Source organism: Nicotiana tomentosiformis, chromosome 8, assembly GCF_000390325.3.
Source record: "Nicotiana tomentosiformis chromosome 8, ASM39032v3, whole genome shotgun sequence".
NCBI classification, from domain to species: Eukaryota; Viridiplantae; Streptophyta; class Magnoliopsida; order Solanales; family Solanaceae; genus Nicotiana; species Nicotiana tomentosiformis.
In genome coordinates, this window is record NC_090819.1 from 58179558 (window position 1) to 58251646 (window position 72089).

General features: G+C 39.3%; 3 protein-coding genes across 4 annotated transcripts; 2 read left to right on the top strand and 1 right to left on the bottom strand.

Moving 5' to 3' along the window:
- The first annotated feature begins 12147 nt into the window (after window positions 1-12147).
- On the top strand, window positions 12148-16611 carry LOC104093239 (probable inactive shikimate kinase like 2, chloroplastic). Its single transcript, XM_009598966.4, has 8 exons — window positions 12148-12411; window positions 13231-13418; window positions 13497-13691; window positions 14147-14208; window positions 14542-14608; window positions 14691-14809; window positions 15744-15920; window positions 16305-16611. Exons 1-8 carry the CDS (start codon window positions 12190-12192, stop codon window positions 16412-16414), a joined length of 1140 nt encoding a protein of 379 aa, XP_009597261.1. The 5' UTR covers window positions 12148-12189; the 3' UTR covers window positions 16415-16611.
- Window positions 16612-17858: 1247 nt separating this feature from the next.
- On the bottom strand, window positions 17859-27240 carry LOC104093238 (inactive poly [ADP-ribose] polymerase RCD1-like). Of its 2 annotated transcripts, XM_009598965.4 has the most exons (8): window positions 26813-27216; window positions 25385-25506; window positions 23801-25044; window positions 23151-23392; window positions 21906-22003; window positions 20654-20830; window positions 20438-20533; window positions 17859-18170 (listed from the first exon to the last, which is right to left on the bottom strand). In XM_009598965.4, exons 3-8 carry the CDS (start codon window positions 24919-24921, stop codon window positions 18123-18125), a joined length of 1782 nt encoding a protein of 593 aa, XP_009597260.1. In that variant the 5' UTR covers window positions 24922-25044; window positions 25385-25506; window positions 26813-27216; the 3' UTR covers window positions 17859-18122. The 2 variants fall into 2 exon arrangements, with proteins under 2 accessions (XP_009597260.1, XP_070038467.1); XM_070182366.1 differs by lacking the exons at window positions 17859-18170; window positions 20438-20533; window positions 20654-20830 and adding an exon at window positions 21029-21814 and having other exon boundaries at window positions 26813-27240.
- Window positions 27241-31077: 3837 nt separating this feature from the next.
- LOC138897521 (uncharacterized) lies at window positions 31078-31959 on the top strand. Its single transcript, XM_070183498.1, has one exon. It carries the CDS (start codon window positions 31078-31080, stop codon window positions 31957-31959), a length of 882 nt encoding a protein of 293 aa, XP_070039599.1.
- The last annotated feature ends 40130 nt before the right edge of the window (window positions 31960-72089 follow it).

The window sequence follows — 72089 nt, forward strand, 5'->3', positions numbered from 1 at the left end:
GAGGCCACATGGGAGGCCGAGGAAGAAATCAAGAAGAAGTACCCTTATTTGTTTGAATAGCTATGTAATTGTTCTATGAAATTGTTCCCTGTGAATTACATATCATTTGTACAGCTTATGCTAAGGGTGTTCCTTTTCTGGTAATATATTTTGCTTATGAGCGGTTGGTGTTGTTTTCATGTTATATTGCATCATCGGATTATGTATATGTTGTAGGATTGGTTTTTGGGATTCTCTGACAGGTGGATAGGCTCAGTCACAGGGGAGACTCTGGCAAAATGTTTGGAAATTTATGGAGTTAGTAAAATTGGGAACTATTGGAGTATGGATGAGGATTTAAGTCACATTGGGTGTCTATGGTGGATTCTAACCCACATTCGAGGACGAATGATCTTAAGTGGGGGAGAATGTAAGTCCCCGCTAAAATTTTCTAATGATTTAATATTTTAAAGTGCGACAACGGTATTCGAAAATAAGGTATTCGAGTATCAAAGGAGACCTATGGGGTGGAACCGCATTATTTTGACATCAAAAGTATTTCAACGACGTCGTTTCTTCGAGTATATGTGGTATCACATTAAGAAAACTAGCTCCAAAATCCATTTTGATTGAAGCATTAGATCCGTATTGAAATTTCGGAGCCATAGCAAAAAGAATCATCGAATTCGGACAACGTATGATAGAGTTATGCCCATTCCCGTGTCAGGAAAAACCATTTCCCATCGCCATCGCCCAGGGTAGCGCGGGGCGCTGTCCATGGCGCTGGGATTTCTTTTAGGTACTGGAACCAGCGCCACATGCCACCTGTGGTGCCCGAAATTCTATATACTCATTCAAGGTTCATTTTACCCCATTTTTCTTGGCCGAACTTTGGGGTTTTCCTCCACTCTCTCAAGACCTCCAACTCCCCCCATATTCAAGGTGAGTAATCCCTACTAATTTTGTGATTCATTCCATCAATTCCACCCTAAAACTAACTCAATCCTCCATAAAATGCATTGATCTTCAAGAAATTTCTTCAAGAACTCAAAGGAGGGTTTTGCAAGATTTCTTCCAAAAGGTAATCCTACACCCTTAGACTTACATGTATGGATATATTATAAGAATATGAGTATGAATTAAGTATTGGAACTTATGGTATGGTGATTGAAAGCCATAAGTTCCCAATTTAAATACATAACCATTGTAGAGATTGAAAGGTGATTATTTGATGGAATTTTGTTAGTTGAGTGTGGATGGATGGTCATGTATGTGATGTTGGGAGTTATGAATTGTTTGAGAATGATGGTGGAATAAATTATTGGTAAATGGTAGTAATTGGTTGAACTAATTCTATGGGTAAGAGATTCATGCCTACTAGGTGTTTGATAAAATGCTTAAATGGCCTAAACTATAGAATTTGTTACTAATATTGATTCCATTGGATGTTGTCATTGTAGATTAAAGTTGCTTAGTGTAGTAGATCGTTGTGGTATCATTAAGGGATGAATTGAGGTATGTATGTCTAAACCCCCTTCTTTTTATAATCGAATCACATGGTGTTCATGTAATTGAAGTAAGACCTTGATCATTATTGAATTGGCTATTCCTAACGTGGTTGTGTCGAAGGATATATGTTCAATATTTATTCTAAATGCTTCATCATGTCATCTTGCCATTTGAGGATATGTTCAAAATGTGAAATATGTGTTAGAAATGTTAAGACTTCATGTCAAGATCGAAATAAAGATTGTTATGCCAAATTATATGAAAAGCCTCTATGTGCCTAAGATTCCCAAATTTGTTGTGTTATGTGAACTTAACGTCTTGAACGGGAAGCCTTATTTCTGTTGATAATGATTATGATAATGATATTTGAATGTGGAAAAAGGGACTGGAATTATGAAATACGGTCAAGTGCCAAGAATGATTTTGTAATCGTGATCACTAGTGCTAATGAATCGAAAGAATATGAAAGAATTATGATGTGAAATAATCGAAATTGTGGTTATGATTGATGTCTCAAGTGAGATGGCCTAGCCGATCGGGCCGTGATCGGACGCCATGCCGCACACCTGGTGGTAACTGTGCTAGAAATGATAATTGAAATTGTGGATATGGTTGATGTCTCAAATGAGATGACCTAGCCGACCGGGTCGAGATCGGACTCCGTGTAAGAACACTGTGGTATAGTGGAATGTGGCATATGGCACTAAAGATTACCCAACCTAATAAGATGGAAATTGACTTGAGAACTTATGTGATCCTTACTTGATGTTTTAGTATTGTTTTGAAGCTCTTATTGAACTCATGCCTATTTTTCCCCCTTGTATTATTGTCCATTCTATTGAGATGGTGTTTTAGCTTTACATATTGGTACTATTCGACGGTACTAATGTTCCTTTTGCTGGGGGCGCTGCATCTTTAAATGGATGCAGGTGGTTACATAACAGACAGTGTTGATCGCAGTTAGTGGTACATCATTATCTTCCCAGCAGACTCGGTGAGCCCCATTTCATTTCGGGGTCATGTATTGTACCTTTTGTTTATATTGTGGTCACTTTTTGAGGTATAACCAGGGCCTTGTTGCCGGCACCATCTTTACTCTCTTTTGTATCTTTAGAGGCTCCATAGACACTATGTGTGTTGTATATGGGTGTTGGGAATGTTAAACCAGTTATGTTGTGTTTGATCACTTTTTCCATTCGATCTATAAGAAATATGTATTTTTAGACTTAAAGGCGCAATGGCTTATCAAACGATTTAGAATCGTATGTATGAACTTCCTGCTGTATAATTTATGAAATCATGTATTTTCTTGATCATGGGTGAATTTGGTAGAAAGAATCTAAGAGGCTTGCTCAACCGGGTTTACTCAGCTGAGCGTCGATCGCGCTCCTCGATTTTGGGGCGTGACACTTAGTCTCATGCGATGAAGGCAGTGTTTATCCTTATGCAATAATAGAGGCAGTGCTTAGCCTCGTGCAAGGAATGGAGATAGTGCTTAGTCTCATGCAAAGAAAGGCAGTGCTTAGCCTTATGCAAAAATGAAGACAGTGCTCAGTCTCATGCAAGGAAAGGCAATGCTTAGTGCATTAATGGAGGCAGTGCTTAGCCTCATGCAAGGAATGAAGACAGTGCTTAGCCTCATGCAAAGAAAGGAAGTACTTAGCCTTATGCAATAATGGAGACAATGCTTAGTCTCATGCAAAGAATGGAGACAGTCTTTAGTCTCATACAAGGAAAGGCAATGCTTAGCCTTATGAAATAATAGAGACAATGCTTAGTCTCAGGCAAAGAATGGAGACAGTGTTTAGTATCATGCAAGGAAAGGCAGTGCTTAGTCTTATGCAATAATGGAGACAATGCTTAGTCTCATGCAAAGAATGGAGACAGTGTTTAGTCTCATGCAACGAAAGGCAATGCTTTGCCTTATGCAATAATGGAGACAGTGCTTAGTCTCATGCAAAAAATGGAGACAGTGTTTAGTCTCATGCAAGAAAGGTGGGGTTTAGCCTTATGCGGTGATGAGGGCAGTACTTAGCACTATGCAAGAAGAGCAATGATTGAATGTGAGATGGCAAAGTATTTCTTAGCTTGATGCATTTGCATTTGGCAACTTTTGTCGATGTAAAGATAGTAATCTTGTTGTGTGTATATATTTGCAGATGTTTTTGTTACGTCCATCGTGCCTGCATCCAAAGAAAAATTGTGAGTTTGGAGGGGGGAAGGTTGGTTCGTGCTCTCGGTTCCTTGCTTTGCCTTTGCTCTTGTCTTGAGGTCTATTGTAGAAAAATAAAATTTTCGAAAAACATGCATTTGTGATAAATCATTTGTAGTGGTTTGAAATATGTGATAATGCCTGAGAGTAAACAATTTTGATGAATTGGCGACTGTGACACGCTTTTGAGACATTGCAACCTCCTTAACTCAGAATTTTGAGGATCCTCCTCAAAATTTTGCCCCAGTTTAAATGCATACTTCTGGCGATACATTCCTTGGCGACTCTAAACATGATGAGATCGGGCGAGCTCGAGATCTTGCCCTAGTTTCTAACCATGCGGTGGAATGAAGATTTTGTTATGATATGACCGAACCCACAGGGCTGCCTACGTATCCCCTCTTAAATGGGAATCAGGCCAAGCGTAGTTCAGGTTATATCAAATAAAAAGTGCGAACATAATCTTAAACATATATCTCTTGACTACGTCTGAATTGATAGATTTTGGCCATATCTCTCCATCCATCTCTGCAATTATAAGTGCTCCTCCTGTCAGTACTCGGTGAACCATGTAAGGTCCTTGCCAGTTGGGTGAGAATTTCCCCTTTGCTTCATCATGATGTGGGAAGATCGGTTTCAGTACTAGTTGCCCCAGTGTGAATTGCCTTGACCTAACCTTCTTGTTAAAAGCTCTTGCCATTCTGTTCTGGTAGAGTTGACCGTGACACACTGCGTTCATTATTTTACCATCAATGAGAGCTAGTTGTTCATACCGGTTCTGTACCCATTCTGCGTCGCTGAGCTCGGCTTCTTGTATGATTCATAAGGAAGGGATCTCCACTTCGGCAGGAATAATGGCTTCAGTACCGTAAACCAGTAGATAGGGAGTTGCCCCGGTTGATGTACGAACTGTGTTTCGATACCAGAGTAAAACAAATGGTAGAGTTTCGTGCCATTATTTGTAGTTGTCCACCATTTTCCTCAATATCTTCTTGATGTTCTTATTGGCGGCCTCTACATCTCCATTCATTTGCGACCTGTATGCTGTGAAATTCTTATGCTTGATCTTGAATGTTTCACACATGGCTTTCATCATATCACTATTGAGATTGGCGGCATTGTCAGTGATAATTGACTCAGGTACTCCAAATCGACAAACAATGTGATCCCAGACAAAATTTGCTACGACCATTTTAGTCACAGCCTAATAGGACGCAGCTTCAACCCATTATGTGAAGTAGTCTATAGCCACCAAAATGAACCTATGTTCGTTTGAAGTAGCGGGTTCAATTGGTCCGATGACATCCATGCCCCAAGCAGAGAAAGGCCAGGGCGAACTTGTTACATTGAGTTCATTGGGCGGCACTCGTATCATATCAGCATGTATCTAGCATTGGTAACACTTTTGAACATATTTTATGCAGTCTATTTCCATAGTCTTCCAGATATACCCTGCTCTTAATATCTTCTTGGCCAAAATGAAATCGTTCATATGAAGTCGCGTCCTTCTTGGTGCCTGATTTTTTTTTCAAGACTTTGGATAGGTTCATTTAGTTTTTTGGAACTTGTGTGCAAAGTTTGGTTAGAATCCGGAAGGTTTAGTTATGATTTGGATGTGTTTGGCAGAGTTAGAAAGTTTGGAAGTTAAGAGGTGGATTTTGGTTGTCGATTCTTTGTTTTGATATTAGTTATGGTATTCTGGGCATTTGGATATATTTGGATAGGGTATTAGGAATTATTGGTATGATTAGACGGGGGATCAGGAGGCTCGGGTGTGTTTGAGGATGGTTTCGGATCACTTGGGAATGGTTTGGCAGTTCTGGTTCTGGTGCATCGCACCTACGGAGGTTTGAGCACAGGTGCGAAGTCGCACTTATGATGGTTCTGTCGTATTTGTAAAATTGGGTTGGTCTGAGGATTTGTTGCTTCTGCGGATATAGGAGCACAGGTGCAATGTCGCACCTTCAGGGATTATGCGCCTGCCTGAGAAGATGGGCAAGCATGAGGAATTGCACACATACGATAGTTTGGACGCACCTGCGTAGCCGCAGATACAGAAGGTTCACTGCAAATGCGAAGGCTGGCAGCATAAGTGAAGCTTGCAGATGCGAGCATGGGCTCGTAGAAGCGGTATCGCAGATGCGATGATTTTGACCGCAGATGCGAAATGCTTGACATAAGGGTTTTAAGTCGAATTTTAGCCAATTTTTCACTATTTTGAGTTTTAGAGCTCAGTAAGAGGCGGTTTTGGAAGGGAATTTTACCATAATTTTTAGTGTAAGTAATTTCTACTTGATTTTGATTATATATCTTGTTTTCCATGGATTTATACACTTAGATTATGGGATTTGAAAGAGAAATATGGGGGGGATTTCTACAATTTAAGAGAGTATAATTTGGGGAATTGAGGGTCGATTTGGACTCGATTTTGAAATTTAATCAAATATTTGGATTCGTGGGGCTATGGGTATTCAGGATCTACCCCATGACTTGGGTTTTGACCATGTGGGCCCGAGTTAACTTTTTGACTTTTGGGGATTTGATTAAAAATTGAAGCTTTATAGTTTGGAATTGGTTCCTATGACTTTATTTGAAACTATTGAGTTGTATTTGACTAGATTCGAGTCGTTTGGAGTTGGATCTGGACGAATTAGGCTGTTGTTGATTATTTTAAGCTTCCCGAATGGAGGTAAGTAACTTGTCTATCCTTATTAGAGAAAATTCTCCCCATATGTGATGTATTTGCTACTTGTTGCTCGATTTAGGAGCCACATATATGCGAGGTGATGAGCATATATGCGTAGCTAGGATTTTTACCATATCTAGTAGAGTTGGCTTATGTTATGCCTCATTTGGATTATGTGAAGTTATTATCCATGATTCAATTGATTCTATGACTACGTGAAAGTTCTTAATAACAACAACAACAACCCAGTGTAATCCCACAAGTGGGGTCTGTTGAGGGTAGTAAGTACGCAGACCTTACCCCTACCCCGAGAAGTAGAGAGGCTATTTTCGAAAGATCCTCTGCTCAAGAAGACGAACAGAGACAATAAATCAGTACCATCAACATAAATCATAGAAATTGTAACAGGAACATAAGGACCAGAAAATAGATGAAAAACAATAACAGTAACATGCTTAATGTTAAAACTTATTGAATTGCGCAAAAAGGATTATTTTTCTATGTTGAGCTTTATTATAAATCTGTAGTGATACACTTATTTTTTTTGCTCCATGATTTGGTGGTTTCTATGGCCTAAATAACTCATGTTAAATAATATGATTAAACTTGTACATGCTTAAATAACTTATTGTGTTGTTACGATAAATTGAATTACATGAGTAGCCATAAGCATCTTTTAGCTATATGAGCTTTTATCTGCATTCCTATTGTTATGTCTGGTACTTCTTTATTATATTGTCTTATACAAATATGCATGAGCCGAGAGTTGGTTATTAAGGAAAGTTCATAATTTTGGCACTACGGAAACTATAAGCGGATATTGATTATTGGTTATTGATCATTAATTGTAAAATAATTAACATTTGGATGTGGATTCGTCCTTTCGGTGTCAGGTGATTATCCATATTACCTTAGGCCCTCTGAGCGTAGGCACGTGGGATTTTTGGTGCTAGTTGGACACATGACTTGTGTCAGGCACATGGATTTGTGCTGTGAAGTGTTCAGAAAGGATCCTGAGTATGCAATACATACATATATATATATATATATATATATATATATTATGCAGTGGTTTGATATAAATGTTGTTGACATGTATCATGTCTTGATGTGAGGATCGAAGTGTTGATATCTTAATTGATCTCCTTATTTGTAAAGTATGCCTAATTCCGTATGAACTATGTTTCTGAGCTTTCGTACTCATTTGATGATGCCATGCTTTATTTTGTATAGTATTTATACTTTCACCTGATTATTGGACTATTAGTTAGTGTCGATATAGATCCCTCGCCACTACTTCTTCGAAGCTAGACTTAATACTTAGTGAGTATGGTGATTTTGTACTCATACTATACTTCTGCAAATATTTGTACAGGATCTGAAGCTGGTATTACCGGTGTTCATCCAGCAGAGTAGGAGATATTTGTGGAGACTTTGTGGTGAGTTATTTTACTTGATCTGATCCATAGCACATGGAGTCTCGTTCCCTACTTATCTGTTCAGTATACCTATTTCTTTCTAACAGACATTGTTATTTAGTTTAGACTCTTTCTCCTTATTAATACTTGTGATAGTTGACATATCAGGTTTTTGGCATTATAGACAAATGTGGTCGTATTTAGATCATGTCTCATATATTTACATTTATGACATTGGTTTTGAGACTATTTTTGCTTTCGTAATACATCATATTTTTGTTAAAGATTTAGATATTCTACTTTATTTATGGTTGATTGAGTGTTGTCTTTCCTAGCGAGTGGGTTGGGCACCATCACGATCTTTGGCGGGATTTTGGATCATGACATATATAGGTAACTCTAATAACAAGGTAGGATGTACATAAATAACAGTAGAAAAAAAGATAGAATGCACATAAGTAACAATAACAGACAAGGCAGGATGTACCTAAGTAACAATAACAGACAAATTAGATTGCACATAAGCAACAACAACAAACAAGGAAAAACGTACATGGGTAACGTTAACAATCAAGGTATAATACATATACGTGTATATGAGGAAAAGATAAATACTATACAATACATGTCTCTCATCCTCACCTGTATAGAAACATATTCCATGCACTCGCATCTTCACCTGCACGGAAACACTCGTTGTACCAATATCATATCAAATCGCACGGAAATATATGTCATGCTATTATCACTTTTCCTCACAGTACGAAAATATCCATCGTGTAATACTACTCATCCTCATAGCATGGAAGCACTTGTCATGCAATATCACTCATATTCTCACCAAGTATATGTATATCAGTACCACGTAAGGTAGGATGTACAAATTCAATCAAGATGAATGAGTAAGTATAACACAACTCGTGAGAGACGACCGTAACTATCGCACAAATAGGCAAGTCAACATTTCGAGAGCCGTTTTATCCAAGTATCGCAACACAGTCTACACATAATCTTTGACATGATTAAGAAAGATCAAGGAGCAAGAAAATGACAGGTATAGATATGTGATCGTAATATAATAAATGACTACGATCAAATCAAGTATATCAAGAGTCTCAATATTAGTCCATCATGATAATTTAAGATGTCATACGTTTAAACATGATTTCTAACATGAATAATTATACTCATTTAGTTTTAGAAGCAAATGAAATATAAGTCAAGAAGATCACAAGGTTCAACAAGGTACAAAGAAGCATATAATCTACCCCCAACATGGATAATCCTGGCACATGCATATACGCTCGTTACCTCAAATATGTATCATCCCCACATATAGCAAACAATATCATTTATTAGGAAAAATTTTCTCAAACCAAAGTTAGGTAAGACACTTACCTTATTACGAAATAAGTTTAACAATCCAATACCGCTTTCCTCAAAATACTCTTCAAAACGATCAAAACCTAGTTAAATATCATCTATGAAAGTCAAATAATGCTAAAGAAAACATCTTCAATCAATAAAGGTTCAATCTTTGATGAAATTTTAAAAGCCAATAAAAATTTAACCCGTACACACATGGTCTAAATCTGAAATCAAGATCAAATTTCGATGACCCATTCTTCTCCGAGTTAAAATATATAATTAGTTTCAACAACCGACCTCAAATTGAGGTCAAAATTTCCAAAATTATCTCTATTAAGTTCAAACCCAAAAAACTAATTTTTACAATTTAAAATCCTAGATTTAGGGGTAAAAATCTACGCTGAATCATGATATATAATCAAAACTAAGTTAAAAGTACTAACCTTAGAAGTTGGAAAGAATATCCTCACAAAAATTGCCTCCTTATGAAGTCTATGTCTCAAAAAATAAAAAAGAACAAACCAATTCCAAAACCCTTCTTAACCCAGTTGCATATGTCGCAAATGCGAACAAAATCATCGCAAATGCAAAGAAGTGATCGCAAATGCAAACTCCCAGCCGCAAATACGGCTCTGCCTTCGCAATTGCGACACGACTCCCCCCCCCCCCCAAATGCAAAGTTTTATTCGCAAATGTGAAACTCATGTTTGCGAATTGGTCACCACAAATGTGGTAACATCGGCATCAATAATGGATAATTCTTCTAAAATAGTCTGAAACTATCCTGAAACTCATCAGAGCCCTCCTGGGACCCCATCTAATTATCCCATCAAGTCTATATACCTAACACGAGCTTGCTCTAAGGCTCAAAACACTAAAATAACATCAAAACAAGGAATCAAGTATCAAACCAAGAATTTTAAAAGTTTTAAAGTTCAAATTTTTAACTTTCGACTAGAATCGCCAAAATAACCTCGGGTCACCTGAGACCCAAATCAAACATACGTACAAGTGTGAAATCATCATGGAAAGCTAATGGACCCATCAAATCACCAATTCGGGATTGTTTACTCAAAAGTCAAACATTGATCAACTCCAATGAGAATTCTTCTTCCAAAACTCTGGTAAACCTCTCAGAAATCAAAACCAACCACACACGCAAGTCATAAAATATCAAATGAACCTACTTGAAGTTTCATATCGCAGAACGAAGTGCTAAAACTTAAAACGACCAATTGGTTCATTACATGAATATAGCACCTTATTCATATCATCTATGGTGTCGAATCTACCCACAAAAAACCCCCTCATTATGATAATAGACTTTACGTATAGCTGAGAAATTCCATTGAGAGGCGATAAACCTCTCTATAGTACCAATTGAAGGGGTATTTCCTACTATATAAAGAATAATTACTTTTCTCCATTTTTGTTCCATGCCTCTACATTCTCATAACACAGTTTAATCATATTGACTCATTCCTGAATGATAGTAGCCCCAATGTTCAAACTCATACCCCTTGAAGCCATCCTATTTTCCCCAAAATAATTTTGCATATGCATTACCATCAGTATTAGTGTTTTGAGTATTTACCTTTTGAGTATCTTCTATCACATCACCCCACGGTTCGCGCTTCTCCTTATCAACCTGGTTTGTATTCTCTAATGTACTTAAAACTACAGCTGAAGCTAAACTCTACAATCATGTGTTCCCCTTTGCCGTACTCCCATGTTGCTTCTGCTTGTTCCTTTTCGGAGTTAGATTACTACTATTTGTCCTAGCCAAAATCCCTAATGGTGATTTGCAGCAATTGGAGGAAAATTATTGTCAATTAGATCTAATTCACTTGTCTCTGCATTTTCTATCTCCACCACTTTCTGAAATTCCTCTGAAATTACCTCTGGAGTTGAGTTATGCCCACTACCCCTAGCTGAAGCCCCCGACGGTGATTTAGCAACTATAGGAACTAATTACATTCTTTGTCCACTCATATCTCCGCTACCAGTACCTACTAGAGTTCTTCGTCGGTCTTCCTCTGCCCACGACGGCCACGGTGAAGGATAGCAAGTTCACCTATCTTGCGTCGAGAGTGAAGAGGAAAACATGTACTGGGCTCCTCAATACTATAATGAATGTTGTCAAATAGTGCATGTATATAGTAACAAGGGGAAGTAACCATTTTTCTCATTGTTCTCCACTTGACCATTTCCTTAGCTCTTGGAAGGAATATAGCATTCTCTTGAAAATCTAGATTACATCTTTTGAATTCTCGATTGAAATCCTCTTTTATGAAAATAGTTATATTTGTTTATAGTGATAGTGTTCGAATAACTTGGGCGTACCTTAATTAATTTTACCAGGTACTAGTACCCGGTGACAATAGTTTGTGTTTACAAAGGTAAGGTCTTTTTTCCCAATGAACTCGTGGCCAATCAAAGAAATTTTGTGTCTGTTTTCATCCACGTGCTTTCCTTTATACCTTACATCAGAATATAATGAGGATCCAATAGAAACTAAAATGGAAATGCCAATAGAGCATTATTAAATCACTATCTCCTTATGGCTTAATATGATTGTGTTTCAAGAAACAGAGCAAGGTAGAAGTACCAGATACTTAAGAATTTAAATCCTCTTCTCCCTTAAGTATATTAATGTTTCATTTTCCCTTAATACGGGTTTGAGTTACATTTGAAATAATATAATTAAATTGTAATTCACTAAGGGTGTAACCACGTCCAAAAACGGTTGTGGGATCTCTTCATCCTTAACTAGATATTTGGGTTTGAGTCTTGAGAATATAACCGCCTTTGCTAAAGAGCACTTTATCTGGTAAAGTAAAATTTCCTAATGCAAATTTGGATTAGTCGTGCCCAAAATCAGGACATTGAGGGGGAAACCCAAAAAAAAGGAAATTAAAACGGAAGTAAGCACACTTTAATCAAACTAACGGGAGCTTTCAGTAAATTCTCAAAAAAATCCTAAATTTCTTATCTTCTCCATTTCCGCAGAAGCAAACATGGCTTCTTCTTCAGCAGCTCTCTGTTTTCTTTCTCCAAATCCCATTAAAGTTTCACTATCATTTCCAAAGAGTTTTTCTTGTTCTTCAAAACCTACATTCCCAGCAACTGCAAGCTTTTATTCAGCAATTCCTCGTTTAAGTTACAGCAACTTCAAGAAACTCAATGCCCTTCACTGCAGCAATCTTCCTACTGCTTCCACAAATAACACTCAGTACGAGGTAACTTTGTGTTCATTAAGTGCATGTATACTCTAGTCATCGACCCATTTGAGAAATTCATAAGCAGACTATGTTGCTGTAGTTGGTCCAAAGAACATGTCCAACTTTCCATTGTTTTCAATCAAATACAGAGTAGTCCAGAAATACATCCTAAGTCTAATTGTTAATGTGTATCTTTATCAGGGAAGAATAACGGCTGGCAGAAGAATATCAACATCACACACCACACAACAAGAAATGAATAGAAAATGAAGTTTAGGCGCAAACCCTAGAAAATGCATTATCACATTCATATGTGAAAATTATATTGATACTTTTACTGAGTTGATTGGCTTTATAATTTACATGCTAACGTGTAAAATACTTAAATACAGGATTTATCCAACAGCATACTAGTAACTATGATTATGTTCTTCGCATTTGGTAGTAAACTCTTAGAGGCTGTTTGGTTGGTGAAATAAGCATATTTATTTTGCCGCATACATTTTAGGACTAATTAATACATTGTTTGGTTACTTGTTTTCTTCTCCGCATAAGACTCTATGTATTGTTTTATGCAGGGTAGAATGTGGACTAAGAATAAGGGTATTGGTAATACATGGGTTAAAATAAAAAAGGACAACAATTACCTTTCACTCTTCAGATTTGTTTTTCATTTTCTTTGAAAATATCCCATAAGAAATGATCTCCATATTATAGTCCACATACTACTTATCCTTGTATTCGAACCAAACGACCCCTTAAGGTAGTGTCAGCTCCCTCTGAACTTCAGAATGAATTAGCTTCTCTTTACCGACCCAATTGTGAAACTTATTGCAGTTTTGTGATGGCTCTTCTGAGGTGGAGTTGAGATTAGAACTTGGGCAGGGAGATGTAACTCCTAAGGAGATATATGTAGATGCAAATGAAAGTTCTTTAGCAATTAGAGTAGAGCAATCTGGAATTATTCGGACTCTCATGGAAACCAGCACTCTGTATGAGAAGATAAAGCCTGCAGAGACAATATGGTAAAACACAAACAAAATCTTACTACACATGTTATATCCTTGCGCAAACATTTGCTGAAATAAATTGTTACGTGCCAGGTACATAGACGACGATCAATTAGTAATTAGCTTGAAGAAGCAAAACTCTGAGTTGAAATGGCCTGACATTGTGGAGTCTTGGGAGTCCCTAAGTGCTGGAATTACACAACTCCTTAGAGGAACTTCAATATACTTAGTTGGGGAATCGACTGAAATCAACCAGAGGATTGCTCGAGAACTGGCTGTTGGACTAGGGTATGTATGTTCCTCACTTTAATGAGTAAAAGCTAATGCAACATGCTGTGAGGGAGCCAGGGGGTGCAGGCGCTGGCATCTACTGCCTGCCCTTTCTTTTGTTAATATTTTATCGTCAAATTTGGAAGAACTTGTAAAAAACAAACCTTCAAAGATATACCTCTCCCCAAAAAGTAGATACTTCACCTTAATTCCATTTTCTAAATATGTTGCACCCGCTATGTGTTTATATGTGATATATTGGTCCTCTTTCACCAAACATAGGCGGAAAGGTGTGCATGAATCATATTAACTAGCCTGTATAGTGGTTTTCTTTAATTATCAATTTTTTCACTTAACAAAAGAGTTGGATTGGTTGCATTTCCTTCTTCCGATCATCCTTTTAAGCTAAATTATATCATTTCCACATTCAACATCATCTTCTAAAAACTTTGTTCAACTCTTATGGTGGTTAGGTACACCCCTCTTAGTACTATGGAGCTGCTAGAAGTATATGCCAAGCAACCAATTGATTCATGTGAGTTACATCCGTTTTTTCTCTTTGCAGAAGGAGATAGCTATCGATAAGTAATAAATTTACAAGGAAAAGCAATAGAAAAAAAAAAGTGTTTACAAGGAAGATCAGAACTATCGTGATTGAACATGGATAAACCGAATAACTAGGGAAGAGAGATAAAGAAAATACTGGGGCATGCAAATCTATGGAAACATTTAATTTGCTTTGTATCATGAAGATGTCATACACGCAACACTCGTTTCTCATGCATTCAAAGGCATAGTATCCCTTTGCCTCCCTTCACCCAAAGATCCTTTTTTCCTCTTTATTCAATTGTTTCCTAACCCATTCCAGGGGTAAATGAGGAGGGGTCTGATGCTGTAGCAGAAGCAGAAAGTGTTATACTAGAGAGTCTCAGTAGGTATTCACTTTGTCTTGTATGCCTTTCTCGTTTCACTTGGTATTGAGAAGTAGAAATATATTATATTTGATTCTTGTTTTAGCCATGCCCGTGCTGTTATTGCAACCTTGGGAGGGAAGAGAGGTGCCGCTGGAAGAGCAAACCAATGGAGGCATCTTTTTGCTGGATTCACAGTCTGGCTTTCCCTATCTGAAGCCACAGGTTAGGAAACTAAACTCTCTCTCCCCTTCATTTGGATGTATTGTATGTTTTACAAGCCACTCCATTGTTATATATTGCTATTTTCTGTCTATCCATGAGTTTCCATTCTCTTTATTTAGATAGTCTAGGAGTGTCACAATACATATTTATTAAAACGGCATTTATTTTCTAGGGTGTGGGGGGAGGAGGGAAGCAGGAATTGAGAACTTAATTGTACATCGTAAAACGTGGCTTTTCTACGATTGCTGAAAGTTGTTACTTGGTTTCATAGTATGTTGGCTTATTTGACACGCAAAACTATACCATTTTGTTGGTCACAAGTCACATTGAACCGTGGACTTGTTTGTTTAAGCTGTGTCCCCTAACAAGCTATGTGGAAAGTAACTCTTTCTTTGACTGCAATATGAATTTTAGTGTCTACTTCTCTCTCTTTAAATGATATATGGAGTGAATGCTGCTTCGAATCAAATCCTGTGAAATGATGAACTAAGATTAAAGTTTATCTCGCTATGAGTTTTCTTAGTTGACAAGCCAAGATCGGCATGCACATGTTCAACTTACTTTAGAGACATAAGTCGTCATGAGTGTTCCCTGTAGACTACAAATGAAAGGAGAAAAATAACAAAAACTAGTCTACCTCTAGAAATCTTTTCTTAAACAGAAATAAGTTGCATATTTCTTTATCTGACTCCCTTTCGAGTCTTGCGATTGCTAAAAACATCTGTCTATTGTAGAAACTATACAATTCCTGACCGAGATATGAACTTGAGAACAAAATAGAAACTGAGATATAAATAAATTTCTCCTATGTACAATTACCGAGTGCACCTCTAAATTATAATGGGAAATGTGTTCTGTTTCTTAAGCTGGTCTTTCATCTAAGATAAGTCTTGTTATGTATTTTAAGCTGGTCTTTGTCTGATATCAACTGCAGATGAAGAATCTGCAAAAGAGGAAGCAAAAAGGAACATGCAAGATAGTGGTCGAGGTTATCCTAATGCTGAAGTGGTAGTAAAGCTCGGAGGTTGGGACCCTAACTATTCAAAGTCAGTAGCTCAGGCTGTGCTTAGTGCACTTAAGTGCTTAATTTTGGCAGATAAAGACCTTCCAGGTACACTGCATTTCATAACCATGCTTCCTACACCTAGTTGTTATGAACTTTGAATTTATTGTGGATAGGCTTATTCTCTTTCCAAAAGGCAGAAAAAGAAAGAAAAAATTATATAACATAGATGGTAAAGGAGCTTGCGCAAGTGTAATGAGTTAAACATGTGCTTAGCATTATTATCAGTATGTTGAGTAAACTTTTTTTATATTTCCTTCCATAACACTGTTCATAATGTACATGGTAATACATATATATATACAGCTAATATGAGAATCATACGCTAATGGTCTAGCATTACAAAGAAAGAGCCCCTTTGCCTTGACATGAATTGGAAGTTTGTACAAGCTTGTCATGTGATTTGTTATTTTGTTTTCTTCTATTCTGAAGGAAAAAAGAGTTTATACATCAGGTTGGGCTGCAGAGGTGATTGGCCAGACATCAAACCACCCGGTTGGGACCCGTCAAGCAGCCCTGATGTATCTTCTCCCTCCTCATAGCAGAGTCACAGTATGTATGCATTTAATTGTAACTATTTCCCTCACCTTTTCCCCTTTTTATTTTTTTGTATCAATATATGATATAATAGGAACTTAGTCCTTGAGGGGCATCAACTTGGGTGTTGTCCACATTCTTTATATGAACTGTAAGAAAGGTTTTGGCTTCGCTTGGACAAGACCGATTCATTGTCCAGAAATTTTGCCCTGAAAAAATGTGTGGTTCAGACGAAATTTGAAACATATTCGTTCAAACTACGTGACCCCCACTATTAGTATCATTCATTTCGGAAGTTGGCCCGAAAATACGCGTCACATCAATGTATGTTCAAGAGTTTTTTAAAGAGGGAAGTAAAGTACAAGAACGTTATACTGCAAGTAAAACAAGAGTCTTAGGCAACTCAGGTCACACATCGCAAATCGCGAATGACCAATTGCACCTTGAGCTTAAAAGTGATTATAATACAATGCCTTTATGTATATAAATTTTATTCTCTTCAAGGCTAGGGAAGAGGAGATAATTACGCCGGGGGATTGGGGGGAGGAAGAAATCGGCCACGTCGTCCCCGCTAAAACCAATCTTTTGCTCTTGTAACTTCTGCGAGTTTTTGACCAATATCATCTTTGTTGTATCACCTAATCTTTCGTTACATCCTCATAATATACCATTTAACATGGAACATCCCTAAAGTTTTCCAAACCAAACCAAAAAACCGTCCCTCCATCAAATTTTACATACATTACTAACTGCCTTCTTCTCTTACATGTACTTTATCTTTCACAACATTAAAGATGGAAAAAAACTGACTTCACAACATTAAACCAGCGAAAAAGGCCCTCCCTTCTCCGGATTTTCTAACATGTCATCTTGAAATCCGGCATGAGATCAGTTTCTTCCACCTGAAGTGCAAAAAGGATTTAAAAAAAAAAAAAAAAAAAACATAAGCTATTTCCGGAAGTAGGGAACTAGTGATAGCCGTCGAAGAAAAAGACTCGTCATTCCGTTGCATGTACTGAAATATCTTTTCCAGAAGATGAATCCAACAGCAAGACTTTGAACCTTAAAAAGAAATGTACACGTGAAAATTTAGTACTACTAATTATGGTCCAAGTCAGAACTCAAAAGCAAATCGTCACTTTCGCTGTTGGGTGCTTGGACAGAGAACAGCAAAAGCGAGTGGCTATGTTGGAAACAACCAAGTCTTCACCTAATCTGATACATAGGTATGGCCGGTGAACGCGTCCGAGAAAGCTAGCCATCATAAATTAAAACTTTCAGGAGGATGGGAACTTTTTAAAGAAAAAGATAAAGTGCATGTGAGAGATGGCGATATTTAGAAATGGAATACGGAGGGATGTTTTTGGTTTAGCATTGGAAAACTTGAAGGATGTTTCATGCAGTTAAAGATTATGAGGATGTAATGAAAGTTTAATGATACAAGGATGATAATGGTCAAAAACTCTGAACTTCTGCCATACATCAATTATTGCCATCACAGATAGGAGAGAATGCAAGGCGCATATAAAAGAACAAAAGGGGCAAGTTCTGACACCAGTGCTCATAGTCACAAAAGAGTCGAAGAAATTCAACCTACATTAACTACCAACAAAAGGAAAAAAAAAAAAAAAAAACTAGAGCTTGCATGATCGTTAAAGGTAGAGCTGTTGACCACCAAGCAGCAAACCACCATTCTGGCACCAGCCTCAACAATTAAGCTCCGCTTGGCACACTTGAAGAGCACACTGATGCTGAAGACGGCTGCAAACACAAGGATAGGTTTTTCAGACCTAAAATCACCATTTCTATACAATTCCATTCAGTAGCCTGCAGCTACGAACTGCATATCCATATATCTACCAACAGTATCTTAAATAAATCCCACCACATGAAAGAAGCCAAAAGAGACAACAGAGAAGACAACAAAAAAGATAAAACTAGAAAATATATATTAATACAAAATTTTCATCAAGAATATATTAATAATAACATGCCGAGAACAAAATAAACCCAGGCCTCATCACCTCACCCATCAGCCATCGGTAAAAAGATGAAAATTGCAACAAATCGTAAGTGATAGAAGGTTGTATGTGTGACTGATCTTCCTTAAGAAGATGCTTTTAACGAAGAGGTTCGTGGATTCGGGACCTCACACATTTCACCCATACCTCTGAGAAAGTCCAATTTGAGATTTGATTGTAAAACGTAAAACACATTTACTATCTCCTCTAGTATAATAAAAAATTAAAAATATGCAGCCCTCCCCTAGGTTAAATAAATGTATACTTGGAGCCAAAATTGCACCTAACCCCACTCAATTAATTTTTATGAATCCTACCAAGATCTAATCTTGTTTTCGTGGTACAGTAAAAACAGATCTACTCTATTCTTGAATCAAAAACTGATATAATGAATGCATGGAAAAGATGGGAGTGAACCGTTTTAGAGAATTTCACATGCCTGCATTCCCTACAAAATCCACGATACAAGAGAAACAAATGTCCCAACCTTGAATTTTTTTCCTATTGTCAGTGTAACTAAAGATATGCCTTACCCTTTTAATGGGCCTTAAGCGGCGGATATCCGGATTACTCAAGCCCAGAGCGGGTATCGAACACTGGGTGGGAAACAAAAATAAAACAGAAAAAGATTTACTTTACATATTGACTTGTATCAGCTATTTTTAATCCATTTCATTAGAAATAGCTGTCACGTAAACAAGATAAAAATTCCCATATTCTCCCAGCATATGACTCAAAAAAATGCTTGGCACTGCCGTCCTTTGATTGGAATTTTCTATTACAACTTTTTAAATCAAACTTCATATCTATTATTGTCAAAAGAAAAGAAATGGGAAAGACACCCCTCTAAGCCAAATTTATTTGAGTACTCCCATATGGCCCAGTAAGAGGAGTTGGAACCATATGGCACCTTAAAGAACTCATTTACGAGTTTTTGGTTTCGAGAAAAAAAATCAAATTGACTTCTTATATAGTGCCAAGCAATAAAGTAATAGTTGGTGGAGGAAAGCAATATAATGTGGATCCCTTTTTGAAAGACACAACAGGAAAGTAGTATTTTAATTTAAATGACGGTGCAGGACAATTATTTAGGGAGAGGAAGAGCAGCACAAATTATTTCTTCCAGTAACATATCTGGAAAAAGATGTCCAAGATAACCTCAAGTGGCTGAAAAGAAGAGTATGAAAAGGGGGGGATTTAAGATGTACAAATTTTACATGACCTCGCTTGTTAAGGGGAGATTAGGGTCGATCATCATTCAAAAGAAAATGTTTCTTCTACTACTACTGACACCAGTTACATTGCATGTCCTGCCGGACAATTCAAACAGCTGAGCGACAATGTAATCAAAGTGATAACGTCTATGTAATGTAGCGTTTATATTCTAACTTATTAAAGGTTTTGAAATGACCACATTCTTACTATGATTTTAAGATAATTTCATCCATTAATGCAGAGTGGGAAAGTAGTAATAACACTAAAGGATTTTTCGTAGTCCTCTTGTTGCATCCCTGCTGATAAAAAAAACACATAGGAATTTCATAATGCCTTCACTGTAAATGCGCTCGGTACTTACGAACATTCCCATTAGAAGTATCACATCACTATCAAAGATTCACTTCTTAGAAGAAAAAAATCTAAAAAATAAGGGACACCAATATAATAATTTTGCCACAACAGGTGTATTTTAAAAAGTTAGTACCACCACTAACATAAACAATCAGATCAGCCATAAAGAGAAAACAGCGAAGTCTCGATAGACTTTGAACTAGAGGATAGAATCTTGCACCAAAAAAGAAATACAACATAAGCAAATACACAAGCCACCTAAGCTAAGAGCAACCATTGTTCCCACTTCTATTAAACTCAAAATCAATGTATAGCAACCATTGTTCCCACTTCTATTAAACTCAAAATCAATGTATCAATTCAAGACGTGTTTTTGTCAACAAACATCCAGCCTAAGGTACCAAATTATATATGGATAGAAGCACATTCTTAGCATACCTTGCATTGGAGATTGGTCACGGTAGACTTCAGTACCTGATCACCCACTATCAATCTCAACTTTTTAATGAAATCATTCCGTGTAATTTTCTTGCTCTAAGCAAAAAACAAAACGAGAGAAATTTAGGGAGCAGGAAGAATGTTTTAAATGAAAATTGTTAGACACAACTGTCAACACAATGAAAATTGTTAGACACAACTGTCAACACAACATACCCTGAACAAATCATAGTGTGCATGAACCAATTTCATATCTTTAGGAGCAACTTTAGCTGAAATAGCTCCAAATAACATAGAGAAAGGCATCCAGGGAGATTTGGGAGCTTTATTTGTACTTATACCAGCATCATGGGATTGCTGTAGGTTGTTTACAAACTGATATTGCTGACAATTCTGCTAACCGAATAAAACCGGAAATGTTAAACAAGGACATAAACTTATTCAGAAGGTTAGGTTAAAACACAAGGAAATTCACATGCTTTCTAAATGTTGCACGTGAACAATAAAATTCTTTAAAGAACAAACAAAATCGAGCAAAAAAGAGAACTTTTCCAAAAAAAAATCCAACACTAGAAGAATGGAGAGAGAGGCTAAGATTAGAAAATTTCTTTAGACTCGGCCATTCGTTAAGAGTTAAACAGTTCAAATAATAAAAAAGGCAACTTTGCCTATCCGCCTAATAGTTTATATACGTAGATGTGCTCTCTAAAGCAATTGCATCAGCAATTTCATTAACATGTGTCACATCAATGTATGTCAGAAGCCAAAAGAAAAAATTTATCACCCAGTTCGCTTCCTATTTTGTCAAGATATCTTCATACCAGATGCTCCTTTAGCTAAAACTTGAGAACACTCCTTCACTGGAAACTACAAATCGTTTATTAATCCAGATCTAGGAAACAACTTAAAGAGGGAAACAGGAAACTAGATCATTCTCTTTCTTCCTATAGTAAGATCACCGTAAGCGAGGAGATCAAGTGCAACCATGCTTGATATTCAACCATTTCAGTTCTCTTAATGATCAAATTTTAGAATCCATATATTCTCTGAGAAGCTAACTTTAGTCCACCTCATTCAAGTTGGGAAGGTCTGACTGTCTATGAATATTCATATATAGGCAACAATCTGCGCTGCAGGAAATCTTGTCAAACCTCATATTGCAACTTCTTGTGCAGACCCGAAGCAGAGAAATACAATCTCAAGTTAAAGCTCAATTTCTGAAGAGGAAAGCACATAAGGAATCCACTGGATGTTATCAACTTGTGCCAGCAGAAGCACTTTGTGTTGCTCCACATTGGTGTAGTAAGGGAAATAGGACTCGTAGTAGCTACTTTTCCCTCCAAATAATCTCTGTTCGCCTTATAATATTAGCAAAGACTAATAGCAAAGACAATTTCTCAGTTTTCTTTCTTTGTTTTTCTGCTATAGGGATGGGGTGGGGTGAGGGGTAAGTCAAATGAAAGATTACCAATTCCGTAGGCAATTTATTCAAGTCCAACTGCTCCTCAGATCCCTGAGAAGTAACTCCGGAGACATCAAGCCTACTTTCTTCCCTTATTGGAGCTCCTGGGAAATAAAATGCAAACTCAGAGCCACTTTTGAAAATAGATTAGCTAAACAAACTCTACCAACGTACGATTATTTGAACCTGAAAATTACTCAATCCGAACGTCAACCATCACACAGTAGTAATAGTGTAATTTGACAAGCATAATTACTGATTGGCGCATTAAAACCAACATAAGATTGTGTTATGACTACTATTTCTTTCTTTCTTTTTCTCGGATGAATAAAGCAAAAAGTATGTTGTAAAGAAGTGTAACAACCTCTTCTCTTTTTACTTTAAATACCCTTAAGCCGCGAATAGTTATGATTGCAAGTTAATGTCTTTTTGAATTATGATAAGCTGACTACTTGTGGACCTTCACCATAATGAAATAGTTTCTACGTATTAAAATAGTGCATCATGATACTTAAAAGATATCAAGTTTAAGTCCTGAAGAGCCCATAAAATATCATTGACATGTAATTCAAAGCAATTCAGCAATTTAACATCACAACGATGACATTCAGAGCCTCAATGGTTTAGAATCTAGATCCTTCACCGGGTGCCACTAGAAATTGAACAATCACATAGCAAAGTTAAGAAACTTATGTCATTATCATAGTGACCATCTTCCTACAACTTTAAAGGTGAGAAACACCACCTGATAATTGTTAAAAAAGCTAAAGAGTTATTTCCAAATAATAAATGACGGAGCTCCACCTGATGATAATCTTTACAAGGATCCAACACCTAAGACAACTTGTGTTGAATCTTTTCTCAATGAGCAAATATCTCAAAATTCCATCTTTATCTTATATTTACGATAGAAAAATTAGAGAAACCCATAACATGATGGCCAAAGCAGTGCGATAATCCAATTTTATTATGTTATGTGGTCAAGTATAGTAATTTCTATAAAGCAAATCTTTTAAAAGGGAAATAGGTCCCAAACTAGAATTAATAGATACTTCTGAGAGATTTCACAGCTAAAACGACAGCCAAAACTCTTTGTTACTTTAAAGTTAGAAGTACCACACAACTCAAAATAACACAGGAAATGGTGCAGTTTCTCTTTAAGGAAAGGTGTATAATCAATGCATTTTTATATTCTATACCATTCATGATATTGTGACATTAAAATGTATGGAAAAGGAGATAAATAGACACCTTGTGCTCCTGAAGACATCCTGAAGCTCACAACATACTCCGGATATATGTGTGTATTCATATTCATATTCCAAACAGTATAATACGTAGGATTCTCCAAATCATCAACACCACTATCATATTTCTCATCACTCGGATGAGATTGTTTAGTACCAAAATGCAAAAGTTCTTCATTGCCCAAAATGACACGACAAAGAACCATGTAACGAACGCCATTTTCGTCAACATCACAACTAGCGGCACTGATAAAGACAAAGAAAAAAGAAAAGCAAAAATTGCTGAAGTTAGATTGTCCTGAAAGATATCAGTGAATAAAGGGCCATTTTTCTTTCTTCTTTTGGGTTTGGGGATTTGGTGTGTGTGTTTGGGGGAGGGGGTGTCTTATTAAATATCCAGAGATGATACTATAATCACACCAAAATAAGTGTTTGAAAACAGCATTGTTATCTTTAAGTTGCAAGGCTCTTTTTTTCCCTTTTAATCTCCTGGAAGTCCGTAAACTAATTTGGAACTATATAATCACAAAGATTAATGACCTCCATTAAGCTACTGCATGAATTTTAAAACCAACCTAAGATCATGATATTGTAACTCCAAACAATAATGAAATCATCAATAAAAATGACATTATATTACGAAGTATATCCAACCTTTTAGAGGCACGGTCCTGTGCAATGAGGTGCACTCCTACTCCAAGATTAGTATTCTGTCCAGATGACCCATGCATAAGGCCATAATTCATAATTGTACATACAAGCTCTTTGGAAGCGGCAAGCCAAGCATACCGAACATTGGAATTTCCACGATAATTTTGGGTTATCTCAACCAGCTTCTCAAACAGTTCCAGGCGACTTCTCAAATATTTACTTGAACATTGACTTACTTTGACTATATCCACTTTATAGATGCCATTTACTCCCTTAACAAACATATTTTTAACAGATTCTGCATCCACCAACTTTAGTGCATCTTCTAATTTAGGAGACAGAATTTCCTGATTCTGTTGATTGTCTACAACTATTTCCATTTTTGCATCAGAAATTTTATCATCAGCAAATTCTTGATTATCTTTAAAAGGATTGACTTTAGTCTTTTTATAACTGACATTTGACTCCTCCACGCATTCTTCCAAATTGCAATTATTCGGTCCATGAAAGTCTATTTCAAGATGCAACTTGATTTTAGTTGCCCTATCCGGCTCAGCAGTGCTGAAATCATCAGTTCTCTGTGACTGGATGTCAAAGTTGTCATGCATTTTACAACTGACGAGACATAACTCGGGGAAGAAACAGCCACCTGCTTCATCTATCCAGGCGATAGGTTTCTCTAAACCAGTTATCAGATCTACCTGAATCATATACAGAATATCAAGGATTACATGAAAGCAACCACAATTCACCTCAATCACAGCCTTCTTTGCACGGAAGTCTTCTTTAACTAAACGAATAATATCTTCAGGGAAATCATTCCATTCACCATTTTGATGAAACAAAACACGTTGTGGCAGTCCACTTTTCATGAAATTTGAGTAGTTCTTAGGTATCAATTTCCTGAGATGTGATCTGCAATTAGACTCACAGCCAACAGTCCTTTTTCTCTTCCCAAGCTTGTTATAGAAAGAGCTACAGTTTAGTTGAAATATTAGCTCCTCAAGCTTCTCACTGCGGGCTCCAACTATACGTGCCACACACTGAGATGCCACTTCACTATTTGAGTTGTCTGCAGCAGTCCTACGGCCATTATCTAACACTTTAACCCAGCTTGACTCCATTTATCTACAGGCAACTACTATTTACAAATTTTTAACAGAAAGACTATATCCTAGACTAGTATCACGCAAGTCTGCCATAACAAATTCCGGAGAAGCCACATTAAGGAGAATGAAATGCAAAACCTGGCAGGAAAAACAAAAGCAATTAGGGAGTCATTCATTAAAAATAGAAAAGACGAGATATCTCTTCATATGAACTACACGACACTCACCATAATGGAACATAGCATAGTTCATAAACTACGTAGCTCAAATAATCTAACACCAACTGAATAACAGAAAATCCTGAACTCTAGCAATAAAAGTAAATTTCACTCCTTTTCGAAGAAATAGAGGTATTTCCACTCTGTAATGCTAATGCATATAACTCAAGTACCTCATTTATTTACTTCCCGCAAGTGAAATACCAGTAAAAAAAATTTTAATAATGCATATGGAATATAGCTAACTTTGAGAAACCTACCATATTCTGCAATAAGTGGCCATCTCGGCAGAGGCTCGTTGTCTCCATAATGCTGGTATGTCAAGTCAACGAATTTCCTTTGCACAAAGGTAAACTTAGAAAGCTAATCTAATTCACCTCCGCTGAAAACATAACTTCGTCAATATTAACGATTTAAAAAATACAAAAATAAATGCTGAACTAAAATTTCCAAATATTATAAACCAATAAATAAAGAAAACAGAAATAACAAAATGGTCTATCACTATCTTTCAAACAAAAATTCAAGATAAGCATTAGCATTACTCTCAAATCTCTCATTACGACTTAAACTTCAGTTAATATTAGGCAGTGAATGAACAACTGGAAAACAGCTACATTGCCTTTTCATGGTTTTTCCTTTTTGGTTTCAACGGACCTTATCTTGAATTGACCTTAAAATAAGCATACACATAATCACAAAAAATGGACCGAACACTACATATATAATATACGTAACATGTTATTAAGAAAACAACAACAAGAACAGACCCAGTGTAATCCCACAAGTGGAGTCCATGGAGAATAGTGTATACGCAGAATATATGTAGTATAAGTAAGTCCCGCCAAAGGGTGTATCCTATCGGTTGGTGACACCACGATTAAGAGTGCAAACGACCAAGGTTCTAATCCAAAGCCTCGACCGGACAGTTAACAGCTATTGTAGTAAGTACCCTATGGGATGGCCGAGCTGCGCTAGCGTCGCCCTTATTTTATATACATGTGTGTATTTACATATATATGTTTTTGCCAACCTAGTCCATGGTTTTAGTAGGTTAGCAAAGCTATCATTTTTAAGTTCACTAAATAACAGTGCCAGCACATTAAAAATATGGACATTTTTGCCTTTCACCCGTCCTAAATTTAGTCGGATGCCTCTCTAGAAAAGATTTTCAGCTCTTTTTTCTGTCTACCTTTGCTCATATAACATAAAGAAGTTCCCTCATGTAACCACTTGGCTTAAATGTAAAAATATAAGCTATAGTACTAAAATGACAAAGGTAACTTAAAGGGCAAATTTGAGAACTTAAAAAAATGGGAACATGTCAGCCTATTAAATCCATGTTATACAACGGCAAATATATCATAATTATGTACCAAATAAAAGTCCAGCAAAAATTAAATGAAATTATCATAAAATGCTGCACAAAATTCAGTAAAAATTCAAATCAATTCATCGTAAATAAGGTAGCAAGCAAAAAGTTCCAAAAATCTCATAAATTAGCAAAAATATATCGTAAAAATATTTACCACAAATTAATTTCAGAAAAGAAGAAAAAACAAGATCCAACCCGATCTACCCGGAACAAAGCAAATCGAAACATATCAGATACAGATCTAAACAGTGAAAGAAAAAACTGTTTAAAGAAAAAAAGAAAAATAGTCTAACCAAGCTTTAACAGATTCTACCTTTCATTGATTAAACGTAGTCGTCTTTGTCGTCGTCTCGGAAGAAGTAAACGCTACAGAGGTTACGGAGAAGGAAACAAAGCAGAACACAGCAGGTCACGAGACGACGACGTTCAGACGGAGATGATATTCAATTGCTACTGAAATTCAACATCTAAATTAATAAAGAAAAATAGTTATATAGTTTGTGAGAATTTCAACTCTTTGAATATCTAGATTTGTAGTTTGCTTGGGCGAAAAGAAAGAGAAAATAAACAAAACTATTTTGAGCGAAAATGGAAGGAAGGAGCGAAAGGTCGGCGACCTTACCTTGTAGCTTCGAAGATTGAAGGTACATAGGTAAGTTGTGTTTTTCGGGTAACACTAGTAAACGATATCGTTTAGTTACTGAAAATATGTGGACGACGTCGTTATTATGCTTCGTCGTTTTGCGCACTTTAACCTTTTGTCAGAGTTTGTCGTTTATGTAGAGTGAAAGGATTTTCTTTTTTCTTAAGCATCTTGTGTCCAAAATTTACATTTGTTAGTTAAGGCTTGTTTGGATGGTTGTTACATATTCTATTGCATCGTATTATTTTTTAAATAAAATATTTATTTTAATTATTACTTAAATTTTATCGTATCGTATCGTTAAATTCAATAACGAAAAGTGTCACTTTATGGAACGATGAATTTGGTGTGGCACCATTATTTTCTTGCTTTTTTCTCTCATCTTGTCCCTTCCTTATTATTAAATAATCATATTTTATCATTTATTCCACTTTTTATATAATAATTCTATTTTGTATCCTTTTTTCTTTGTAATATTGCAAGTTTATTATTCATATTGTTGGTGCATGACATCATGAAACAACGGCAAACAATACAAACTATCCAAACATTGTATCCATCAAACAATACAATACAATGCAGTATAATACAATAAGATACATTATGAAACGACATGTAACAAAAATCCAAATAAGTTGTTAGTCATTAACATTTTCCGTCAAAGTTATTGTTCATTTTTTTTAGCTTGAATTAGAAATACTTAATTAAAAGGAAGATCATTCAATTTTTGCAATAAATCTTTTCACATTTATAAATATTTAAGATTACTTGTCACTTGACGAGAAATTACATTTAATTAATTCTCAATCTTATGTAACTATGAGAATTATTCATGTCACAATTTACTTGTCAGTTTTTGTAGGAATTAATTTAGTTAAATTTGAAACTAATTCTACATACAATAACAATTCCAATATAGTCCCATTATTTGAAAATTTTATGAAAGTGTTATAAATTAAAAGATCTCATTTGAGAATAAATATATTTAAGATTATTAATGTTGGAAGCAAAAGTTAAGAACTATTCCGAGAACAATTATGAATAGCGAACGACACTAAGCTAATTTTTGGAGTAGTATTGCTGTTTGAGGAAGGAGGAATGACGAGTATTTGGCATATAAAAATTTATCGTACTCTATCAAATTATAGTAAAGTAAAGTATCATCACGCAAAGATTGAATATTCTATTCTAAAGATTTATATTACCTTGACTTAGTATTTGAGAGAATCAAATTAGTAAATATCAGTTATAGTGTATTAAAATTAGATTTCTCGAAATAAGAAGAACCATAAGAAAATATATTAAATAAATAAGATACGTAAAATTCTCAATGTGACCTTAATAATATGGCATTCTTGTTTTAAGAGATTCTAAAGTAATATTTATTTATTTCTAATACAAATATATTTTTAGTCTGAAGTAATCTATTAACAAAATACTTCTAGATTATATTTGTTAATTGACTAGTAATTTAACAAAGAAAATCTCGTTTTGCATAGTAAAAACTTCTTTCAAATATTTCTACTCTCGCGTATTAGAATAGTCAAGATCTTGAAGATGTTGTATCACCTAAATATTATATTCCTTAATTGTCCGTATTATTCTTTGCTTCTTTCGAATGCAAGGATTAATACAAAATATGTTAAGAAATAAAATAGATAGATATGACAATATTTATTACTCAAGAACCTGACCTTTCGACATATATAAATATAAAATTTCAGATCAAGCACCAATTGAAACATGAATATCATTATAATAACTTGTCAAAGTTCATACGATAATTATCGAACGGAACAAACTTTAACACATGGAGAAAATATTACTATATATAAGTAGTAGGCTTAAGTAAAACCTCACAGACAAGAAAATAAAAAAATAGGACAACACTGATATTACAACTTTGAAATAGGAAAGAGAGTCTAGAGATAAAGTTGATTTTGTTACTACTGTAACTAAGAATTTCTCCTTTAATTCTCCGCTAACTCCCCCCTCTAAGAAGCTCAAAATATATGTATTTATAGTTATTTTTCTTTGGCAAGTCAATTGTACACTTGAGGATTTTGGTTTTCAACTTGGCAAGTAGTCTATGCTACTTTCTTGATGAAGTGAATACTTTGTTCTTTTTTCATTTTCTCCATTGTTGATTTATATATGATATCAACTATGAACTTTCGATCTTTAGCTTCCTTCTAGTCCAAGACATGATTACAAGTAGTGATTTGGTGACTTTTCTGCTAATTTTATTATTTCATGCAACATAAATAGAGGATTAGTACCATATTTTGGATATTACAACAAACTTTATGCATGATATATTTCTCTTTATCAAGGAAGCTGTATACGGGTAAAATCAAGCTCATGGTGTACCCTAACTTTCGACAAGATAAGCATGGCTCGAGATATGGCAATAAGGGACCGAAATCGAGTCAAAGTCCCACCGGACTAGAACCCGGGAGCATGATGCCTGCTTTCGAGGATATCGAGACCATGATCCCGGAATCGGTCCTAGCCTCGAACGACTTTGATGAACATCGTCATACAATCTATCATAGCCAATAGAAGGCCGAAATATCCGTGACCAGCCGAATGTTATGGCGGAAATCTGGGCACTTATCGATAAGGAACCGGCAATCAGCGAATCAGAAGATTTTTTACCTTTTATAGAGTTATACCTAAAATAGGACTCTCCTACTATATAAATGGGGTCTAATAATTCATTTGACACATTGTAACACGTACTCAAAAGCAATACATTATTATTTTCTCTGTCTTTAAGCTCTTGTTTTTCTGTTTATCGACATCGGTCGTGGTGAGCCCGACTCGAGGGCAATTATTTCATCAAGGCTGAAATTATCCAACTTGTGTGGTATTTATCTTATCTTTATTTACCCAATAACAACTTAATTTATCGCTTTATGTCAAGTTAATCCGCGCATCCTTAAAACCACTTACAAATTTAATTGTTATCCGATTTTGAGGGTAAACAGTTTAGTGCCCACCGTGGGGCTAAGGATAATAGCGGCAATTTGATACAAATTCCCGTAACACACCCTATTTTACACTTATTCTTTGAAGTGTCTTTGATTCCAGGTTAAAATCAAAATGTCAAACCCACAGTCTGCCCCTCTAAACACGGATACGGAGTCTAGCCACCATGGCGAAAACAATAATACAACACCCGATAACGAGGTGCCCCGAGTCGATCTCGGCGTAGTCCCGGTAGCGGATCCCATCGACGCCAGTTCGCATGTGTCCATCAATATAAATTTGCCTACAGGTCCCGAGAACAGCGTACACAGAGAAGTCCGATCAATTGCCCAGAATATGCACGACGGTGAAAACGATGGGATCAACTTGCGAGTAATCTTCGAAATGTTACAGGCTCAACAGGCGGCGCTAGCCCAGTTGCAAAACCAAAGCTGAGCGCCGAGCAGAGTTGAGCCCGAGCCATCCCGGGAAGTCACCCGCAGAAATGAACCAATCATGGAGAGGCCGAATGAAAATGAATCGGGACTAACCCCGAGATCATAAAAATGCTCGAGGAATTGACAAAACGGATAGAATCGGGGGAGAAGAAAATCGAAGCCAATGACAAAAAGGTGAAAACCTACAATTTCGGGGTCGACCGAATCCCAGGAGCACCTCCGATATTGAAGGGCCTGGATTCTAAGAAGTTTGTTCAAAAACCTTTTCCTCTAAGCGCAGCGCCAAAGTCGATCCCGAAAAAGTTCCGCATGCCCAAAATTCCTAAGTACAATGGAACGACCGACCCAAATGAGCATGTGACCTCCTATACATGCGCCATCAAAGGGAACGACTTGGAAGATGACGAGATCGAATCTATCCTGCTGAAAAAGTTCGGGGAAACTCTATCCAAGGGAGCTATGATATGGTATCACAACCTACCTCCTAATTTTATTGACTCGTTTGCTATGGTTGCAAATTCATTCGTAAAAGCACACGTCGGGGCTATTAAGGTCGAAACCAGGAAGTCAGACCTTTTCAAAGTGAAGCAGAGGGATAACAGGGAATTCGTGTACCGGTTCCAAATGGAACGGATGGAATTGCCTCCGGTCTCGGACGATTGGGTCGTTCAGGCCTTCACCCAGGGACTCAATGCTCGAAGCTCGATGTCTTCACAGCAGTTGAAGCAAAATCTGGTGGAATACCCGGTTGTCACTTGGGCCGACGTGCATAATCGGTATCAATCAAAAATCAAGGTCGAAGATGATCAACTCGGGGCCCCTTCCGGGTCCATTTATTCCGTCAGATCAGTTGACAAAGTCAGGAGAGACATTGATCGTGAACCACGGTCGAACAGGGATCGGTTTCATCCATACAATGGAGACCGAATAGGTGGTGGATCTGGGTGGAACCTTGCGAAAAGTGAAAGAAGAAGTGACCGAGGTCAAAACAACCGGGGACTCATGAGCAAAAATAGTTTGGACAGGCCCATCGGGCCGAAAGAAATGCCAAGACTATCGGAGTACAACTTTAACGTCGACGTCGACGCCATCGTATCCGCAATTGGACGTATCAGAGACACCAAATGGCCTCGACCTTTACAGTCTGATCCAGCCCAAAGGGATCCTAACCTAATATGCAAATATCATGGCACTCACGGTCACAAGATAGAAGATTGCCGACAATTGAGAATGGAAGTAGCCCGGCTATTCAATAATGGGCATCTCCGAGAGTTCCTGAGCGACCGAGCCAAGAACCACTTTAGAAATAGAGATTCTGGTAAACATACCAAACAGGAGGAACCTAAGCACATCATCAACATGATCATCGGTGGGGTCGATGTTCCCTAGGGGCCGATGCTGAAGCACACCAAAGTATATATCACAAGGAAAAAACGAACTCGGGATTATGTGCTAGATGGAACCTTGTCCTTCAACGCTGAAGGGATCGTGCATCCCCACAATGATGAACTGGTAATATCAGTACTTATAAATAAATCTCGAGTTAAGTGTGTATTAATTGATCCAGGTAACTCGGCCAACATCATCAGATCGAGGGTCGTGGAACAACTCGGCCTGCAAGATCAGATTGTGCCCGCAGTCCGAGTCCTAAACGGGTTCAACATGGCATGTGAGACCACTAAAGGAGAAATAACATTACAGGTAAACATCGCCGGGACCGTTCAGAAATAAAGTTCTATGTGATCGGATGGGACATGAGGTACAATGCTTTGTTCGGGAGATCATGGATTCACAACATGAGGGCGATACCCTCGACTCTACACCAGGTGTTGAAGTTCCTGACACTGGAGGAATAAAAACAGTTTACGGAGAACAATCGGCCGCAAAAAATTCGCAATCGATGAAGTGGTCCCGATATCTACACTTTCGACACCGAAGGAGCTGGGTCCAGTCACCAAGGGAGAAACCAAATAGCAAATACTGACACCGACTCCGTCCCAACCGAAGAAGTAGGTGATGGGCGAGGACGACGACTACGGGGTTCCCAGGTCTTTCGTAGCTCCCGATGATTCCGACGCTACCAAATTGACGGTCGAGGAGCTGGAGCAAGTCGTATTGATCAAACACTTGACCGATTGAAAGGTATACCTGGGCACAGGGTTGAATCCCGAGCTCAGAAAAAAACTCATTCAATTTCTTATAGCTAACAAAGATTGTTTCGCTTGGTCCCACCTTGATATGACACAGATCCCGCTGGAAATAACCACTCACAGGCTAAGCTGGGACCCGAAGTTCCATCCGGTCAAGCAGAAGAGGAGACCCCAGTCCGAGGTCAAACATGCTTTCATCAAGGACCAGGTATCTAAACTCCTTAAAATAGGATCTATCCGGGAAGTAAAATACCCGGACTAGCTAGCAAATGTAGTAGTAGTCCCCAAAAAAGGGAACAAATTAAGAATGTGTGTGGATTATAAAGATCTGAATAAGGAGTGTCCCAAGGACTCTTTTCCTTTGACTAACATCGATCGCATGATCGATGCGACGGCCGACCACGAGATGCTCAGTTTTCTCGACGCCTATTCCAGGTACAATCAAATTCGGATGGACCCGAGTGATCAGGAAAAAAATTCCTTCGTCACCAAGTACGACACCTACTGCTATAACGTGATGTCGTTCGGACTAAAAAATGTCGGCGGCCCCACGCCACTTACCAAAACCTAGTAAATCGGATGTTCGAAGAACAAATAGGAAAATCAATGGAGGTTTACATTGACGATATGTTTGTTAAGTCCCTACGAGTAGAGGATCATTTGAAACATTTACAGGAAACCTTCAGCATATTAAAGAAATACAATATGAAGCTGACCCCAGAGAAATGTGCATTTGGAGTTGGGTCCGGTAAATTCCTCGGATTCATGGTATTCAACCGGGGGATCGAGATCAACCCCGATAAGATCAAGGCCATCGAAGATATCACTATTGTGGACAACGTGAAGGTCGTGCAAAGGTTAACCGGACGTATAGGCGCCTTGGGACGATTTATCTTGAGGTCATTCGACAAGAGCCACCGTTTTTTCTCACTTTTGAAGAAAAAGAATAACTTCTTATGCACCCCAGAGTGCCAACGAGCCTTGGAGGAGCTTAAGCGATATCTATCAAGCCCGTCGCTACTTCACACGCTGAAGACATACGAACAACTATACCTATACTTGGCAGTATCGAAAATAGCGGTAAGTGGAGTCCTAGTCCGGGAGGAGAAAGGTACGCAATTTCCAATTTACTATGTTAATAGGACCCTTGGCGAGGCCGAAACTAGGTACCCTTACCTAGAAAAGTTGGCGCTCGCTTTATTAAACGCCTCTAGGAAGCTAAACCGTACTTCCAATGTCACCCTATATGTGTCGTATCCACTTACCCATTGAGGAATGTAAAACCGAGCTCTCGGGATGGTTGGCCAAATGAGCCGTAGAGATCAGTAGGTACGACATCGAATATCGGCCTCAGATAGCTATTAAGTCTTAAAGTTTGGCAGACTTTACACCAGCCTTAATACCCGAGGTCGAAAGAGAGTTGTTATTGAACTCGGGGACCTCTTCGAGAATCTGGACCCTCTTTACGGACGGCGCCTCGAACGTGAAGAGGTCCGAACTTGGAATTGTATTGAAATTGCCCGCACGTAATATAGTTAGACAATAGATTAGGACTATAAAATAAACTAACAACGAAGTCGAGTATGAGGCCATGATTGCAGGTCTCGAGCTGGCTAAAAGCTTGGGGGCAGAGGTGATCGAAGCTAAGTGCGATTTCCTCCTTATGGTGAACCAAGTTAATGGGACCTTCGATGTCAGAGAGGAACGAATGCAAAGGTACCTGGATAAAATGCAGATAACATTACATCGATTCAAATAATGGACTCTACAACACGTGCCTCAATATCAAAACAGCAAGGTCGATGCCCTTGCTAACTTGGGATCGTCGGTCGATGACGATGAGTTCAACTCGGGGGCGGTCGTGCAACTCATGAGATCCGTAGTGGAAGAAGGTCACGTCAAAATAAACTCAACAAGCCTAACTTGGGACTGGAGAAATAAATATATAGAATATCTCAAGATCGAAAAATTACCCTCAGATCCTAAGGAATCGAGGACTCTGCGTACGGAGGCAGCCCGGTTTAGCCTGCCCGAAGACGGTACATTGTTCCGGAGAATGTTTGATGGACCACTCACAATATGTCTAGGACTAGGAGACACCGAGTACGTTATGAGGGAAATCCACGAAGGCACCTATTAAAATCATTCGGCGCTGAATCACTAGTTCAGAAAATAATCAGAGCCGGCTACTATTGATCGACATGGGAAAAGACGCAAAGGAGTTTGTACGAAAATACGATGGATGTCAAAGGCATGCTCCGATGATTCATCAGCTCGGGGAGCTGCCACATTCAGTCTTGTCACCCTAGCCATTCATGAAATAGGGGATGGACATCGTCGTCCCCCTTCCATGGGCACCCGGTAAGGCTCAATTTATATTATTTATAACTGACTATTTTTCTAAATAGGTGGAAGCACAGGTATTTGAAAAAGTCAGGGAGAAGGAAGTCATTGATTTCATCTGGGACCACATAATATGTCGGTTCGTAATGCCGGTAGAGATCATGTGTGACAATGGGAAGCAATTCGTCGGCAGCAAAGTAAGCAAGTTTTTCGAAGATCATAAGATCAAAAGAATCCTGTCGACGCCCTATCACCCTAGTGGGAATGGGAAAGCGGAATCCACAAACAAAACCATACTCCAGAACCTTAGAAAGAGATTGACCAACGCCAACGAAAAATGAAAAGAAATCTTGCCCGAAGTCCTATGGGCATACCGTACGACCTCAAAGTCCAGTATCGGAGCCACCCCTTTCTCATTGGTTTACGGCGCCGAAGCTCTAATACCGGTCGAAGTCGAAAAACTAAGTCTCAGGTTCCGATATGAAACCGAAGAATCGAACAACGAGACCATGAATATGAGCCTGGAACTATTAAACGAAAGGTGTGAAGCCGCCCTCGTTCGAATGGTTGCCCAAAAATAACGGATCGAGAGGTATTACAATCGAAGATCCAACCTTCGACACTTCAATGTCGGGGACTTAGTATTGAGGAAGGTACATTAAACACCTAAAAGCCGAACGAATGAAAGCTAGGACCAAACTGGGAAGGTCCGTATCAAATTATCGAGATCACTGAAAAAGGGTCGTACAAACTCGGAGCAATGAACGGTAAACGACTACCGAACAACTGGAACGTAAATCACTTGAAACGATATTACTTCTAAGGCCTGAAAGCACGCGTTGCACTCTTTTTTCCTTGAACCGGTTTTGTCCCAAATGGGTTTTCCGGCAAGGTTTTTAACGAGGCAACAGTGGATTGTGCTAACTTAGAATCGAAGACCGGTTATCAACAGTATTCGAGGCTTCTCTATGATCTACATCACTCTTGGAAAATGATTTTGACAAGGAAAGAAATAGTCTAGGCTCGATCAATAAGATTTACTGTAAGGGCCAAATGGTCGAATGAACCGTGCCCACATAGACCACCCGATCCCGGACACAAAGCTTGAACACATGTGTAACTTTGTATATTACGCACAAAATTGAAAGGAAGTTTCTACCTTGCGGATAAATATTTTGCCCTTTGAAAATTATTTCTTTGTTATATTTGATCCCCCGAAGACATCGAGCCCAAGGGCCACCTCACTCGGGGACTGCCGCCCAAGGCAGGTTCGGACGTCCTGGGATAATAAAGTCCGGGGGCACAAAGCTTATTTGGCAGTGCTCGAACTTTAAAGGCTATGGCTATCCCCATTCGGGAACGGTTATCTCGGTTAAGCCCGGATGACTCGGGGTAATAAGCCCACTAGGCAACACCCGAACTAAAAAGGCTACGATCGTACTAAAATGGCTTGGAGACGTCCGAGACCCGTAACAAAAAATAAGGCCTTCAAAATTTCTAAACCGGTTCAAAAGGCTACCCTCGGCAAATTATAATCTAATTTTTTTAAAGTACTTTGGGGAAAGCTTCCAGTCATACCGAGCTCCCACGAGTCTTAAACAAAATAATATCGAGAGCGAGGCCTGTTCGAACTTCCAAATAAGACCTAATTATTACATGCTAAGGCATTCGATATCTTTACAATCATAAAGAACAAAGCGAAAGGAAACAAGCTTTAAAAATGTCGAAGGGAAAAAAGAGCCTTATATATATATATATATATATATATATATATATATATATATGTATGTGTGTGTGTATGTGTGTGAAAAGATCTTTACAAAGGCCAAACGACCTTGACAAAAAAGTACAAAAAATACAAAAGTACAAAAACAAAGAAAAATATACAAGGCACTTAAACGGCTTGGTCTCCACCGGAGTCCGCCTCGTCACCGGCACCATTAGAGTCTTCTCCGCCCCCGGATCCGTCTGAACCCTCGGAGTCTTTTTTATCCTCGGGATACTCTAGTTTATTGGCCTCGGCCTTAAGCCCCTTAGCAGTTTCGACCTCGGTCGACAAATTAAAACCCCGAGAATGAACTTCCTCGAGGGCCTCCCTTCGGGACTACCACTTTACATATTCGACGATATCTTTCAGCTGGTCCTGGGCTGCCTCGGCATTAGCCTTTACTGGGCTACCATCTCATCGGCATCAGCTTTGGTCACTTCAACCGCTGACTTGGCCGCCTTAAGCTCCTTGGCAAGGGTCTCTCGATCAGAAACAACCGAGCTTAGCTCCTCAATTTTTTGGGACCGTGCCTCAGTTTTCTCCCTTGTCGCTCGAAGCTGGACCTCTGTCGAGGTCAACTGCACTCGAGAAGTCTCCTTTTTCGAGGCCAGGCAGTCCATCCTGCCTCTCCACTCTTCGGCCTCGACCTTGACTGCATCCATCTCGGCTCGGAGCTGGTCGATTCAATCAATCTTCTGTTGAACCTATGAGTTCCGACCATTAGACACCGTGTCTAGCTCATCGTCACTAAATTCAAAAACTTTTACCTGTTCAACCAGGTCGGCGTGTTCTTTTTGAGTCGCTTCCAACTCAGCTCAAAGGCTTTAGCCTCTCCTTCACGCTGCTCACTGAGAAGTTTGTACGTGTCTCTCTTCTCGGTGAGCTCTCTGACTTTGGCTTCGAGCTAGTTTAGCTCATCCCGGTACCGGAGGAAATTTTCATGGTGAAGAACCAAGGCCTACAAAAATAAAGGAAAATATTAGGATTATCAATGAATTGATTCAAGTATAAAAGGAGAAATTGAAATCATCGAGAGTTATCTAAAGTTACCCGGTTCAGCGCTTGTTGTGCTTCGTTGAATAGGCAGGGCGTGTCTGCCTCATTCATTTTGGCCTGGGCTTCTTCGGTCACCAGGCACCAGAGGTAACTGGACACCCCTACGGGGGCGGAAAGAACCTGGGCATCCGCCAGAACGGTAATGACAATGGACTGCTTCCGATCAGGATCCATACTCAGGGCAGGGAACCGATTGACCAATTTCAGGCTCGAGTTAGGCCCGCCTGCCCCCGAAGTTGGGCTCTTCCTCGGTACCTCTATGTCACCTAATCCGGTGATGTCTTCCGTGGCAGTGGAATCCATGCCATCAAAAAAGCAGCGGAGGGGGTCGTCCGCTCTGTGGGCCCCCTCGTTGGGATGCTCTTTCACCGTTTGAGCCTCGTTGTATATGGACTCGGTGAATGAGGGCGACTCAGTGATGTCTATCAAATCGAGTGCCTCCTTTGGGGCATCGCCCGCATCCCGGGAAGCCTCCGCCCTGATCTTCTCATCGACCTCCCTGCCTTGAGGCAGATCGGTCTCACGGTTCTCTAGTTTAGTGCCCCCCTGCTTTTTGAGCTGCGACGGTTCGCGGGCCACTAGAACAAAAGGTTCTTCTTCTTTGGATTCGTCCCTCAGCCGATAGAGCGAATCCGAAGCGGGTGCTCGGGCGCTGGTGCTTTGTTTTTTGACTTGTGCACGAGCCTTCTCCTTGTTTTCTTTTTCTCTGAGCTCAGGGAACTCGGAGCCCTCTTTCTTTTCTTCTCTTCGGCCTGTCTCGGAGCAGGGGGCTATATAGGTAAGTCCTCATCACCGGCTGGAGGACTCAGCTCGGCATCCTTAGATAAACCTGCATAAAAGAAGTAAAGAGAGTACGGGCTTAATGTTAAAAGAGGAACCTTAATACTACCTACTCGGGAAAGAAGTCTCACCATGGGAACGGGCCTCCCAACGGCCCTTCGAGAGCTTGCGCCACGAGCGCTCGAAATATGGCATCTGTGATACGATACCCTCGACCCACTTCTTGAGTCGAGGGACAGCGTTCGGACCCGAGCGACGGCTGCACCACCATAAAACACCAATGAGAAAAAGAGAAGTAAGTGTAAAATCGACATTCGAAAATAAATCGTACTTACGTGAGGTATTCCACTTCTCAGGGAATGGCCTGCACTCGGCTGGGATTAAGTTTGAAGTTCTCACTCGGGCAAAATATCCTTGCCAGCCTCGATCTCGGTCCTCGTCAATACTGGAGAATGGGGCTTTACTAGCCCAGCGCACAAGCTTTATCAGTCCCCCTTGGAAGATTCGGGGACTGTATAAGCGTAGAAGATAGTCGATGGTAAACGTGCACCCATCGATTTTGTTATCAAAGAACCGAAGGAGGATCACGATCCTCTAGAGCGAAGGATGAATCTGACCAAGGCATACTTCATACCTCTTGTAGAAATAAATAATGACCGGGTCCACCGGGCCCAATGTAAAGGGATAAGTGTAAACACTTAGGTATCCCTCGATATGGGTGCTAATGGCTTCATCGGGGTTGGGGATCACTATGCCCTATCGGCCCAGTTGCAGTCCTTTCGGACCGTAGGAAGGACTTCTTCAGTGATCGAGCAGATGTATCTCGAGACCTCCTCACACCGGCCTTCTACGGAGGAAGGTTTTTCAACCTTAAAATTGACGTTGACCGAGCATCCCCCTGGGATGAACATTTTCAAAGGAGGTTCAGGTACTGGTTCGTCGATGGTAGCACGCGAAACGGTCTCCTCGGCCTCTGTAGCCGGGCGCGAAGTAGAAGGGGTTTCTGTCTGGGGAACGGTTTTGGAAGTCTTTGCCATTTCTTTAAAAAATGAAGGAAAATCTGAGAAAGGTGGAGAAAGAAAGGAAGTTGAGGATTGGACTTGTTGGCTTGAGATGAAGATGTGTAAATTTTTTTGCAAAGAACCTCGAATAACTGGAGTAAAAGTGCTAAAAAGTATTGAAATCTTAAAGGTACGAGGGTAGAAGTTTTGGATGTAAAATTTAAAATGAACAAATGAGAGGGTATTTATAGTATTCCAGCGGTGTTTCGCATCCAGGGACGGCCGACCGACGGCTGACATGCATTTAATGCCATTAAGACTTGACTAACGAGACGTTTCAGTTGTTTTGTCGTTTCTGTCATGGTATATCGAAGTAAGAATCAGAAGCTCATGTCGTTTCTCGTCGTTTACTCTCCGAAAAATGAGGGACTATCTGTAAATGGGTAAAATCGAGCTCATGGTGCACTCTAGCCTTCGACAAGATAAGCCTGGCTCGAGATATGGCAATAAGGGACCGAAATCGAGTCAAAGTCCCATCGGGCTAGAACCCGGGGGTATGATGCCTGCCTTCGAGGATATCGAGACCATGATCCCGGAATCAGTCCTAGCCTCGAACGACTTCGATGAACATCGTTAGACAATCCAGCATAGCTAACCGAAGACCGAAATATCCGTGACCGGCTGAATGTTACGGCGGGAATCTCGGCACGTATCGATAAGGAACCGACAATCAGCGAATCAGAAGATTTTTTTACCTTTTATAGAGTACCTAAAATAGGACTCCCCTACTATATAAAAGGGGTCTAATAATTCATTTGACAAATTGTAACACGCACTCAAAAGTAATACATTATTATTTTCTCTGTCTTTAAGCTCTTGTTTTTCTGTTTATCAATACCGGTCGTGGTGAGCCTGGCTCGAGGGCAATTATTCCATCAAGGCTGAAATTATCCAACTCGTGTGGTCTGAATTTATCTTATCTTTATTTACTCAATAGCAACTTAATTTATCGCTTTATGTCAAGCTAATCCGCGTATCCTTTAACCAATTACAAATTTAATTGTTACAATTTTGAGGGTAAAGAGAAGCTTATATAAATTAAAAGGAAAAAGAAATGAAGAAAGTACTGCCTACATAGGTAACCATAATTTATTTATTTCACCTGTCCTTTTAATAAATTCTCTAGAATAAATATTCTTTACTCACTACTCTTGTGCTTATTTTCTTGTATAAAGTCAACTTTTATATTATGAAACATTCATCAATCAACTTTGTTCAAGATAATTATAAAAATATTATTTGTTAAATGACCATAGGCTTGCCCAGTTATAAATCTCTGCTAACGTAAACTAATACTCCCTCCGTTCCAATTTATGTGATCCTATTTTCTTTTTGGTCCGTTCTAAAAAAAATGACCCATTTCTAAATTTGGAAACAATTTAACTTAGACTTCCAACTATATCCTTAATTAGAAGCTTTTATAACCACACAAATACTCTGGACCCTTTTTGACTTGTTTAGGACCACAAACTCAAATTTTTTTTATTTTTTCTTAAATCTTGTGCTCATTCAAATATGTTCGTATAAATTGAATGAGATGGAGTACTAATTATAAAATCTCGTAAGACTTTATTTGCTTATAAGGTAGGCTGAATGCTTTTGGTAGGACATAAGGGATATATTTTTAGAGTGACTGACGAACTTTCCGTTTATGAAGGATCTAAAATATATCCCATCCTTTAATTCAGTCTTCCATGGTCCAAGAGCTCGGATCGGAGGGTGGCCATTCCAATGTTTGATGGAATGAGAAACTCAGAGTCGGTGATGGACTTGGTCCAAACATATGCAAATTAGTTTGGTAATAGTTGAGCCATAAAAAAAGATCTCACATTATTTTTCGTCCGACACCTCTTCATCTTATCACAAATCACTCGTCCAACATCAATTGGCAAACGATTTGCAATGGCATATAACCAAGTAGCCTTGCGAGCTCGAATCTCACTATTGTTTTTGTTAGGTTTCAAGACGAGCATTCGAAAATAGCAACCACACTTTCGCCTGCACACTTAGGTTCCTTGCGGGGAACCATTCTCGATTCCTAGAGTTATCCATGTGCCATTCGATTCCTTCTTGGACAAAGCTCTGGAGCAACAACATCAAAGTTGGGAGCTTTCAGTAGTCCTTGAAAATTATCGTCAGAAACCTTTGGAGTTTCATGTAAATCATTGAGAATTTATGGTATAAAAAAGATTATGGCGTCTTGCACTTTCGAAGTGTTCGTTGCAACATCCATGTTCGCTTAATAGTGTCTTATGAGATTCAGTCAGGTCCAGGATTTTGCACAAAAGTCGTCCAACTCAAAGGTTTTACCAGAGCAAGAATCGGATAGATTTGCTCGCCAACTGCTTCACAAAATTCAAGCCCTCGTTCCTCTATAAGAGGACGTACATTATTAAAGTTAGCCCATTTTGCTGTCTGCATTGAGATAAACCTGGTATGTCAAAATATGGAATTTTGGATCCCATATTGCAGGGACAAAGTAAAATAAAGAAAATATAGGTTGGTAAACTGAGTGTTTGGATAATGATAGAAACAGATGTTATACTGAAGGGAGTTAAGGTTTTTTATAGGCACTTTGCACCCCCAACACAATTGAACTACTGTGTGTACTTAAATTTAACTTTGATATTGTTCTGTGCATACTTTGCCTTTATGAATAGTACCTTACTCTTTAGTTACTGCTATAAACTGTTCGTGCAATCTTTTACAGTACACTAAACTTGGCATTCATATTTACCGGAATAGGAACATAGTTCAAGTTAACATGTAAACTCTTTTTGTTCTCTGTTCTAAGGAATATTTTATATTGTATACATCTCCAGCCGTCTTTTTGATTTAAAGAAAGGGATATCTAATGCAGATTTTGAACTTTTATATGACTGTATGTTAAAGTGATGTGTCAAACTATGCATTATTTACTATGCCACTGAATTCTTTTAATTTCTAAAACATCTTTTTCTTCTGACATGTAGATTTATAGAAAGTTTCCAACCCCTTTTTTTTGTTTTTATCAGAAAAGTAATAATCAAATAGATGTATAGATATTAATCATATTATCATACTATATTATAAATATGAAGACTTTTAGGTGAAATTGTTTTACTAAAATTTTCTTCAAAAATTAGATGACCAAATTACCCTTTAAATTTGACAACAATCTCTTTGTTGCTGTAAAAAATCTGAAGAATAATATGAAGAGATTTGCATTGAATAACTCAATAAAAGACCACGTTCAATCTACTAAAGCTAATACAAACATAAATATAATGGGAACGAAGGGATGGAAGTTAGGGAAGAAAGGAAGAGAAAAAGCCATGGATTATGTGGACTAGTCTGTGCAGGGGACAATTTTGTTCTCATCCTCTTTTTGATGGTTAAGGTCTGATGCTACAATTTTGTTGTGTAAGCATTTTATCTTTTTTCTTTTCTTTAAAAGACTTTTTAAATGTATCTTAATTTGTTAACTACTTCACTTTTCTGTCAGGTACTGCAAAAAAGCAAATCTGGTGGATCAATACATATTTCTTCCATCTTAAATTACATGGTAATACAATTCTTTGGGTGAGAAAAAATAAAGAGGGGGAGTGAGGGTGGGTGAAGGAGATAAACGTGTATGTATTTACTTTTTGGCTTTCTTTTTCTATTTTGTTGAATTTTAATTGATTACCTTTATTTAACTATGATTAATATCACATATTGATCTTTTAGGTAACTATACTCATTTTCTTCGAAGTGGCAATGAAGACTTTCATAAGCGTAAGTCATTCAATTTCTTTGAAGGATAACATGTATGACTTTATTGTTGATAACTAAACCTTTTGTCTTTTTAATTTTTATGTTTGTAATTTGTATTGTAGATATCACAAGGTAAAATTGTAAATGAATTTAGACTTTATCCAACTACACTCGAATGTGGAGTGGTTGTTAAGTCTAAAATTAGAAATAAAGAATAAAAATTAGAGGAAGATGATACTAGAATCTTCATACTGACAAAAGAGTGCTAGAATCATTATTTGTCCAAATAGTAAGGGAGTTACAATTCTGACATGTCTTACATAAATTTATTACTTTAGTAAAATATACTAAATTAGTAGATGATCGAGTGAGTTTGCCAATAAGAGGAAAATAAACTCGAAGAAAGTATTATTTTATTTTATAGTCTACAAAAATTTAGGGAATAATCTTTGGTTGGCCAAAAAATTATAGCAATGTCTTGACTCCAACTTACTCTGAATAAAGGCATAGAAATATTAGTTGTTGTTCTAAGTACATGTGCACTCTTCCTTTTATTCATGCCTTCTTAAGATACTTTGAAGAGCCCCAAATCACTATGTATGAAATGTGGAGCACAACTTACTATTATTTTTCCTAAAACAGTTTATTTTGCTTGAATAAAGATTGAGGTAACTCTTTGTGCAATAGAAATATTAAGATAGTCCTGTGTCATTTTTTTGTTAGCATTAGTGCATAGTTAATATAGGTGAGCAAATTTTTTGGCCCATTTGCATAGAGTAACATATTGATAAAGTGCATGGAAGAATGTTATATAGGCACAGACGCAATTTGGTGAAAAGGGAAATGGTAGATCACATCAACTTTTTAAAAATTAAGATATATTTACAAAGAAAGAATAACTTTACACATATCCGTGCAACTAATAATTCGAACAAATGGTCTTGGAACATGTATATCATTAAAGATGTATTGTTTTTTATATGATAATTATAATAACTGACGATATAGAATCACGTGCAACGCACGTGTTTAAAAACTAGTATATATAAATATATAATATCTCTACATCTATTAGATTATTACTTTTCTGATAAAAACAAAAAGAAGGGGTTGGAAATTTTTTATAAATCCTCATCTGAGGGTCTGATGCACTGATCGCATTTGCGATTAGTGTTTCGTAATTGTGACATTTGCAGCTGGGTAAAAGTTGGGAAAGACGAGACGTAGCTCATTTTACACTATTTGTTTAACCCTAGACTCCATAAAGGCGATTTCTTGAGAGTTTTTTTCCCCCGAATTCATTGGTAAGAATTTTTAACTAGTTTTCAATCAATTTCAACTACTTTTCATGCATTTTTAACATCAAATTCAAAAACTAGTATATATAAATATATAATATCTCTACATCTATTAGATTATTACTTTTCTGATAAAAACAAAAAGAAGGGGTTGGAAATTTTCTATAAATCCTCATCTGAGGGTCTGATGCACTGATCGCATTTGCGATTAGTGTTTTGCAATTGTGACATCTGCAGCTGGGTAAAAGTTGGAAAAAACGAGACGTAACTCATTTTACACCATTTTTTAACCCTAGACTCCATAAAGGCTATTTCTTGAGAGTTTTTTCCTCCCGAATTCATTGGTAAGAATCTTTAACTAGTTTTCAATCAATTTCAACTACTTTTCATGCATTTTAACATCAAATCTATGAATTTTAAGGTAGAAATTATGGGTTTTGGGTAGAATTTTGAAATTTTATAAAATTGAGGTTTATACCTTGAATTGAGGTCAGATTTCGAAATAAACCACATATTTGGGCTAGGGGATGAATGGGTAATCGTGATTTGGTTCGAATCTCGGATTTCGACCACGTGGGCCCGGGTTGACTTTTTGTTGGCTTTGTCAAATATGATCAAAATTGAACCTTTTTCATTCGTGGGTAGTTTCTAAAACTTATTTTGGATTGTTTGATTGATAATTGGCTAGATTCGGTTGGTTTGGAGTCTCGTTCGAAAGGAAAAGTTGTGGTTGATTGTAATTTTATTGCGGAAAGAGGTAAGTGTCTTGCTTAACGTTGATTTGAGAAAAATAAGGTATAATCGAGTCTATTTGCTATGTGAATTATGTGTTGGGGGCGACGTATATACAAGGTGACGAGTGTATATATGCGCGGGCCATGTGATAAGCATGCGGGTATAAATGCCTTACTTGTACTATGTTAAATTGCGAGTTGTGTCATTCATGCCTTAAATAGATTATAAATACTTAATTTCTCACTTTCAAGTTACTTCTATATTGAGATTGTTGCGATATTAGGTGTTGAGAGCATGAAAAATTGTTGATTGGTTATTGGCCCTAATTGTGGAAAGATTCTCATAAGACGAGCGAATTTCGATAGTATTGTTAAAGCTGAATTTTCTTCCCACCTTGCTTGGTATTATATTGTTGTGAATGCTTGGTGAGGATGAGTAAAAAGTACGAAGGGTATTGCCGTGCCTTGTTTACATATTGATATCTTTGCTAGAGTAAACTTGAGGCAAAAGCACGAAGGGTGATGCCGTGAACTTGCTTGCTCTATTTATCATTATCATGTGAGGATGAGAGTAAAAGCACGAAGGGTGATATCATGCACATGCTTTATTTATACTACATGGCGAGGATGAGAGTAAAAGCACGAAGGGTGATATCGCGCACTTGCATTTAGAATATATGGTGAGGATGAGAGTAAAAGCATGAAGAGTGATGCCGTGCAATTTGTTGACTTTGTTGCTTGACTTGATATTTGAGTTGTGAACTTGAGTTGATGGTTTTGGTGTTTATTTTGAAAGAGGTTTACTTAGTCATTCTTACCCATTGTTTCCACTTGTTGCCCCTTCCTAAATGTCCCTACCCTGTTGTTACTTTTGATGCTTTACTTGTTATTCTGTTGCTTTATATATATATCTTCACAGGATTTTAGTAGGTGTCTTGTCTTAGCCTCGTCGCTATCTCATCGGGGTTAGGCTTGACACTAACTGAGTATATTGGATCGGTTGTACTCGTACTACACTTTTGCACTTCTTGTGCAGATTTTGACATTGGCACCAACGGAGTCCCGCGGGGTACTTACAGGCTATCAGACAGTGATTTGAGGTAGAGTTGCATCCCGTTCACAGGACCTAGAGTCACTTTCCTACTTTTACTGTACTGATTCTATTTTATTTCGGACAGTGTTGTATTTCTTTCAGAACCTTGTATTTAGCTGGATTTAGACGCTCATGTACTTGTGATACCAAATCTTGGGGTGGTTTTACGTTAGTTATTGGTATTGGAACTTGTTGTGTTCTTACATAGTTTTTTCGCGTTTTGTTATTTGTTCAGCTGTTGATTATTTATTTCTTTTCTTTGCATATTATCTGTTGTGTTGGCTTGCCTATCAAGCGGTGTTAGGTGCCATCACGACCCCTTATGGGTTGGGATTATTGGTCGTGACAAGTTAATACCAGAGAACTAGGTTGCCTAGGTCTCACAAGTCATGAGCAAGCTTAGTAGAGTCTGGAGGATCGACACATAGACGTATGTACTTATCTTCTAGAGGCTATAAGGCTTTAGGAAATTTCACTTCTTTCTTTCTCTATCATGCGACTTTGCTTTATCGCTGAAGTTTGAATCATTCTACTTTTATTCTCTCACATATGGCAAAAACACGAGCTTCACCTACAGCAGATTAGGAGCCGGATCCGGAGCTGGAGCCCCAGCCCCAGGTCGCAACCACTACTAGGGGTAGTAGCGGGGGCCGAGGTAGAGCCACAGGTAGAGGGAGAGGTCAGCCTACAGCACGTGTAGCAACACATGTTGCCGAGCCTCAGATCGAGTAGGATGAGGAGATCCCTGTTCAGACCATGCTAGTTGGACCAGCTCAGGTCCTAGAGGGGTTTATTGCTACCCCAGTACTTCAGGATGCCCTAGTCCGCCTGGTATTTCTTATGGAAATTGTAGCCCAGACCGGTGTGTTTCCTATGGCACCAACCGTCTCTTAGGCTGGGGGAGGAGCCCAGACTCCCGCTACTCACACTCCAGAGCAAATGGCTCCTAGATATTAGACTCCGACAGTTCCACCAGTTGGAGTAGTTCAGTCTGTTATTGCTACACAGTCTAGGGAGGGACCCATGATGTCGTCTGAGGGGCTGAAGAGGTTGGACAGGTTCACCAAGTTGTTTCTTATTCATTTTGGTGGTATACCTTCTGAGGACCCTTAGGATTTCTTGGACTGCTGCCATGAGGTATTGCACAACATGGGTATAGTAGAGTCCAATGGAGTTCACTTCGCAGTGTTTCAGATGCACGGCTCCACCAAGAGGTGGTGGCAGGAGTATGTTCGGGGTAAACTAGCATGTTCACCTCCTCCCACTTGGGCTCAGTTCTCACAGCTATTCTTGGAGAAGATCATTCCCTTCACTCAAAGAGAGGATCCACACAGTCAATTTGAGCGCATACAATAGGGTAGCATGAGCGTTACCCAGTATGAGACCAGATTTATGGATCTATCTCTCCATGGAGCTATCCTGATCCCTACTAAGAGGGAGAGGGTGCGAAGATTTATAGATGGCCTACATATGACATCAGGCTACAAATAGCTAGAGAGACTGAGGATGATATATATTTCACTCGAGTTGTGGAGATCGCTAGGCGGATCGAGAAGATTCATGGTCAGGGTAGAGAGGCGACATCTGAGAAGAGGCCTCATCAGTTTGATAGTTTCAGTGGTGCCTCGTTTGGAGGAAGGGGTTCATTTGGAAGAGGCCATTTCATCAGGCCGATTCAGTTAACACTTCAGGTATCACATGGTGCTTCAGGTAGTCGTGGTTCTTATGGGTCTCATCCCGAGCAGCTAACATATAGTGCATCTTCAGCTCCAGTTAGTGCACCTGCGATTCAGAGTTATCAAGGTAGTTATTCGGGTCTACAGGGTAAGTTCCAAGGTTAGCAGTCACATTAGTCGAGGACTTGTTATACTTGTGGAGATCTGAGGCACGTCGCGAGTTTTTGCCCCAGGTCACAGAGCAACATGCCACAACAAGGTACTCGTGCCATGGTTCCAACACTGGTTGCTCCACCACCCACTGAGCTAGCTAGAGGCGAGGGTCAGGCAGCCCGAGGTGGTGGTCAGGTTATTAGAGGTAGAGGCCAGCCAGTGAGAGGCCGTCCGAGAGGCGGAGGTCAGATTAGTGGGACTCATCCCCGTTACTATGCATTCCCAGCTAGACCCAAGGCGGAGCTATTTCATGCGATCATCATAGGTATTGTTCCAATTTTTCATAGAGATGCATCAGTTTTATTTGATCTAGGCTCTAGTTATTTGTATGTTGTAACTACTCAACCAATCGTTTTGAGAATTAGCGTCCCGTTTGGTGGCTTAAGATCTCGAGTAGCTTCGTATTATGTATTGTGACTTGCGTGTGTGGTCGGGTTCGGCTTTCAGATGATTCAGGATTGATTTGGAAGGATGATTCTTATTTTAAAAGCTTAAGCGGTAAGAGTTGACCGAAGTTTGACTTTTATGTAGACGATTCCGGAATGGTGTCTTGATGATTCCAATGGCTTCGTATGATGATTTTGAACTTAGGCGTATGTCCGGATTTGAATTTGGAGGTCCATTAGGTTGATTTGATGTATTTTGGCAAAAGTTGGGAATTTGAAGGTTTGGAATGTTCATAAGTTTGACCGGGAGTTGACTTCGATATTATCGGGTTCAGATTGTTATTTCGGGAGTTAGAATAGGTTTGAAATGTCATTTGGAACTTGTATGCAAAATTTGGATTCATTTTGGATTGGTTAGGCTTGAATCAGACGCTTTGTTCGAAGTTCGAAGTTTATGAACTTAAGTGTTACACCCCGTACTTTCAAGTTAGAATTCATCTTAAGTGAATCAATATGAGTCAGAGAATTGAAGGACCTTTACAAAGATAATGATGGGTTAAAACAAGTTTTAAGGAGTATCGTGAGGGTTGTAAGGTTAAGAAGCTAATCGAATCGAAGAAAATAAGTTTCGTCGAAAGTCGGCAAGTTGGGAATGTTATAACCCTTACTTGTGGGGTGAGACTAGGGTGCTTAAGTTTATAAGAAGATAACGTTATGAGGTATTTTAGTCGTGTGATAGTCGTGTGTTAAGTTTTGAATCAAAGCGAGTTATGAAACAAGAGTCAACAAAAGTTGTCGCAAGTTACGTTCATTATTTTATTGAAAATTTAGGCTAATGTTACTGAGCTTTTCTCTCAATGTACTTAGATTTATGGGATGATCTACCTACCAAACTTAAGATCTATGAGTTTAGTTTCCAACACATTAAACCATTCATTGATATGACGTCGGAGTAGAGAGATATTTGTATTTTTGCAAGACTTCGCAAGCAGCTCCTGTTGGGACCCACTTGAGACGGCCACCAACTTTACTTCTTTTAAAAGATGTTTCAGCCTCATTTCGGGTCATTTATCACCCAAAATTCGTCCAAAAGCTCTCCAAAACCCTCTCTAACATATCCCAAGATCCCAAGAACCAAACTCAAGGTAGATCAACTCAAATCATCATCAAAAATGTTAAGGACTATAAGAGAATTCTTCTATGATGTTGTGGTGTGATTGAGGGATATTGTGAGCTAATTTGAGATGGGGTTTTGAGTTTTAGCTATTGTCCAAGGTATGTATAACATCTTCTTGATTGTTCCTAAGGTTAATCTTGTATTAGTTGTATTGTTTGAGTGAAAAACCATAAGATATCACTTGAAAGAACATGGGACATGGTTATCTTTTTGGTTGGATTGTTTTTTGGCCACATATATGGTTTGTGGTGGCTGAAAATTATGAGAAATAATTTTATAATGTTGTGGCTACTGTTGTTAAGCTTTTCTAGGTGTTAACTAAGTTTATTGAAGAAGAAAACATGAAACACAAGTGACTGACGATAAACGTTAGGGTGCTAGGCGTATGGGGCTGTTTTGGAAGTCATTTTGTGCACATTTTAAACTAGGAATCATATAGTACATATAAGTATGTTGCTATGAAGGTTGTGAACCAATTTATGGAATAAGAGTTGGATTGAATTTATGTTTTGCTGTTAGTAAAAACGAGCTTGCCGCTCAATATGATTGTTAAGATAATCGGCGAAGCTCATATTGGATTATATTGTTGTTGTTGCTATTGTTGGTTATTGTTGTTGTTGTTGGGCTGTTGATGACCCTTAGTGGTTTTTGGGATGTAGTAAAAATAGGGGAGTTGCTACCCAATTTTTCGTAAGCTATACAACTAGCCAAATACGATGGTACGGCATTATATGTTGACGACAATATCATTTCACTTGTTATAGACTCAAGAAGTTGTGTTGACCTTGGTTGAGGGATAAGGAAGAGATTATACAGGTATGTTGAGGCAATCCTTTCTTTCTTTTGGAATGGTCTAAAGTGAAATGAACGTAAATGATACGCTATTTCATAACGGATCTATTCCTAGCAATTACGATTGTCCATGTTGTTCTTTCCTTATAAAGTTATTCTAAGCATGTATGTATGATCCTTGAATCCTATTGAGGTCCGTATTGATTGTATGGATGTCCCTAATGTTAATCGAAGGTGCAACGACCCTACATCACTTTGAAAGGTTTAGAACTTAATTCATGAGTCCAATATGCATTATATATATGTATCTATTTTACTCTACCGAACCAAGCTATAGTCGGCCGGGTATGGCACCTACTGTGCAACCACTGATCTGTTGGGTTTTACCGAGCTCCATGTGGCCGGGTACGATTCTACCGAGCCTGATGATGGCCAGGTACGTTGTTACTGAGCCTATTATGGCCGGGTACGATATGATGATGATGATGCCCACAGAGGTGAATGTTTTTAAAAGCTTATGTATATATATGTATTATGCATTTCATGTCAGTAGCCCTTAGAGGTACTCAGATGTTACAAGTTGTATCTTCTCAATCTCTCTTTACATTACTGTTCTTATTTATGCTTTCCATCCTTACATACTCAGTACTTTATTTGTACTAACGTCCCTTTTGCCTGGGGACTCTGCGTTTCATGCCCGCATGTCCCGATAGATAGGTTGACGGTCCTCCTAGTATGCTATCAGCTCAACGGAAGGTGTTGGTGCACTCCACTTGCTCCAAAGTTGCCTATTTGGTCAGTATGCCTTAGACATGTCTTAATTGGTATGGCGAGGCCCTGTCCCGGCCCTTATGACGTTTATGTACTATTAGAGGCTTGTAGACAAATATCATGTATATGGATACTTATATGGCCTTATCGGCCTATGTTTTGAATGTACAAATGATCATGTCGGCCTTATAGGCCCGTATGCCACATGTATAAGTTTGTTTTTCATGTTGGGCCGTCCTATGTCGATTATTTCCTTTTGTTTTATTCTGGTTATCTCATGTTTGCCTTTCCAACCCATTTACGCATGATGGTATAATAAGAAAGATACGTTACGTGGACACTCGGTTGAGTAAGGCACTGGTTTCCTGTCGCGTCCCTCCAATTTGGGTTGTGACATTAAGAGATTGATCTTGATCGATGATTCGTGGTTTTGATGTTATTATGTGTGATTTGAGGCCTCGAGTAGGTCTATAATATGTTTTGGGACTTGTTGGTATGTTCGGGCGGGGTTCCGAGTGGCTCGTGTGAGTTTCGGGGTGGTTTCAGATCATTTCTAGTTGCTGGTTTTTGGCCACAGAGGTGTGCATCGTGGTCGAAGACTTTAGGCCGCATTCGTGAAAAGAAAATTGTTGTTTGGGCACTGTGAATCGCAATCGCGAAAGCCTTTTTGCGATCGTGTAGAAGAATTTTCTATTGTCACATGATAACTTTGGAAGCTTATATCTTGCAATCTATAAAAAAATTGGAGATGATCCAAAAATGAAAGTTTTAGACTTTTGTGTCTAGTTTTTAGAAAATTAGATCGTTTGTCATTTGAAGTTTTGTATAAAAGGTTATGACCATTACACTAGAGGCTACTTGGAAGAGTTGGGCAAGCTTGTTAGAATTTTTTAATGGCGGTCACTGGAACATGGCCGCCATCACAAAGGGTAAAAACTGAGCTGGAATTTTATTTGAATCGCGATCGCGAGGTTGGATACCACGATCATGAAGAAGGACCCCTAGCAATGCATTCAAATATCAAATTTCGGGAGTTTGAGTTCATTTTCTTCACTTTTTGATTTCTTGGAGCACAAGTAAGGCGATTTTGGAGGAGATAAACACCCAAATCTTGAGGGTAAGTAAAATTATCTTTGTTTTGATTATATATTTTATTTTTCCATGGATTATTACACCTAAATGTTAATTAAGGACTTAAAGAGAAGAAATTGGGGGGTTTTGTCTAAACTTTCCTAAAGTGAATAATTGAGTTTTGAACATCCATTCAAAGTCAGATTTGAGTGAAATTAGTATGGCTGGACGTAATTGAATGGGTTGCCGGATTTTGTGAGTTTTATCAAGTTTCGAGGTACGAGCCTAGCTTTGACTTTTTGGTTGACTTTAAGTAATTGTGTAAAGACTCGACCTTTATCATTTGGAATTGTTTCCTTAGGTATTATTTGATATTTTTTTTAGTTATTTTGGCTAGATTCGAGCCGTCCGGAGGTTGTTTCACACGAGAGGATTATTTTAGAGTATTGATTTGGCTTCTTTGAGGTAAGTATCTTGCCTAACTTTGTGTGGGAAACTACCCTTTAGGATTTGAGTTGTTTGTGCTATTTGTATCTTGTGAAAGCCGTATACGCGAGGTGACGAGTGAGTACTTAGGCTTATATGTGGAAATTGACCGATTTAGACTCTTAGGCTTCTTTCATGTATTTATTTGAAATTTTTAGCTCATGTTATATTTTTTATTTGTCATGTTTACTCTCACATGCTTGATTTGAAGTTGTTGTTATATGTCATGTCCTTTACTTGTCAAGTTTACTCTTATATGCTTTATTTGGAGTTGTTACCTCTTTTATTGTAATGTGACCTTCATTATTATTGAGTTACTCTTAATTGAAATTGTTGTTACATTATATCCTTTCGTTGTCGGGTTATTCTCATGCATTTAGACGTAGTTGCTAGTTCATTCCATCTCTTTCGTTGTTAGCTTATTTCACACACTAGAATTTGGAAGTTTGCCATTTCATGGAAATACCTTCATTATTGAGTTTCTTCTTAAGCAATTAATTGGGGTTGAAGTTATTAAAAGTCATTAATCTATTTTAATTGAAGTTGTGTTTAAAGGGAGTGTTGATCATTGTTGAGTTACTTTCCCGTTCATTTTGTTGTTATTGAGATTCTATACACATTGTGTTTGAGCCGTGGGCTATGTGATATGGTGATATTTGTATTGTTATTTTGAAAAGGTTGTGGCCTATGGGTACTTGTGGTACGAGTTGATATGTCATGTTGTTGTGATGTTAGCACATATGAATTGTGGTGTTGATTGGTTGCTGTTATGCGGAGCATAATGGCATCTCACTGTTGTTGATTATGCGGAGTGATACGAGTGGCTATTGTTTTATTGTCCGGACAGAGCGATAAGGGTGGCTATTATGCGGAGTGATACAGGTGGCTAATGATATTGTCAGGGTAGAGTGATTCAGGTGGCTATCGGAGAGATAAGGGTGGCAATGTCAGGGATGATGTGTGATGGCCTATGGGCATTATGTTGATGATATTCGTGTAACGGTGTAATTTTCCTTGTGTATGTTATACACCTTATGTGACTTGTTGTGTTGCTTCAATGAGCTACTCAATGTCTTTGATATTACTTGTTGACTTGGGCTATAATAGTACACTCGCACAAGCATACACCGTAGCATGCCACTTATACTAGTTCAGGAGTATGAAACTTGACATTTATTGATCATGCCCATGTATTCTTGTATTATCTTCTTTCATTGTGATATTGGGCATGTGACCATACCGGGCGAATTGTGATTTTGAGCCTGTGATCATGCCGGGCGGATTGAGATATTGGCACGTGAGTTGTCTGTGCGGTGGTGATTAGAAATGTGGACACAAGGTGCCATGAGCATATGATTGTGTTTTGAGACTCGTGACTTGTGATGATGAGATGAGGTATCTCGGAGTAATTCATTGTGAGACTTATGTTAGAACGACTTGATTAGTTGATTGTCATTTGTTCCCTTATATGTTCTCGCTGGTACTTTAAAAGTGTTCTTATTACTTTACTGTTATATCATATGTTGATTCTTGTTGCCATTTACTGATTTCTGCTTTCATTATTAGCTTTATACTTTTATACTACACATGTTATTTTGACTACTAGGTGTCTTGACTTGTACCTCTTCACTACTTCACTGAGGTTAGTCTTGATACTTAATGGGTACCGACCATGGTGTACTCATACTACACTTCTGCATATTCTTTTGTGCAGATCCAGGTATTGGTGATATCAGACTTATGCAGAGTTAGCTTATCAATCGCGAGGATTCACGGTAGAGCTACTTCATCATCGCAATCCCTTGGAGTCCTTTCCTTTTATTGTACTGTCAGCTTGATATCCGAACAATATTGTATTTCAATTTTTGAGATTTTTTCATGTATTCAGCTAGAGTTCGTGACTCTGTATTACCTAGTCTTGGGAGGTCGTAGTGATTATTGCCGCGTAAGCTTATTCGATATTTAATTCGGTATTTATATAAATCTCTAATTTAAAATATCATGGTTAAATTGGCTTAGTTATTGTAAGTAATCGGCTTACCTAGTTTTATAGACTAGGTGCAATCACGACGTCTAAGGCGGGATTTTGGGTCGTGACATATGTGTCATCCTATTTCGCTTCGAATTTGGATATGTCTTGTGATTCTTTGAGTTCTCTTGTTTATGTGTCTGCGCTTGTTGGGGATTCTATTATGGTGGACCGGGTCTATCGTGCTTGTTTGGTCACTATCGGGAGCTGTGAGACTAAGGTTGACCTTCTATTACTTAATATGGTAGATCTTGATGTGATTTTGGGTATGGATTGGTTGTCACCATATCACACTATCTTGGATTGTCATGCCAAGACTATGACGTAGTCCATGCCGGGGTTGCCTCGATTGGAGTGGAAAGGGACTCTTTGTCACTCCATTAGTAGGGTCATTTCATATATGAAGGCTCGTCGTATGGTCGAGAAGGGGTGTTTGGCCTATTTGGCTTATATCTGCGATTCTAGTGCGGGAGTGCCTTCCATGGATTCTGTTCCGATGGTGAGAGAGTTCCTAGAGGTGTTTCCTACAGATTTGCCGGGTATGCCACCCGACATGGATATCGACTTTTGCATTGACTTGGTTATGGGCACTTTGCCTATTTCTATTTCACCATATTGTATGGCCCCAGTTGAGTTGAAAGAATTGAAGGAACAATTGCAGGATTTGCTTGACAAGGGATTCATTAGACCTAGTGTCTCGCCTTGGGGTGCTCCAGTGTTGTTTGTAAAGAATGACAGATTAATGAGAATGTGCATAGATTATCGACAGTTGAACAAGGTCACTATCAAGAACAAGTATCCATTACCGAGGATTGATGACTTATTTGACCAGCTTCAGGGTGCCAAGGTATTTTCCAAGATTGACTTGAGATCTGGCTACTATCAGGTGAAGATTAGGGCATTAGATGTCCCTAAGACAACTTTGCGGATTTGTTATGGTCATTATGAGTTCTTGGTGATGTCATTCGGCTTGACTAATGCCCCAACAACCTTTATGGACTTGATGAACCGGGTGTTCAAGCCTTATTTGGATTCTTTCGTGATTGTCTTCATTGATAATATTTTGATTTACTCCCGTAGTCGAGAGGAGCATGAGTAGCATCTCCGGATCGTACTTTAGACTTTGATGGATCGTTAGTTATATGCTAAGTTTTCGAAGTGTGAGTTCTGGTTGGACTCAGTTGCCTTTTTGGGCCATGTTGTATCTTCCGAGGGCATTAAGGTGGATCCTAAGAAGATTGAGGCAGTTCAGAACTGACCTAGAACCACTTCAGCTACAGAGATTCGGAGCTTTTTAGGTTTGGCGGGTTATTGTCACCGGTTGGTGGAGGGATTTTCATCTATCTCAGCCCTATTGACCAAGTTAACCCATAAGGGTGCTCTTTTCAAATGGTCCAACGAGTGCGAGGTGAGCTTTTAGAAGGTCAAGACTGCATTGACTACATCCCCAATATTGGTGTTGCCTATAGATTTAGGATCTTAAACGGTGTATTGTGATGCATCGTGTATTGGGCTTGGCGCGATATTGATGTAGGACGGTAGGGTGATTGCCTACGCGTCCCGACATTTGAAGGTTTAGGAGAAGAATTACCCTGTGCATGATTTGGAGCTGGCAGCCATCGTTCACGTGCTGAAGATTTGGAGTCACTATCTATACGGCGTTCCATGTGAGGTCTATTCCGACCATCAGAGTCTCCATCACCTGTTCAAGCAGAAGGACCTTAATTTGCGGCAACGGAGATGGTTAGAGTTGTTGAAAGACTATGATATCACCATATTATATCGTCCGAGGGAAGCCAATGTAGTGGCTGATGTATTGAGTAGGAAGGCTGAGAGCATGGGCAGTTTGGCATATTTACCGTTAGTGGAGAGACCACTAGCCATAGATGTTCAGGCTTTGGCCAATCAATTTGTGATGTTGGATGTTTTGGAGCCTAGCCGCGTACTTGCTTGTGTTGTGGCACAGTCATCGTTGTTGGAGCGTATCAAGGCTCGCAAGTTTGATGATCCTCACTTGTTGGTGTTGAAGGACACGATGCAACTGGGTGGATCCGAGGAGGTTGTGATTGGTGATAACAGTGTTATGCGGCTTCAAGGTCAGATTTGTGTCCCAAATGTTGATGGGTTGAGTGAGGTAATCCTTGAGTAGGCTCACAGTTCGTGCCATTCCATTCACCTAAGTGTCACAAAGATGTACCGTGACGTGAAAAAACACTATTAGTGGCGGAGATTGAAGAAATATATTGTCAGTCATGTCTCTCAGTGTTTGAATTATCAATAGGTGAAGTACGACCATCAAAAATCGGGTTGGGTTAACTCAGAGATTGGAGATACCAGAGTGGAAGCGGGAGCGCATCAATATGGATTTTATGGTAGGCTTACCATGGTCTCTAAGGAAATATGACGCAACCTAGGTTATTGTGGACTGGTTGACTAAGTCTGCACACTTCATTCTGGTGATGACATCCTGTTCTTCAGAGCAATTGGCTCAGATTTACATCTTGGAGATTATCCATCTGCACGGTGTGCCCATTTCCATCATTTCCGACGGAGGCACACAATTCACATCATATTTTTGGAGGGCCTTGCTTTGAGAGTTGGGAACACAGTTCGAGCTGAGTACCACATTTCTTCCTCAGATGGACGGATAGTCCAAGCGTAAATATTGTAGGACATGTTGCGAGCATGCTATATGGATTTTAGGGGCTAGTGGGACCAGTTTTTACCTCTAGCAGAGTTCGCCTACAACAACAACTATCAGTCGAGTATCCAGATAGCTCCGTACGAGGCCTTATATGGGAGGTGATGTCATTCACCGGTTGGTTGGTTTGAGACCGATGAGGCTAGATTGTTGGGCACTGATTTGATCCATGATGCTTTGGAGAAAGTTAAGGTGATTCAGGAGCAACTTCGTATATCTTAGTCCAGGCAAAAGAGTTATGCAGACCGGATGGTTCGAGATGTGGCTTACATGGCAGGTGAGAAGGTTCTTCTCCGAATGTCGCCTATGAAGGGCATGATGTGGTTTGGGAAGAAGGACAAGTTTAGCTCGAGGTGTATTGGCTCATTTGAGATCTTGGAGAGAGTTGGAGAGGTTGCTTATAGGCTTGCATTGCCTCATAGCCTAGCAGGGGTACATCTGGTATTTTACATTTCCATGCTTCGAAAGTACCATGATGATAGATCATATGTTTTGGACTTCAGCACGGTGTAGCTTGATGAAAATTTGACCTCTGAGGAAGAGCCAGTGGCTATTTTAGACCGGCAGCTTCTTAAGTTGAAATCTAAGAGTTTTTCTTCTATGAAAATGCATTAGAGAGGTCAGCTGATTGAGGAGGCTATGTGGGAGTCCGAGTATGATATGCGGAGTAGATACCCCCACCTTTTTACCAATCCATGTACACTTTTATATCCGTTGGAGGACGAACGTTTCTTTTAGAGATGGAGAATGTGATGACCCGATAGGTCATTTTGAGTAATAGACCTCTCATAGCTTCATTCGATGTTATATGACTTGCGTGCATGGTCTGTGTCATTTTCCGAAAAGCTTTTATGTAAAATTTTGAAGAAAATATGATTTTTGAATTAAAATGAGGCTAGAGTTGACCACAATCATCATTTTTGGTAAACGAACTCGGATTGGTGTTTTGAATATTTTGGTAGGTTCGTATGATGCTTTTGGACTTGTACGCATGCTTGGTTGAGGTCCCAGGTGATCCGAGCGCGTTTCAGTGCATTATTTTAAAGATTATGAAAAATGAGTTTTATATGGAAATATAAAGTTTTGATGATCGATTCTTGTTATTTGATATTATTTTGATGATTTGAGGTTGCGAGAAAGTTGGTAGAATGCTATTACACTTGTTTGGATGTTCGGACTGGAGCCCGAGGGGCTCAGGTGAGTTTTGGATTTGTTACAATTGAGTTTGGAACTGTTGGTCTGTAAAGTTGCAGGTCTCTCATTTGCGAAAACCTCAAAGCAATTGCGAGTCTCGCTAATGAGAACATGGGCTGAGGGACTGGTCTTCGCATTTGCGACCTAAAGGTGGTCCGCATTTGCAACCATTATGTCATTTTTGCGATGACTGGGATTCTTGGACTGCTTCTCAAATGCGAATCATGCACTGCATTTGCGATAGCTGGGGACTTCGCAAATGCGAGGGGTATGTCGCATTTGTGACTTCTGAGCGCATTTGCGGACTTTGCAATTGTGAACAATAGCTCGCATTTGTGACATCTACAGCAGGGTAAGAGTTGGAAAAATGTGACTTAGCTCATTTTACGTCATCTTCATTGGTAAGCATCTTTAACTAGTTTTCAATCAATTTCGACAACTTTTCGTGCATTTTTAACATCAAATCTATCAATTTCAAGGTAGAAATTAGGGGTTTTGAGTAGAATTTAGAAATTTTATAAAATTGAGTTTTAGACCTAGAATTGAGGTCGGGTTTCAAAATAAATCACATATCCGGGATCGGAGGCAAATGGGTAATCGGGATTTGGTACGAATCTCAAATTTCGACCACGTCGCCCAGGGTTGACTTTTTGTTTCCTTTTTCAAATATGATAAAAAATGAATCTTTTTCATTCATCGGTAATTTCTAAAGCTTATTGTGGATTGTTTGACTGATAATTCGCTAGATTCGGTTGGTTTGGAGGCTTGTTCTAAAGGAAATGTCGTGGTTGATTGTGATTTTATTGCGAAAAGAAGTAAGTATCTTGGTTAACCTTGATTTGAGGGAAATAAGTTAGAATCGAGTCTATTTGCTATGTGAAATATGTGTTAGGGGTCACGTATATACAATGTGACCAGTGTATATGCGCGGGCCATGGGATAAGCATGCGGGTAGATTTTGCCTTACTCCTACCATGTTAAATTACGAGTTGTGTCTTTCATGTCTTAGATAGATTATAAATACTTAATTTATAACTTTCAAGTAACATCTATATTGAGATTGTTGCTATATTGGGTGTTGAGAACATGGAAAATTATTGACTGGTTGTTGGCCCTAATTGTGGAAAGATTCTCATTTAACAAGCGGATTTCGATATTATTGTTGAAGTTGAATTTTCTTCCCACCTTACTTGGTGTTGTGTTTCTGTGAATGCTTGGTGAGGAAGAGTGAAAATAACTAAGGGTATTGCCGTTCCTTGTTTTTATATTAATATCTTTGCTACAGTGAACGTGAGGCTAAAGCACGAAGGGTGATGCCGTGTACTTGCTTGATCTATTATCATTATCATGTGAGGATGAGAGTAAAATCATGAAAGGTGATGCCGTCACATACTTTATTTATACTTCATGGTGAGGATGAGAGTAAAAGCATGAAGGGTGATGCCATGCACTTGCATTTAGAATATATGGTGAGGAAGAGAGTAAAAGCATGAAGGGTGATGCTGTGTAATTTGTTGGCTTTGTTGCCTGACTTGATATTTGAGTTGTGAACTTGAGTTGATGGTTTCAGTGTTTATTTTGAAAGAGATTTACTTAGTGATTATTAACCCTTGTATCCATTTGTTGCCCCTTACTACATGTCCCTATCCCGTTGTTACTTTTAATGCTTTACTTATTATTCTGTTGCTTTATATATATAACTACACAGGTTTTTAGTAGGTATCTTGTCTTAGCCTCGTCACTACCTTCTCGAGGTTAGGCTCGACACTTACTGAGTACATTGGGTCGGTTGTACTCATACTATACTTCTGCATTTCTTGTGCAAATTTTTACGTTGGTACCAACGGAGTCAAGAGGGGTACTTAGCATGCTACCAGACCGTGATTCAAGGTAGAGCTGCATCCTGTTCGCAGGCCCTAGAGTTACTTTCCTACTTTTACTATATTGATTTTATTTTATTTTGGACAGTGTTGCATTTCTTTCAGAACCTTATATTTAGATGGATCTAGACGCTCATGTACTTATGACACCAAATCTTGGGTGTGGTTTTACGTTAGTTATTAGTATTGGAACTTATTGTGTTCTTACAGAATTGTTTCGCGTTGTGTTATTTTTTCAGTTGTTGGTTATTTATTTCTTTTCTTTGCATATTATCTGTTGTGTTGGCTTGCCTAGCAAGCGGTATTAGGCGCCATCACGACCCCTTATTGGTTGGGATTTTGGGTCGGAACAAGTTGGTTTTAGAGCTCTAGGTTGTTTTGGTCTCACGAGTCATGAGCAAGCTTAGTAGAGTCTGGAGGATTGGTACAGAGATGTCTGTACTTATCTTCTAGCGGGTATAAGGCTTTAGGAAATTTTACTTCTTTCTTTCTCTATTGTGCGACTTTGTTCTATCACTGAAGTTTGAATCATTCTACTCTTATTCTCTCACAGATGGCAAAAACACGAGCTTCATCTGCAGTAGATCAGAAGCCGGTGCTCCAGGTCGCAACTACTAATAGGGGTAGGGGCCGGGGCCGAGGTAGAGCCGCAGGTAAAGGCAGAGCTCAGCACGTGCAACGACACCTGTTGCCGAACCTCAGATCGAGCAGGATGAGGAGATCCCTATTGAGACCATGCCGGTTGGACCAGCTTAGGTCCTAGAGGGGTTCATTGCTACCCTAGTACTCCAGGATGCCCTAGTCTTCCTGGTGAGTCTTATGGAAAGTGTGGCCCAAGTCAGTGTGTTTCCTATGGCACCGACCATCTCTCAGGCTGGGTGAGGAGCCTAGAGTCCCTCTACCCACACTCCAAAGAAAATGGCTCCCGGATATTAGATTCCAGCAGTTCCACTAGTTGGAGTAGTTCAGTTTGTTATTGCTACACAGTTTGGGGAGGGACCCGCAATGTTGTCCGAGGGGCTGAAGAGGTTGGACAAGTTCGCCAAGTTATTTCCTATTTGTGTTGGTGGTACATCTTCTGAGGACCTTCAGGAATCCTTGGACTGTTGCCATAAGGTATTTTGCAACATGGGTATAGTGGAGTCCAATGGATTTGACTTCGTAGTGTTTCAGATGCATGGCTCCGCCAAGAGGTGGTAGTAGGAATATGTTCGGGGCAGACCAACAGGTTCACCTCCTCTTGCTAGGGCTCAGTTCTCGCAACTATTTTTGGAGAAGTTCATTCCCTTCACTTAGAGAGAGGATCTACGCAGTCAGTTTGAGCGCCACAACAGGGTAGCATGACTGTTACCCAGTATGTGACCAGATTTGTAGATCTATAACACCATGGAACTGTTACACCCTATATTTTCGTACGTAAAAATGCGTCGTAAGCAAACTAATGTAGGACCAAAAATGAGATAATATTTAAAAGTATATAAAGTAAGTTAATCATGTTACCTCTGAGGTTACAAATATTGAAGATCATGAACAACAAGTACAAAGAGGGTTGGACAGTTCAGAAGCTAAAGCAATTAAATAAAACAATATTTCATCGAAAGTCGACAAGTTGGGAATGTTATAACATGTACCTTTGGGGTGAGACTAGGGTGATTAACATGATAAGGAGATTATGTTATGATTTATATTAGTCGTATGACATCCGTGTGTTATGTTTTAATGTCAAGCGAGTTGTGGAACAAAAGTCGATGAAAGTCATCACAAGTTACACTCATAAGTTTTACTGAAATTTTGGGTCTAATGTAACTGCGATTTTCTCCCAATATACTTAGAGTTATGGGGTGTTCCACCCATAAAATTAAAGATATATGAGTCTATTTTCCAACGCATTAAACCGTTTGTCAATACGACATTGGAGTAGAAAGATATGGGCATTTGTGCGATACTGCGCAAGCTGCTAGGTGACAAGTAGGTGTGTCACCTACTTGCTTAAATGAAAGCCCAAAAATAGGCCATTTCGGGTCGTCCAAAGAGGCCTTTTAAGGGCCTATTTTCTTCATATATTAGACTTAAAATAGAGCATAATAACCAGACATAAGCTCTGCAAAGAATCCTCTCAAAAATTTTCCACAAACCCTAATTGATTTTCTCTCCCTTTCAAGTTCCAATTGGAGGTAAAACCTAGAGTTTGAAGAACCAAGATAAGAGCTGAGTTATCCAACAAATAAGGTGAGTTTACTTCTCTCTTTCATCCAATTTTTCTTCTGTAAATTCATGGTAAGTCGTTCTATACTTGTAAGAACTCACGGGACGGTGATCGGAAGCCGTGAGTTCGAGTTATTCACTTGTAGCGGACTGTTTTGTGGACTGTTTTGTGTTGCTGTTGGGCTGCGTGTTTTACTACTATTTTGTGGAGTTTTGGAGGAGGAAGGGGGTTTATAAACACCATATAAATGTAGGGTGGTTGGCTGGTCGTTCGTCATAACATTTTCGGGTCGTTTGACACTACTACGGTGGTCGTTTTGTGTACGAAGAGATTGGGGTGTGTTGGGCTGTTTTGTAGTATTTGATGGTGTATATAGGGCTGGAAAATGATGTATATATGTTGTTATTGTTCTGTTCTTGTATTGTTGGTGTTATCTTGAATTTGGAGGAAGTAAGGATTATAGGGGAGATGCTGCTCGTTTTAATACAAAATAAGTTTGTCGTTCGTTGTGCGATAGTTGTACCTTTCGTAACTTAACGATAGTATTATTATCGTTCTTGTAGATTAAGGTGCAAAGAGGTGAGTTCAACTTGGTGATTGGAAAGATTGTGATAAGGTATGTTAAGGCTAAGCCTTCCTTCATTTTGGCATGATCTCGTAGCTACATGTGTTAGTAATGAGACAAAAAGAGAAGTTCATATTCATGAATTTATTCACACTATTCTAGTCTCATAAGTTACAATATTATTCCTTATCGAGATTCTATATTCAATTTAGTATTGTCTTCTTCCAGTCAAGAGAGCAACAAGCCTAATATATACAGTATTACAGTATTTTCATTACCATCGAGCTATAATCGATGGGCAGGCCCCTATTGGGCAACCTCTGATCAGATGGAAAGTTATATACTGAGCCTACTGTGGCCGAGCGCCTATGAGCGAGCCCAGCATGGTCGAGATACATAGCCTAGTATGGCCGAGCGCCTATGAGCGAGCCTACTATGGCACAACAGTTATATATACCGAGCCTTATAAGGCCGTACAATTATTTTACTTACTACATTGAAGGAGTTGAGTCAGTATCAGCAGGTAAGTATATCTCCAGATCATCTTTGACTCCCAGTTACTTCCAGTTATTATATTATCAGTTCAGTTTCGATTTTCAGTTATGTTATTGCCTTACATACTCGGTACATTATTTCGTACTGACGTCCCTTTTCCGGGGATGCTGCATTTCATGCATGCAGGTTCAGATAGACAGACGAGTAGATCTCCTCAGTAGGTGTTTCCCGAGTTCAGCCTGATCGGTAAGCTCCATGCCTTTCGGAGTTGCCAGGTCTAGAGTGTTGTGTACATCTTATGTATATCTGTATATATGTTATGGGTAGGTCGGGGCCCTGTTCCGATCATAGTACATCTATCAGTAGAGGCTTGTAGACATATCCTGTTGGTTAGTGCAGTATGTTGGGTTTGTAGGCCTGGTATGTATAATTTGGTGGTTTGTCAGCTGTAGTAGCTATGACGGCCTTTTCAGCCTAGCTTTATATTGATGTTTAGTTAGCGCTAGTTTCCATTCAGTTTTATATTTTGCTTCGCAAATTGTCTTGCAAGGTGGCCCCATGGCCAAAGTATGACATTATGTGTTCAGAGTCCCTTAGTCGCAATTTGGCACGCCAGGTTAGGTGAGGCACCGGGTGCTTGTCTCGCTCCTAGGTTCGGGGTGTGACAAACTTGGTATCAGAGCAGTTCTATCCTAGGGAGTCTACAAACCGTGTCTAGTAGAGTCTTGTTTATAGATGTGTTGTGCACCACATTATATAAGCAGGGCACTACAGGGCATTTAGGAGTTGGTTACCCTTCTTTGAAATCTAAATCGTGCTATAGAACTGAGTTATAGGAAATTTGAATTAAACTTATATGTTGGTGTTTGCATGCACAGATGACGGTGACTAGGAAGACTACGGCTAGCCAGAGGAGAGATACAGTAGTAGGTGAGGGGACCAGCAGGGTACTCCCAGTAGATAGGGCCCAGTCTGAGGCTCAAGGGGAGACCCCTACTCAGCCATTACCGGCTCCTCCACCAACTACGGAGATTCCTAGGGAAACCGCACATCCAGTTCCCCCTCCACTTCCATCAGATCGGGACTTAAGGAGTGCGGTGCATTTGTTGACACAGTTGGTAGCTACCCAGCAACAGGCTAGGGCATCAGCTAGTGCAGGAACTTCTGAGGGGTCTGGGAGTTCAAGGGTCCGAGAGTTTATTGCTTTGAGTCCCCCAGAGTTCACGAGGACAGATCAGAGGGAGGACCCACAGGATTTCATAGATCAGCTTCACAGGATCTTTCGTGTTATGCATGCCACGGAGAAAGAGGCAGTTGAGCTAGCAGCTTTTCGACTCCGAGATATAGCCATCCTTTGGTATGAGGGATGGGAGAGGTCCAGGGGACGTGATGCACCTCCAGCTATTTGGGAGAATTTTTCAGATGCCTTCCTTGACCAGTACTTACCACGGGAGATCCGACAGGCTCGAGTCGATCAGTTTCTAGCCCTCAAGCAGGGTAATATGAGTGTTCGAGAGTATAGTCTCCATTTTGACTCATTGGCCAGATATGCACCATCCATAGTTGCTACTATGCGGGACAGGATTCACAGGTTTATAGCAGGGTTAGCCCCAGAGTTAACCGAGGCATGTGCCACCGCTGCATTGCAGGATAGTATGGATATCTCCCGGATTCAGGCATTCGCCCAGAATATAGAAAGGGGTAGGCGTCGGCAGCAGGGTACAGAGAGGGCTGAGCAAGGGCAACATAAGAGGATGAGATTTCCCAGGTCTCAGGAGCAATATCAGCGTAGTTATAGGACCCAGTACTTCGGACGGCCACCTAGGCCTCTGCTACCTCAGTTACAGGGTTACAGGTATGACCGTTATACTAAGTCAGGACCAGGTGAGAGCTCACGGGCGTCGGGTTTGCAGCGACAGCGAGGATCTGCGCAGACATGGTCATTTCCTCCACGGTGTGACATTTGTGGTAGAGGACACTTGGGCCAATGCCGAGCAAGTTCTGATGCTTGTTATACATATGGGCGTCCAGGGCATATGATGCGAGATTGCCCAAATAGATATTCGGAGGGAATGGCACAACCAGCGAGTTCAGCAACAGGATCATCTATGTCAGTGCATCCTTCAGGGCGCGAGTCTTAGTCTTCGGCTAGTAGAGGTCGGGGCAGAGGTAGAGGTTCCAGTTCAAGTGGTAATCAGAACCGTATCTATGCTTTAGCGGGTCGACAGGACCAGGAGTCTTCACCAGATGTTGTGACAGGTATATTAACCATTTGCTCTCACGATGCTTATGTTTTGATAGACCCAGGATCTACTTTATCGTATATTACCCCATTTGTCGCGAGGAATTTTGGTATAGTGCCTGAAATACTAAGTGATCCTTTTGCGGTATCTACACCGGTCGGAGAATCGATTATTGCTAGACGGGTTTACCGAGGTTGTACGGTGACAATTTGTAGTCGTCAGACCTCAGTTGACCTAGTTGAGCTAGAGATGATGGATTTTGATGCTATCATGGGCATGGACTGGTTGGCAGCTTGCTATGCCACAGTTGATTGCCGAGCAAAGGCAGCCAGATTTCATTTTCCGGGTGAGCCAGTCCTTGAATGGGTAGGTAATACACCAACACCCAGAGGTAGGTTTATTTCCTATCTGAAGGCGAGGAAAATGATTGCAAAAGGGTGCATTTATCATATTGTGCGAGTTAGAGATGCAGATGCTGAGATACCTACACTTCAGTCTATTCCCGTAGTCAAAGAGTATGCAGATGTGTTTCCAGATGAGCTTCCAGGTATTCCTCCAGAGCGAGAGATTGATTTTAGCATCGATTTGCTTCCAGGAACTCAACCAATATCCGTCCCTCCGTATAGAATGGCACCTGGCGAATTGAAGGAGTTGAAGGAGCAGTTAAAAGATTTGCTGGAGAAAGGTTACATCAGGCCCAGTACCTCACCTTGGGGTGCACCAGTACTATTTGTGCGGAAGAAAGACGGCTCGCTGAGGATGTGTATCGATTATAGGCAGCTGAACAAGGTAACTATTAAGAATAAGTATCCACTTCCAAGGATCGATGACTTGTTTGATCAGTTGCAGGGGGCTAGATGCTTTTCAAAGATAGATTTGAGGTCGGGGTACCACCAGGTCAGAGTTCGGGAAAAAGATATTCCGAAGACAGCCTTCAGGACCCGATATGGCCACTTCGAGTTCCTTGTCATGTCCTTCGGGTTGACTAATGCACCCACTGTATTTATGGACTTGATGAATAGCCTATTCCGGCCATTTTTAGATCTGTTCGTGATAGTATTTATTGATGATATTCTGGTTTATTCCCGTTCAGAGGATGAGCATGCGGACCACCTGCGAGCGGTACTCCAAACCCTCCGTGATCGTAAGTTGTATGCTAAGTTTTCTAAATGTGAGTTCTGGTTGAAGTCTGTAGCATTCTTGGGGCATATTGTATCAGATGAAGGGATAAAGGTGGACACTCAGAAGATTGAGGCCGTGAAATATTGGCCTAGACCTACCACTCCGACAGAGGTTCGTAGCTTTCTAGGCTTAGCAGGATACTATCGGAGGTTCGTAGAGGGTTTTTCTTCCCTTTCGGCACCATTGACGAAGTTGACACAGAAAGAAACTAAGTTTCAATGGACAGAGGCTTGTGAGCGGAGTTTCCAAGAGCTTAAGAACAGGTTGACCTCAGCTCCAGTTCTAACACTTCCAGAGGGTCTAGAGGGTTATGCCGTGTATTGTGATGCATCAGGTGTCGGGTTAGGATGTGTCCTGATGCAACATGGGAAGGTAATTGCGTATGCTTCAAGGCAGTTGAGGAAGCACGAGAGGAATTATCCGACCCACGACCTCGAGTTAGCTGCGGTTGTCCATGCACTTAAGATATGGCGGCATTATTTATATGGTGTTCATGTTGATGTATTTACTGATCATAAAAGCCTACAATATATCTTCAAGCAGAAAGAGTTGAATTTGCGACAGAGGCGATGGCTTGAGTTATTGAAAGATTACGATGTTAACATTCTCTACCATCCAGGGAAAGCTAATGTTGTAGCAGATGCATTAAGTCGTCGATCTATGGGTAGCTTAGCACATGTAGATCCCGAGAAAAGACAATTAGCTAGAGAGATTCATCAATTGTCTTCGTTGGGGGTTCGGTTAGTAGATTCTGAGGATGGTGGAGTTGTACTCCAAAACACTACAAAATCATCCCTCATAGCGGAAGTCAAGGAAAGGCAGTACGAGGACCCAGAGTTGGTCGAGCTGAGAGAGCGAGTTCCGCAGCAGAAGAAGCCACTGTTAGAGCTAAAGGGAGATGGGGTTCTCAGATATAGGGGTCGTTTGTGTGTTCCAGATGTAGCAGGGCTACGAGACAGGATTATGTCAGAGGCACATTATTCATGGTATTCCATCCATCCTGGGTCGACGAAGATGTATCATGACATTAAGGATGTGTACTGGTGGAATGATATGAAGAAGAACATTGCTGAGTTTGTCGCCCAATGTACTAGTTCCCAGCAAGTGAAGATAGAGCACCAGAAGCCTGGAGGGATAATGCAGACTATAGAGATCCCGACATGGAAATGGGAGGCAATAAACATGGACTTTATCATGGGTTTACCTCGTTCTAATCGTAAGTTCGATTCCATATGGGTGATAGTCGATAGGCTCACGAAATCAGCTCACTTCCTACCGGTCAGATCTACATATACAGCAGAAGATTATGCCAAGTTATATATTAAGGAGATAGTGCGGCTACACGGAGTACCAGTTTCTATTATATCTGACCGTGGGGCTCAGTTTACAGCACATTTTTGGAGGTCATTTCAGAGAGGTCTAGGGACTCAGGTGAATCTCAGCACAGCTTTTCATCCACAAACTGATGGACAAGCCGAGCGCACAATTCAGACGCTCGAGGATATGTTACGAGTATGTGTGTTGGATTTTAAAAGAAGTTGGGATGAACATCTACCTCTTGTCGAGTTTGCATATAATAACAGTTACCACTCCAGTATTCAGATGGCTCCGTACGAGGCTTTGTATGGGCGTAAGTGCAGATCTCCTATAGGGTGGTTTGATGTTGGGGAATCTGGGTTATATGGGCCAGACCTGGTTCAACAGGCCATAGAGAAAGTAAAGCTTATCCGGGAGTGACTGTTGACAGCTCAGAGTCGTCAGAAGTCATATTCTGACGTGCGGCGACGAGACTTAGAGTTCAGGATTAATGACTGGGTATTCTTAAAGGTATCACCTATGAAGGGCGTGATGAGGTTTGGCAAGAAAGGCAAGCTTAGCCCATGGTATATTGGGCCTTATAGGATCATTCGGAGAGTGGGCCAAGTAGCTTATGAGTTAGAGTTGCCCTCAGAATTGGAGTCTGTCCATCCGGTTTTTCACGTATCTATGCTACGGAAGTGCATTGGCGATCCTACCCGAGTGGTGCCCACGGATGATGTACAGATTACAGAGGACTTGTCATACGAGGAAATTCCAGTTGCCATCCTAGACCGACAAATCCGCAATCTACGAAATAAGGAGGTAGCTTCCGTAAAGGTTTTATGGAGGAGCAAGAATGTAGAAGAGATGACGTGGGAATCGGAGGAAGAAATGAAGTCTAAATACCCCCACCTATTTCAAACTGAAGATATGGTTCGAGATGGGACGCTACAACATAGCTCTATGTAGGCTAGCAGGTCATCAGGTAAGCTTTTATTTTTCACTTTCAATATTTATGATTTACGGTCGGTGAGGCAAATTGCTGCTATTTATAAAGATTGGCCATATGTGGCATGCATAGTATGTTTCTGGCTACGTGCAGGTTGGTTTTAACCTAGTGTACGAAGGATACTTTGGCAAAATTTTCCAAAGTCTCTAAGAGTAAACATTTGAGGATGAATGTTCCCAAGGGGGAGTGATGTTACACCCTATATTTTCGTACGTAAAAATGCGTCGTAAGCAAACTAATGTAGGACCAAAAATGAGATAATATTTAAAAGTATATAAAGTAAGTTAATCATATTACCTCTGAGGTTACAAATATTGAAGATCATGAACAACAAGTACAAAGAGGGTTGGACAGTTCAGAAGCTAAAGCAATTAAATAAAACAATGTTTCATCGAAAGTCGACAAGTTGGGAATGTTATAACATGTACCTTTGGGGTGAGACTAGGGTGATTAACATGATAAGGAGATTATGTTATGATTTATATTAGTCGTATGACATCCGTGTGTTATGTTTTAATGTCAAGCGAGTTGTGGAACAAAAGTCGATGAAAGTCATCACAAGTTACACTCATACGTTTTACTGAAATTTTGGGTCTAATGTAACTGCGATTTTCTCCCAATATACTTAGAGTTATGGGGTGTTCCACCCATAAAATTAAAGATCTATGAGTCTATTTTCCAACGCATTAAACCGTTTGTCAATACGACATTGGAGTAGAAAGATATGGGCATTTGTGCGATACTGCGCAAGCTGCTAGGTGACAAGTAGGTGTGCCACCTACTTGCTTAAATGAAAGCCCAAAAATGGGCCATTTTGGGTCGTCCAAAGAGGCCTTTTAAGGGCCTATTTTCTTCATATATTAGACTTAAAATAGAGCATAATAACCAGACATAAGCTCTGCAAATAATCCTCCCAAAAATTTTCCACAAACCCTAATTGATTTTCTCTCCCTTTCAAGTTCCAATTGGAGGTAAAACCTAGAGTTTGAAGAACCAAGATAAGAGCTGAGTTATCCAAAAAATAAGGTGAGTTTACTTCTCTCTTTCATCCAATTTTTCTTCTGTAAATTCATGGTAAGTCGTTCTATACTTGTAAGAACTCACGGGACGGTGATCGGAAGCCGTGAGTTCGAGTTATTCACTTATAGCGGACTGTTTTGTGGACTGTTTTGTGTTGCTGTTGGGCTGCGTGTTTTACTACTATTTTGTGGAGTTTTGGAGGAGGAAGGGGGTTTATAAACACCATATAAATGTAGGGTGGTTGGCTGGTCGTTCGTCATAATATTTTCGGGTCGTTTGACACTACTACGGTGGTCGTTTTGTGTACGAAGAGATTGGGGTGTGTTGGGCTGTTTTGTAGTATTTGATGGTGTATATAGGGCTGGAAAATGATGTATATATGTTGTTATTGTTCTGTTCTTGTATTGTTGGTGTTATCTTGAATTTGGAGGAAGTAAGGATTATAGGGGAGATGCTGCCCGTTTTAATACAAAATAAGTTTGTCGTTCGTTGTGCGATAGTTGTACCTTTCGTAACTTAACGATAGTATTATTATCATTCTTGTAGATTAAGGTGCAAAGAGGTGAGTTCAACTTGGTGATTGGAAAGATTGTGATAAGGTATGTTAAGGCTAAGCCCTTCCTTCATTTTAGCATGATCTCGTAGCTACATGTGTTAATAATGAGACATAAAGAGAAGTTCGTATTCATGAATTTATTCACATTATTCTAGTCTCATAAGTTACAATATTATTCCTTATCGAGACTTCATATTCAGTTTAGTTTTGTCTTTATTCAGTCAAGAGAGCAATCAGGACCTGCAGGCATGAAATGCAGCGTCCCCAGCAAAGGGACGTCAGTACAAATAATGTACTGAGTATGTAAGGCAACAAAATAACTGAAAGCTGAAACTGAATTGATGATATAATAACGAAATGTAACTGGGAGTCACAAATAATCTGAAGATATGCTTACCTGCTGATACTGACTCAACTCTCTCCATATAGTATGTAAAATAGTTTTCCGTCCCTATAAGGCTCGGTATGTGTAACTGCCCTGCCGTAGAAGGCTCGCTCATAGGCGCTCGGCCATACTAGGCACTTGTATCTCGGCCATTCTGGGCTCGCT

Coding starts and splice junctions, on each gene's coding strand:
- LOC104093239 (XM_009598966.4), top strand. CDS start 12,190: ATGGCTTCTTCTTCAGCAGCTCTCTGTTTTCTTTCTCCAAATCCCATT. Junction 13,692..14,146: donor GAACTGGCTGTTGGACTAGG/GTATGTATGTTC, acceptor TATGGTGGTTAG/GTACACCCCTCTTAGTACTA. Junction 14,810..15,743: donor TTCCCTATCTGAAGCCACAG/GTTAGGAAACTA, acceptor TATCAACTGCAG/ATGAAGAATCTGCAAAAGAG.
- LOC104093238 (XM_009598965.4), bottom strand. CDS start 24,921: ATGGAGTCAAGCTGGGTTAAAGTGTTAGATAATGGCCGTAGGACTGCT. Junction 20,831..21,905: donor ATAAATTGCCTACGGAATTG/GTAATCTTTCAT, acceptor TTCGGTTAGCAG/AATTGTCAGCAATATCAGTT. Junction 18,171..20,437: donor TGACCAATCTCCAATGCAAG/GTATGCTAAGAA, acceptor TTGTGTTTGCAG/CCGTCTTCAGCATCAGTGTG.
- LOC138897521 (XM_070183498.1), top strand. CDS start 31,078: ATGGTTGCAAATTCATTCGTAAAAGCACACGTCGGGGCTATTAAGGTC.